This window comes from Lathyrus oleraceus, chromosome 4 (assembly GCF_024323335.1).
Source record: "Lathyrus oleraceus cultivar Zhongwan6 chromosome 4, CAAS_Psat_ZW6_1.0, whole genome shotgun sequence".
NCBI lineage: Eukaryota > Viridiplantae > Streptophyta > Magnoliopsida > Fabales > Fabaceae > Lathyrus > Lathyrus oleraceus.
The window spans coordinates 106,876,550-106,948,638 of NC_066582.1; the positions used below are offsets into that span (position 1 = coordinate 106,876,550).

The 72,089-nt window shown below is 41.2% G+C and overlaps 2 protein-coding genes and 1 long non-coding RNA gene across 8 annotated transcripts; all 3 read right to left on the minus strand.

Moving 5' to 3' along the window:
* Window positions 1–4,094: 4,094 nt before the first annotated feature.
* LOC127073773 (pentatricopeptide repeat-containing protein At5g61370, mitochondrial) lies at window positions 4,095–6,013 on the minus strand. Its single transcript, XM_051014994.1, has one exon. It carries the CDS (start codon window positions 5,705–5,707, stop codon window positions 4,220–4,222), a length of 1,488 nt encoding a protein of 495 aa, XP_050870951.1. The 5' UTR covers window positions 5,708–6,013; the 3' UTR covers window positions 4,095–4,219.
* A 17,337-nt stretch (window positions 6,014–23,350) lies between these two features.
* Window positions 23,351–26,500, minus strand: LOC127073774 (pentatricopeptide repeat-containing protein At5g66520). Its single transcript, XM_051014995.1, has one exon. The coding sequence runs from the start codon at window positions 25,792–25,794 to the stop codon at window positions 24,148–24,150; it is 1,647 nt and encodes a 548-aa protein (XP_050870952.1). The 5' UTR covers window positions 25,795–26,500; the 3' UTR covers window positions 23,351–24,147.
* Window positions 26,501–37,638: 11,138 nt separating this feature from the next.
* Window positions 37,639–55,257, minus strand: LOC127073775 (uncharacterized). Of its 6 annotated transcripts, none has more exons than XR_007785861.1 (5): window positions 55,147–55,257; window positions 38,852–39,367; window positions 38,202–38,765; window positions 37,956–38,083; window positions 37,639–37,862 (listed from the first exon to the last, which is right to left on the minus strand). It is a non-coding gene; the product is annotated as an uncharacterized LOC127073775 (long non-coding RNA). The 6 variants fall into 6 exon arrangements; XR_007785858.1 differs by lacking the exon at window positions 38,852–39,367 and adding an exon at window positions 54,426–54,941; XR_007785856.1 differs by lacking the exons at window positions 38,202–38,765; window positions 38,852–39,367 and adding exons at window positions 53,776–54,339; window positions 54,426–54,941.
* Window positions 55,258–72,089: the final 16,832 nt, after the last annotated feature.

Genomic DNA, 72,089 nt, shown 5'->3' on the forward strand with positions numbered 1-72,089 from the left:
CTCCTGATACTGCTGAGGATAGTATTAATTTGGAGGAAGAAAGCTCAGAGGAAGAGGAGGACACTTTGGTTCACCATGTGAAACCAAGTGCTGCTAGGAAATTGAAGACTAGGAAAGGAAAAACCGTGGCTGAAATGATGGCATCCAGGACTAGGAGGAAGATTGCGGGTGTAGGACCCTCCAAATCATGGAGCAAGGTTGAGATTAAGAAGAGGAAAGAAAGTAAGAATTCTGAGTCTGATGAGGATGTCGAAGACGATGTTCCAGACATCTCCCCTGCAAAAAGGCAGGCTGTTAAGAAGTGTCCAGGAAAAGCTGCAGCTGTACATTTAGACAACATCTCTTTTCACTTAGAAGACGATGCTGCTAAATGGAAGTTTATCATTCAGAGGAGGGTAGCGGTTGAGAGAGAGTTGGGAAAAGAGGCTGTTGAAGTAAAGGAAGTCATGGATTTAATCAAGAATGCTGGATTGATAAAGACTGTGGTTGCTCTGCCCCAATGCTATGAGGGGTTGGTGAAAGAATTTGTTGTAAATATCCCTGAGGAGATTTCTGAAAGGAGCGGCAGGGAATTTTGCAAAGTTTTTGTAAGAGGTAGGTGTGTGAGATTCTCACCAACCATCATCAACAAGTTCCTAGGGAGAAGAACTGACGGAGGAATGGATCTAGAGACTACAGATAATGAGGTTTGTAGGATCATTACAGCTGGCCAAGTTAAGGAATGGCCTAGTAGGAATCACCTTTCAGCTAGCAAGCTAACTGTCAAATATGCCATCTTGCACAAGATTGGTTCAGCTAATTGGGTGCCTACTAATGATATCTCTACCATCTCCATCAGTCTTGGAAGAGTCATTCATGCAATTGGAACCAAGATAAACTATGACTTTGGAAAGTTTATATTTGATCAAACCAACAGACATGCCTCCACAAATGCTGTGAAGTTACCCATTGCCTTCCCATCCATTATTTGTGGTATTATCTTGAGTCAACAACCAGGCATACTTAATGCAAATGACATTCCCAGCAGAAGAAAGCCCCTATTGTCCATTCATTATAAACTGTTTGAGGGTAGTCATGTCAATGATGTTGTCATGACATCTGCCAGAAGGGAGCCTGCATCTTAAGGGAGCTTAATTGATCAACTAAAAGATACCTGCAAGGAATTGGATAATGGTATAAGGGTGGCCAAGGCAAGAAAAGAAGCTTTGGAGGTTCTTATTTGTAGCCTGGAAAAGGAAGAAATGGAGAAGGCTGGTAAGGATTCAGATGCAAAAGCCTAATCCAGTGGCAACTCTGAAAGCTCTGAAGGCTCTAAAGGTGAAGGTGATACTTCTTCCTCTGATTGATGGTTCCCCCCCTGTGTGTTGAAGACTGAAGATGGTGTTGTGAAGATTGTGGTGGATGATATTTTGAAAGTTGTTCTGGTGCTGCTGTTTAGATGCTACAGTTTTATTGTTTTTTGAAAATGTGTAATTTGTGGCAGTCCTCATTGATGCCTGTTTGTAATATTTTGGGCTCTTAATGAGTTCCTCAAATTTGTTAATTATTCCAGCTATCACAACTGTGTATGATGATGGTTTGTACTGCTTAACTATTATGTTTTAACATGTTTAATGTTATAATATCTGTGCTGACATTCTCTGCTAGGCTGATTGACATTTATTTTGTCTAATTGGTCACCTTTGGTCAATTTTGACTAAAAAGGGGGAGAAGTGTTAATGAGTAATGTGGAAGCAGTTGTGGAGCTGTAAGATGTATGTAGATGAACTGAAGGACAACTATTTTTGAAGGAAGTGCACAGGTGTTAAAACAGAATGTTGTTCTGTTTACAGATGTCAAAGAGGATGTCTAATATGGTGCACAGGTGTTGATGTTGAAGCAGATGTCAGAATGACATTCTGGCTGGTACAGGTGCTGGAGTTACACTAGCTGTTATTTGATGTATGCATAGATTTAGGGGGAGAAGGAGTACCCTTGTGCATTTGTGTGTCTTACTAGTTGCATCCATAACTAGTAATTCTGTTTTGTTGCACAGATTTAGGGGGAGGAGAAGTACCCTTGTACATGTGTGTATTACTAGTAACTATAAGCTAGTAATTGTGTTGCTTTTGCTGCTGTTTAAACTACTGTTATGTTGTTTAACTGCTGATAGTTTACCTTGTGAACAAAAAGGACAGATATATGTTTTAGCCAAAATTTGCCAAAGGGGGAGTTTGTTGATTCTTAATATTGGCAGCAATTTTGGTAAAGCAAAGAGTGTTCACAAGATGTTATGTGTGATGTCTTAACATAAGATATCCTATGTACCTGCTGGAGTTTAAGGAACATGATCATGCAGGATTGTTTCAGAATGTCATACACAAGGTCATGGCATCTGTTATGGATGTACCTGCTGGAGCTTAAATGAAAGACATGTTCATGCAGGATTGTTTCAAGATGTCATACACAAGGTCATGGCATCTGATATGGTTGTACCTGCTGGAAGTTATAAAAGGAATTATTGAATTATGCAGGATTTTTCCAGGATGTCAGACCCGATGTCATGACATCCTGTACACAGAACATTCAGTGTGAATGTCTGGTGTTTTTGTGATTGCACAATTAATGGAAATCTTTGTATGATTGAAGATCTGATTAGCTGGCGCATTCAATCATGGATTACAACCTGTTTTACTTATTTTCCAAGGAGATCTAACCAGCTGTTATAAAAAGATTTGATTGAAAAATAGATTTAGAGTTTTCAAGATGTCCAAGCCCAGCTGAAAGCTTCTATAAAAAGGGACTTAGAAAACCTGTTTTAACAACACAACCAATACTGAGCGAAATATAGTGAGAGAGCTAGGGTTTGTGTCTGTTTAGTCGTAAGACTTGTAAGCCATTCAAGTCATCTTTTGATGATTGAATTGGACTAATTTGTGGTTGTAATTTGTCACTCTAAAGCTGTTAAGCAAAAGTGTGTGTCTACTTGATCAAAGCTGTGAAGCAAAATCAAGTGTGTGTCTTCTTGATCAAAGTTGTGAAGCAAGATCAAGAGTGTGTCTTATTGATTGAAACTGTGAAGTAAAATCAAGAGTGTGTTATTGAAAAGTGTTTTCTTTTCTCAAGGGATTGTTGTTTAAGATCACAGGTGTGATTGTAGGGAAGTGAGTGGGTTCTCATATCTAAGAGTGCTTAGGTAGAAATTGCACGGGTAGAGATTAGGTGAGAAAGACTGTAACTTGTTGAAGTGTACGGAGAGTCTTTGAACTGATTCTATTTTAGTGAATTTCCTTCCTGGCTTGGTAGCCCCCAGACGTAGGTGAGTTGCACCGAACTGGGTTAACAATTGCTTGTGTCTTTTGCTTTACCTTTCTATATCTTTCTTCTGTTAGTGTAATTTAGATATTAGTGTCGTGACATTACATTCGACATCTTATATCTGATACCAGAATTTCAAGCTTTGTGCGTTATGTCAAATGGACTCTTTGTTGTCAGTGATCTGTTGTGCACTCTACAACAACAACTTGTTCATCATTTCTTCTTCTACGGAGTCATAGCATCTTCTAAGAAGAAACAAAAGACATTACTCCAACCGTTTAAACTTTTTGCATTCGAATTAAAAAATATAATAATATTATTATAAAATATTACAGTTTTACTAAATTAATGGAAATAATATCTAGAATAATAAGTTAATAACACAATTAAAAAAATAACAATTATTATTATATTGAAAAGTGTGAGTGACATTTATTTTAAAATAAATTTTATTTATTAAAACAATAGTAATTTTAAAATGGAGGAAGTACATAATATGCAGGTCAATAGGTAGCGCGTGGATCCAGTGAGAAATATTCTGCCGCCAAAAGGATCCCACAAGATTCCCATATGTGAACCTTATCCTTGTCTCTTTCCTTGACTTGCATGTCCCAATCAATGACAATGGCCCATGTGCCAGATTTCAAAATCTTGCTCTGCTTTCTCAGAATCTCGATTTGATGGTTGGTGGCACAACCAGATTGTGAAAGTGATAGAGAGTTGTCTAAGATCCAAGGGAGCAGTGATGACATTAATAAAACAGTAAGGCTATAATAAAAGCACAGTAAAATATGAACTTAAACCAACAAAAGATAGAGCAAATGGTTATGATAAGCACAATCCTGCAGTAATACAATGTTAATGGATTATTATAAGCAATCACCGATAATTAATTGTTCACAAAGACTAGCTTAACAACAGATTAAGATGCTTCAGATTTCTTTTTCATTTTCATTTTCTTCTTCCTCGCTGCAGATTTTCGCATTTTCATTCTCTCAAGATAATTTGAAACTTTCTGCTGAGACTTGGCTTTTGAGCTATCCACAACATTGATTTTTTCTGGTCTTTTAGGTTTATATACTTCTGTTATTGAAGGATCTAAAACATCTCCAGAGCACTCAAGAGTTATGCCCATACATGTGGCTTCATCCCAAAGTTCTCTTCCTTTTTCAAAATCCCCTCCTCTACAAAGCTTTGGAATGAGTACATCATAAACTGGTCCATAACCTCCCACTGAGCTTACCTTCATTTTCTCAAACAATTCAAGGGCATGATTTACCCTTTCAACCCCACAGAGAATACCAATCAAACTGTAGTAAAACTTATGGTTTGGTACTATGCCTTTTTCAATCATTTGATCTACTATCTCTTTCCCTTTACCGAATCTACCACTCAGAAACAAAACCCTTGCCACCAAATAATAGGAGACCCAATCCGGAGCAACGCCCGATTTGTTCATTGCTTCAAGTATTTGACATGATTCCTTAACTCTTCTAGTCTTCCCCAAACAAGAAAGTAAAATGTTGTAACTGATTGTGGTCGGCGAGACCTTATACGACCTCATTTCCATCATCACATTTAAAGCTTCAGGCACAAGTCCAGAAGGATTATGTCTCAGATTTCTTTCACAAAGGCACCTGAGGAATGTGTTGTAGCAAACTAAATCCGGGACAACCCCATTCGATTTCATCTCTTGAATAACTCTCCTAGATTCCTTCACATTCCTCTGCACAGACCAACCATAAAGAATACTTCTATAAACGCAAGGTAGCACGCCTTTAATCTTGTCTTTGTGATGCCAAACTACACCTTCAGCCCTCTTAGCATGCCCTTTAGAGCAAAGGGCATTAATAATAGCAGTAACAGTAAATTCATCAATAAGACACTTATACTTGTCTAAGTTCTTGAAAATACCCAACGCTTGATCTTCTTTTCCGAGTTTAACAAAATTCTCAGCTACAAGACCAAAAGTTTGAGCATCCAAGACTCTACCCTCCTTCTTGAAATCTCCAAGCAAGATGTCCATTGCTGTATAGTCTTTCTTTTCGGCGAAAACTCTAAGAGCATAATTATAATCCTTATCTTCTAAATCACATCTCAAATTCTTATTGGACCATAAGAAGAACCTAAGCAGTCTTCTAGTGTGTGCCTCGTGTTTAATGGAATCAATAACTTGAGCTACAAGAGGTGAAGTTAGAGAACCCTTATACTTATTTAGACTTAACTCTAGATCATCTAGTCCACCAACAGTGCAGGTGACAATGTTGCAGAGGTCTTGCAATTCGGGTAGTGTAGATACTGGGTGCAATGTGGAATAGAGCGACACTGAAAGTAATTGGAGCTTGTGGGTATTTTGAAGGTAACAGCTTCTCAAAGCGGAGCTGAGCAAGACATGCATTTTGATTTTCATTTGGGAAATTCATCAAACATGTTATGTGCATCAATCGTAATTCAAAACTTTGATAATATGGTAGAGAGGCAGTCGATGGTAAACTAGTAACGGCAGTGGCGGCAGCTGCATGGAGGGCGCGTCTATGTTGCAGAGTGGCGGGGAAGAGGTGACTGACCCTCCAATTTTTTCAAATTTTCAAGTTTTGGATTTGTTGCGCAGGGATAGAAATTCGTTGACTTGACTGAGTATGCTGGTGTTAAAAGCAATTTTATTCTAAATTCACATATTTGGTTGGTTCAAATTTAAATGTCTTTACAATAGCTCTAATTTTAAAATTTTATTCTTTAGTCTTTCCGTTTCAATTTTCATACACCTTCATATAAAATTAAAACTAAAAATTTAATAAAACTAAATCAATAAGCTAAATAAGAAGGGTCAATTTTAAATCAAAATAAAAAATACGAATTTTTTTAAAATAATTATTTTTTAATTAAAATTTTAAAATAACCTATTTTTCAAAATATTTACCAGAATAACCAACTTTCATGAAACATGCATTAGTTGGACTGACGTATCTATTTTCCTATTGAACATAGGCGCCAATGGCTTGGGCGCATGCAATGAAAATTGTATTCATTGGCGCCACATGCAATGACGCATGCATATGTAGGTCATGTGTAGGCGTCACATGCAATTATTAGATTTAATTATTAGATTTAATTCATATTTAAGTTTGTTAGATATTAGATTTAAATATTAGATTTGATTCATATTTAAGTTTGTTAGATATTAGATTTAAATATTAGATTTGATTCATATTTAAGTTTGTTAGAGGCTTATAAATAGGGTGTCAATCATTGTAACTTTTAATCCTTTTTGTAGCCATCATTCTCTGAATAAGAATATTTCCATTCATCATATATTCTACCTTTGCACCAACAATTGGTATCTAGAGCTCCGGTTCGGATTCATTGGGAAACACGGGAAACACGAGTGAACGTGAGGTCTTGTGTGTTTGGTTTTGATTCTTAGATTCGTGTTGAATCTTGAACAAAATCTGATCAGAATTTTAATTCTGTGGGTTGGGAAACACTGTGTGAGAAATCTGAGTGTACTGTGCAAGGTAGAAAGATGAACGGAAACGGCAACATGAACACCAAACTTCCAGTATTTGACGGTAAAAACTGGAATCGTTGGATGATCCAAATGCGTGTACTGTTCGGTGCTCAAGATGTTCTAGATCTTGTCACTGATGGTTATGTTCCGGTAGCAGCAGATGCGACGGATGAACAGAAAAACGCGCAGAAGGAAGTAAGGAAGAAGGATCAGAAAGCATTGTTCTTCATTCATCAATGTGTTGATGTAAATGTGTTTGAGAAGATTGCAGATTCAACGACAGCAAAGGCTGCGTGGGACACACTGGTTAGATGTTATGGTGGTGACGCATCAGTGAAGAAGGTGAAGCTTCAGTCCTTGAGAAAGCAATATGAGAATCTCAACATGAAGAATAATGAGAAAGTTTCTGAATACATCTCCAGAGTGATTCTGATCACTAATGAGATGAAAGCGTGTGGAGAACTCTTTCTGAAGAAACAATCATGGAGAAGGTATTGAGATCCCTTACCTGTCAATTTGATTACATTGTGGTAGCAATAGAACATTCCAAAGATCTGAGCACCATGAGAATTGAAGAGCTGCAGAGCAGTCTAGAAGCGCAAGAGTTGCGTTTGACTGAGAGAACTTCTGAAAGGGAAGTAGAGCAGCAGGCTCTGAAAGCAACTTCTAATAGGAGGTATCAAAAGCAGTCAGAAGCCAGGAGAAGATCTGATGGTGGTCAGAAGTCAGAAAGCTCAACCTCTGATAGACAAAAGAATGCTCAGAAGGGAAAAGAGAAGTATGACAAGAAGAAGATCCAATGTTACTGTTGTAAGAAGTTTGGTCACTTCGCTAGAGACTGTTGGTCAAACAAGGAGAGAAAATCAGAAGAAGCAAATATAGCCAGAAGTTCTGATGACGAATCTGTGCTATTGATGGCCTCTGAATCTGATGATATGGATCTGATAGACTGGTGGTATATGGACACTGGTTGTTCAAATCATCTTACTGGAAACAAGAAATGGCTGGTTGACTTTGACTCTGAAAAGAGGACAAAGATCAGATGTGCTGATGACAAATATCTTAATGCAGAAGGTATGGGAAATGTCAGAGTGACTCTGAACAATGGGAAAACAGCATTGATTCAGAACGTGTGGTATGTACCTGGCATCAGAAGCAATCTGATGAGTGTGGGACAATTAATTGAGAAAGGTTTCTCAGTTACCATGAAGGACAATCTTCTGAAGCTGTACGACTGTAATCAGAAGTTGATTATGGAGTCAGAACAGGGAAGGAATAGAACATTCAAGGTGAATGTCAGAACTGCAGACTCAGAATGTCTTAGTGCAACAAGTGCTGAGAAGGAGAGTGAGCTGTGGCACAGAAGATTTGGTCATTTGAATTTCAGAAGCTTAAAACATCTGAATTCAAAGAAGTTGGTACATGGAATTCCTGCAATTAAGAAGCCTGAAAAGTCATGCAAAGTTTGTATGGAAGGAAAACAACCACGATTGCCATTTGCGTCAGAAACTGCTCCAAGAGCAAAACATGCCTTGGGAGTTGTACATTCTGATGTGTGTGGTCCATTTCCAGTAGCATCGATGGGAGGGAATAAATACTTTGTGTTATTTGTTGATGAATTCACAAGAATGACATGGGTATCCCTTATTAAGTTCAAACACGAGGTGTTTGATGAATTCAAGAAGTTCAGAATGAAGGCTGAGAATCAGAGTGGTCAAAAGCTGAAGATTCTTAGAACTGACGGTGGAGGTGAGTATAACTCCAAAGAGTTCCAGAAGTTCTGTGAGGAGAATGGAATTGAGCATGAGGTTACTGCTCCTTATACCCCTCAACACAATGGTCTTGCTGAAAGAAGAAACCAAACTTTGCTTGATATGGTGAGAAGCATGCTAAAGGAGAAGAAGCTTCCTCAGAAGCTCTGGGGAGAAGCTGTTGCCACCGCAACGTATGTACTCAACCGATGTCCTACGAAGAAGTTGAAGGAAATAGTTCCAATACAGAAGTGGACTGGAGATAAGCAAAGTGTTAGTCATCTGAAGGTGTTTGGTTCTGTTTGCTATAAACATGTTCCAGAAGCCAGAAGACAGAAGCTGGATGATAGAAGCAAAGTGATGATTCTGATAGGGTACCACAGTACAGGTGCATACAAGCTCTATTGTCCAGAAACCAATAAAATTGAATTCAGCAGAGATGTGATTGTGAAGGAATCAGAAGTTTGGAATTGGGATAAGTCTCAATCTGATTCTGATGTTAGAACTTCTGAAGAAAGGTCAGAGTTCAGAATTTCTGAGGTTGGAGTAAATTCTGACGTTGATTCTGACTCTGATAGTGATCCAGAATCTGATGTTCCAGACTCTGATGTTCCAGACTCTGATGTTGCAGACTCTGATGTTTCAGACTCTGATGATCCAGACTCTGATGACCCAGACTCTGATGGTAATCCAGATTCTGGTGGCAATTCAGACTCTGGAAATATGCCAGACCCTGAAGATGGTCAAAGCTCTGGAGGAAGTCAACCATCTGAAGCTAGAAACTCTGAAGCTCAAGACTCTGAACAAGTTCAGAGACCACAAAGAATCAGAAACATCCCCAGAAGATATGCAGAATTTGACATGCTGAAAGACACTGAAGTAGACTCTGAAGGAGAAGTTATTCAGTGTGCCATGTTAGTAGACTCTGAACCCATAAGTACAGAAGAGGCTCTTAAGCAGAAGCTCTGGCTGAAGGCCATGAAAGAAGAACTTGATGCTATAGAGAGAAACAAGACTGGAAGTTCTGAACAAGAGATAGCCAAGTTCAAGAAAGTTCTGATGAATGAATTCGAAATGACTGATCTAGGCAAAATGACATACTTTCTAGGGATGGAGTTCAGATACTCTGAGAAAGGTATTATTTTGCATCAGCTCAAGTATGAATTAGAACTTCTGAAGAGATTTGATCTGAAGAATTGTAAGATTGCTGTTACTGCATGCCAAGCTGTGTGGATTCTGAATCTATTGCAGGATCTGAAGATTAAAGTAAACAAACCTCTGAAGCTGATGATTGACAACAAGTCTGCAAACAATCTTGCCAGAAACCCAGTGTTGCATGGGAGAAGCAAGCACATTGAGACCAAGTATCATTTTCTGAGACATCAAGTTCAGAGGGGAGTGTTAGAAGTTGTACACTGCAGCACTCAGAAGCAGTTGGCAGATGTTCTGACGAAAGCTATCAAGACTGATCAATTTCTCAGATTAAGGGATGGAATTGGTGTTACAAGTTTTGATGGAATATGAATTAAGGGATGGTATTAGATTTAATTATTAGATTTAATTCATATTTAAGTTTGTTAGATATTAGATTTAAATATTATATTTGATTCATATTTAAGTTTGTTAGATATTAGATTTAAATATTAGATTTGATTCATATTTAAGTTTGTTAGAGGCTTATAAATAGGGTGTCAATCATTGTAACTTTTAATCCTTTTTGTAGCCATCATTCTCTGAATAAGAATATTTCCATTCATCATATATTCTACCTTTGCACCAACAGCAATGACGCATACATATTGTTTCTATGTGTGCGCCAATGCATGTGACTACTGATCCACCACTCATATATAAATACAACATCCCTCCCATAATTTCCCACACAACTTATTACTCTCTCCTTTCATTTTCCTTCAATTTTTTAAAAATGTCTGCATATTCATACGTGTGTCCTTATATTCACAAGAGAAATATCGATTTAATCTTTTCAACAGTGCAACCTCCGATGAAGATCCGATTTTGGATGTAGATACGTTCGAACATCTTAACAAGACCTTCAACCGTTGGTTAGATGGAGAAATTGTAGATGGTGAAATGATCAGAAGAATTCAATGGCTTGATACAACGTTCAATCAAAATGGAGAAGATCGTTTTTGGATCAATGTTAAAACTGACAGAGACGTTCACATGTTAATGTATACTTCCCACAAATTGTTTTGATAGTTGTAATTGCATAATTATGTTATTTATGTATTGTATTTGTTTGTTATGTTACTTTTATTTATTGTAGCATCTTGTGTTGTTGTTTAATTATTGTATTTGTTCTACTTTTATCATATGAAATGAATGTTGTTTTTAATATAAAGAAGAAGAGTTACAACTAAAATTATCTTGTTGTGCTTATTTCAACACTGGGACAGTTAGTACGATTATGACCGGGCTGACGACATGAGCTACATAATATAGCCATTTTGTTCCCCGTATTCATTTCTGTTCGAATACGGATGCTGTTTGGGCGATCATTTTTCTTTCTTCGCATTATTTCATTATGCTCGCATGCATCACATGAAAAAATACATGCATGCGCTCTTACCAATGGCGCGTTCACATACATCACATGCAAAGTACACTTTCATGTGAATGCAACTTACCATCAACTTATTTTCTCATCTATAAATACTGTAACATTCAACCTATATGAAACACTCGTCCTATCTGTAACACTCATCTTATCTGCAACACTCAACCTATCTGCAACCCTCAACCTATCTGCAACAATATGTCTCTATTGACCATGGATGATGAACATCGAGGGACAATCGATAATATTGTGACATTTGTATGTTATTACTTATTCTATATTATTTATTACTTATTCTTATTTCCTAACAAAATGTCTCTATTGTTTATTACTTATTCTTACTTATTTCTTAGTTATCTTTTATTAGGACCCAAAGAGATTTCGATGTCGTGTACATGGATATGTACCACACGGTCCTTTGATAGAACCATATCTTCGAGGATGCGGTTTTGGTAATCTACTCAACATAGTCTTATACTCAGTTGACTACAAATTTATTATTGCTTTGTTAGAAAGATGGATACCCGAGACCCACACGTTTCACCTTCCTTTTGGTGAGTGTACCATCACACTTGAGGACGTCTACATATTGTTAGGTCTATCAATCGATAGTAAGGTCGTAAATGGTAGAGTTAACCAAGATAACTCTATATGTGAGGAATTGTTGGATACCCCTTTGTGTGAAGACACAACTACATGACAAACTTTAGGTCAACCTAGGGGTCAAGGTATTGGTACTAATTTAAAATATCTTAAACAATATTATTCAAGTATAACATTAAACGAAGAATATACTGAGTATGAAAAAATAATTAAAGATCAATGTTATATTATGATTCTATTTGGTAATTTTTTATTTCTTGAATGTACTGGTAATACGGTAAATATTATGTATTTGTTGTTGTTACGAAACATAAGTAAAGTAGGCACATATAGTTAGGGTTTAGATATTTTGTTCCATCTATATAATTCGTTGTGTGAAAATGCCAAAAAAATACTTGCACGTTTTATTCTTTCGCATGTTTGCTACAAGCATGAGGTTGGTCAAGAATGTCGTCACTCACCCCGATCAACGAGAAGTCATTCACATTTCCCCATACAACAAAGTAAGTTTATATTAAATCTTCTAATTTGTTAGACTTTATACCACAACTAACTGTAACTAATATATTTCCAATCTTTTCAATCTAGGTGGTCAGTTAAGGGGATGAACTACAATAGGTGTCTCAAACACGTTGTAGTAGTCTATCACAATCTTTTAGACCATATTGGACCAGACAATGTATTACTAAACAACTCTACTTTTGATTAAAAAAATTATCCAATTACATATCCTCTAATCATGTCAAATTCTTATACAGTTTATCTGGAGATCGTATCTCGATCTTGATCATCATGTTAACCATGATGATGATGTAGTTTGGACAACAAAAACATCAATCATCCAGTTCACTATTATGGAGATGCATCAAAGTGACCATGTAAAACTGCAGTTCGGCATGCAACAACAAATTCCAGAACATCTAACGTATTTGGGAGATTGACATCAACAAAGAGTCGATGGCCAATGGAATTATTCTGATTGGAGAGACTTCGCAAAAGAGATGTGTCGTCATTGGAGGAATCAATGACAACACATCTTAAACGAACTAGTCATACATGGTGCTAGACCAACTCAATATTATATGGCATGATTTAAGTCAGTTATAACACCACAGTTTATGTATGAGACAAGGTATTTGATTGATCCATGCCAACGAGCTTCGTCATCAAATGCCTAATAACAAATCCCCGCCCAAGAACAATGTCAACCCACTCAAACCCAATGACCAACCTCACACCATCACCCTACCATATACACTCAACCACCAACCACCCAATCTCGCAATCAATTCATGTCACACACTCAAACTCAAAACCAGGAATCAAACCCTAACCACCAACAACCATATGCAGCCACCACATTCGTCTATAGCCCGGATGATTCATATGATTCAACCTCATGTCATCGTAGCCCCCCACTTATGAACACCCAAACATCCCATCGCCACAACATCCAACCATTGTTTGACTTTAGTACACCACAAGAACCATTGTTTCGTTTCCAAAACGATTCAATGTCCCAATTCGGGTAACCATACCGTCCATAAACCATCCAACTACAACGACCCAACTACGAAAACATAGACACCGAACTCAATTACGGAAGCGTCGTTGGCGATAATCCTCCCCCCTAGCTATTGGGGAGAAATGATGATAAATCTGTCAAAAACCGCTGGACCTTCACACCAACCACCGTTGCATCATGTCAGTACTCAAAAGCCCCAAACGCCTCAGGTAAAATCGTGGGAGACCTCAAAGGCAGGCTAACGCACCGGGATGTGGAACATAGGGGCATTTCAATCGGGAGGGTCATTGCTTTTCTTGTCAATTATTATGTACTTTAACTTTATATTATAATATTAATAATTATTTTTCATTTACCTATTTAATTTAATTATTTATAAGTATAAAGTATAAAAAAATTAGATTTTTTTACATAGAGCATGCGCCACATGCATTGATGCATACACATGATATATTGTATGCATGCGCCAATGCAATTGGCTTCATTGGATGCATGCACCCATGTCATTGGCGCCTATGTTAAATGGGAAAATAGATGTGTCAGTCCAACTGGCGCATGCTTCATGAAAGGTGATTATTCTGGTAAATATTTTAAAAAATAGGTTATTTTAGAATTTTAATTGAAAAAAGTGGTTATTTTTAAAAAAAATCAAAAAAATACACCCTAATGTCAAACATGTTCATCACAAAATACATAAGAAAACATAAGGATAAGATGTTTTCTTTAAAATTATGAATTAAATATATAAACACAAACGTAATAAAAATATTCACATAAAATACACGTATAGATCACATTATCACATTATAAAAATGTAGGGAATTACTTCTCCTATGGTGGAGGAAAATGTTGCATTTGACATGTCTTTCTTTATATATATGAGATACATCTTTATTTGATATATACTCTTCTTAATTACATGTAGCTCTAGTGTGTTGGTTTTTTTTTCTTTTCCGTTTAGTCTTATTAACATTTTTTTTTATCTTGTCAAAGAGGATAAGTTATAATGCGAGTCTAGATTTGATTTATCACTTAAATCAGACAATTTGATTCGAATCACATGTGTTTAACTCGAATCAAACACATGTAGCAGATTTTTAGATTATGGTTTTGTGGATCTGATTCGAATAAGAGGTTTTGTTGACTCAAATCACATTACTCAAATCATAGAAAGCTTGATTCAAATCACTAGAGCAGTTTTTCTTGGTTCTTAAATTTTGATTCAAATCATTTGATCTTTTGACTCGACTCATACTTTTTCTTATGACACAAATCAGATGACAATTGTCTCTCATTTTGTACTAGATCTCAAACACCTAAATAAACTTTTTTTTCTTCTCAAACCCCTTATAACAATAATGAAACATACGCATCCATTTTGTGATTTAGAATTCACAACACACTTTTCTCTCAAACTTTTTAAAAGGATTTTGAATTTTGTTTTGAGTTTTGAAAACGAAATATCTTCATTTTTAATCTCTTGCATCATCCATTATTGTTTGGATCTAAATCCCATCTTAGGGTGTGAGATCTATGAGAAGGATCATTACTGTGATTAACATTTTCTTTAAATATATCTAGAGGGTTTTAGGAATTGAATATGTGTGGTTATGGTTAGAGATTGACAATACCGACGAAAAAGAGGGAGATTCTTCTCTCCATGATTACTTTGGTAGATATGTGGGAAGTCTACAAACAAAGTTGGAGTTTTACTCATCTCCAGACAAACAAAAGCTCAAGATACCAATAGGATCGAGTAAAAATCGATGTAGAACGGAGACTTGGAGCAACATTCTCGAAGTTGGAAGATTTTAAAACGAAGTCAGATGAAGATTTTGCAAGTGCTCAGTGTCAGATACTGTGTACAAGTCGACAAGGATTTAGATCGAAGTAGAAGAATAATAAATTTTCAATGGGCAACCATTTGAACTAGTATAAACTCTGGTGTAATCTTCTTTATCCCTATCTTTTTAATTTTCTGGATAATTTACATGTTTAAGTTTATTGCTTTCTTAGAATCGCATATGGTTAGGGTTTATTGTATTAATAGTTATTTCATTGATAAGTTTTGGTTTTATAAGATTGAGACTTCGAAACCCTCTTGATGTTGATTAAACCTGTACATTGTAATATTAGATTTCTTTTATTGTATGGAAGTTATTCGTCTTACACAATTCATATAACACAATTGAAATTCAATAAATATGTTTGTTTTGGTTATTTGTTTCATCTAATTTCCATTTTGTATATCGATTGAGTGTTGTGTATATCCCATCCAAAAAACATATATTTTTGTTCGCACGTTTTCTGCTATGTGAATTTTTGAAATAAACAATATTTTAATCCGTCAATTTTTTTTTAAAGAAAGTCTATCCAACCTCTTCTTCTAGACCGTTGAATTCTTATATTCTCGTCCGGCAGTAACATTTAAGATGGATTACTTAGTTCAATATATATAGTCTACTTAGTTTTGTTTTCAAAATGCAACATTCAAGATGAGCTATCAAAAAAATAATCAAAGGTACACCCTCTGTAACACCCTTCTAAAATACCCCAATAATTAATTAAAACAACAAATATAAATCAGAGTAGATATGCAATTTAAGGGTGTCACACTTGACACTTCACACCATTCACCATAATAACTTGTCATGCTCATTTATTAATCAAAATAAAACATTGCACAATTCGCAGCGGATAGAGATATAATCAATCATGCAAACCATGTAACACATTACATGTAAAGTTGTTCAACAACCAAAATGAAAACAAAGTAAAACATCCCGTCCCGATGTTACATCTACCAGAGCATGACCCACTAAGGAACTACACTAGACTCCAAGCACTAGCTTCTACTCAATCACTGCTCGTTACCTGAAACATAGTTGTAAGGGTGAGTTCCTCAATCGATATAATAAGCATTATAAAATATCATGTAATGCTAAGTAAATTAACACATTTCATCACCCTAATCATATCACACATTCAGCAACGGCAACATCAACTCATAATCATACTCAACACAACACAACACGAAATACACGTATAATATTGGAATACATCCATTCATATTATACGCCATACATACATTATGAAATGAGACTCCATGCATGCGGTACCGACTATTCGTGAACACATAGTTCAACCTCACCGATCAAACCCAGATACGGCTACCAAGCTCACTAGTCCCACTCATTTGAGACCTAGTGACTCACTCACTAATTCCTCACCATGGGAATTAGCTACCACCCCAAGGGCTATGCTATGCACGCTAAATCACCTAGCATGCAAACATCAACAACAATCCACAATAACTCACTCACTAATTCCTCACCATTGGAATTAGCTACCACCATAAAGGCCATACTATACACGCTAAATCACCTAGCATGCAACATCAACAACAATCCACAATGGACATATGCTCACACTCTAAGTCATAAACAGTCCATCCACAATTGCATACATAACCGATACCTTCACAGCATTATGCATACCATCATACATCATCAGCATATTTATCACAGAATCATATTCATATCATGCCAAATAATAAATCACAGTATTAGCACACTCTACTAATACCCCTACTGCTCAAAACAACGGGAAATGATCCCTACTATATCATACACCAATATAGGCCAATCATCAACTATGTATACAATATTTGAATATCAAATTTTCACTTTTCCAACAGTGTTAATCGGTTAACGCCCTGGGTTAACCGGTTAACGCAAAATAGAACACGCTTCCTGGCACATTTTAACAGTGTTAACCGGTTAACACCCTGGGTTAACCGGTTAACGTAGAACAGAAATTAATTTTTCTAAATCATAACAGTGTTAACCGGTTAACACCCTGGGTTAACCGGTTAACGCAGAACAGAAAGCTGTTCCTGCGCTAATACGAACAGAATGCAGAATCCCCCGCATTTTTCGCCGTCGGAGGACTCCTGGACCTCCGATTTCGATTCCGTAAAAAGCTACACGTCCAGAAAACTACGACTCACCCAACTATAGATTCAATCACAGTTTTTAACGTAATTTGGTCATCACAATTTGTAACATTCATCATCCAAATTAGGGTCAATTCAATGGCTTATTACTACCCATTACATGTTAACCCATAATACCCATTAAACGACGATAAACCCCCCTTACCTGAGTTAATCCGGCAATTGATTCTTTGACCTTCAACAATCGTGAATTCTCCTCTTGAGCCCTAGCCTCTTCTTCTCCCTTTCTCAGTTTCTTCTCTTGCTCTTCCTCTTTCCACTTTTTAGTCGCTTCCTCCTTTTCACGTGAAAAAAAAACCCTTTTTACCAAATGGAACTCTTTATATATATTCCAACTTTATTATTCCAATAATAATAATCCAATAATATTCCAATTATTTAATTAAATTAATAAATATACTATTAACTTAAATTAAATAATTATCATATTTTATCGGGGTGTTACAACTCTCCCCCACTAAAAGAGTTTTCGTCCTCGAAAACATACCTCAAGCGAATAACTCTGGATAAGACTCCTTCATATGACTCTCAAGTTCCCAAGTCACATTGCCACCTGCTGGTCCTCCCCAAGCTACCTTTACCAAAGCAATCTCTTTACCCCGCAACTGCTTCAACTCTCGATCCTCGATCCTCATAGGTGATGTTTCAACAGTCAGGTTATCTCTCACCTGTACATCATCTACTTTGACCACATGCGACGGATCAGGAATGTACCTCCTCAACTGAGACACATGAAAAACCTCATGCAAATTCGCAAGTGACGGCGGTAAAGCGATACGATAGGCTACCTCCCCTATCCTCTCCAAAATCTGATAAGGACCAATAAATCGAGGTGTCAACTTCTTCGACTTCAAAGCTTGACCAACCCCAGTTATCGGAGTAACACAAAGAAACACATGATCTCCCTCTTGAAACTCAAGTGACTTCCCCCTCTTGTCGTGATAACTCTTCTGACGACTCTGAACAATCCTCATCTTCTCCCGAATCATCTTAATCTTTTCCGTAGTTTGTTGAACAATCTCCGGTCCAACCATAACACTCTCACCGGACTCATACCAACATAAAGGTGTCCGACATCTCCTACCATACAAAGCTTCAAACGGTGCCATACCAATGCTCGAATGAAAACTATTGTTGTAGGTAAACTCAATCAAAGGTAAATAACAATCCCAAGCACCTCCCTTCTCCAAAACACAAGCCCTCAAAAGATCCTCCAGTGACTGAATCGTCCTCTCAGTCTGACCATCAGTCTGCGGATGATATGCAGAACTCAATCTCAGCTTAGTTCCCAAAGCCCTCTGCAAACCTTCCCAGAACTTCGATGTAAATCTAGGATCTCTGTCCGAAACAATACTCGACGGAATACCATGCAAACTTACAATTTTCTCAATATACAACTCAGCTAATCTCTCTAACGGATAATCCATTCTGATCGGAATGAAATGAGCCGATTTTGTCAATCTGTCAACAATCACCCAAATAGCTTCAAAATTCTTAATTGTCCTCGGTAAACCAGAAACAAAATCCATACTGATACTATCCCACTCCCACTCTGGAATAGCCAACGGTTGCATTAGCCCAGACGGCTTCTGATGCTCAATCTTTGACTTCTGACAAGTCAAACAAGAATAAACAAAACTCGCAATTTCTCTTTTCATTCCCGGCCACCAAAATAACTTTTTCAAATCATGATACATCTTCGTAGCCCCATGATGAATACTCAGGCCACTATGATGTCCTTCCTCAAGAATACTCTTCTTAAGTTCGGTAACATCCGGAATACACACCCGATTACCAAATTTCAAAACACCATTCTCATCAACTCTGAATTCACCACCTTGACCTTGATTCACTAGAGTCAACTTATCAACCAAAAGCACATCGGATTTCTGACCCTCTCTAATCTCATCCAGAATACCACTCGTTAACTTCAACATTCCCAATTTAACACTATTGTGAGTACTCTCACACACCAAACTCAAGTCTCTAAACTGCTCAATTAAATCCAATTCCTTAATCATTAACATAGACCTATGCAATGATTTCCGACTCAATGCATCAGCCACTACGTTTGCTTTACCCGGATGGTAATTCAGACCAAAGTCGTAATCCTTCAGAAACTCTAACCATCTCCTCTGTCTCATATTCAGCTCTTTCTGATCAAACAAATACTTTAAACTTTTATGGTCACTGAAAACCTCAAATCTTGACCCGTACAAGTAATGCCTCCATAACTTCAGAACAAATACCACAGCTGCCAACTCTGAATCGTGTGTCGGATAGTTCCTCTCATGAACCTTCAGTTGTCTCGAAGCATAAGCTACAACCTGCTTATTCTGCATCAAAACACCACCCAAACCCAACAATGAAGCATCACAGTAAACCTCAAATGGTTCCGATGGACTTGGTAATATCAGAATAGGAGCAGTAGTTAACCTTCTCTTTAACTCTTGGAAACCTTCTTCACATTTTGAGTCCCAAACAAACGCTTGCCCCTTTCTAGTCAACATCGTCAACGGTAACGCCAACTTAGAAAATCCCTCAATGAATCTCCTATAATAACCTGCAAGTCCAAGAAAACTCCTTATCTCAGAAACTGACTTCGGAGCTTCCCACTTAGATACCGCTTCTATCTTAGAAGGATCAACAGCAACACCACCTCTTGAAACCACATGACCAAGAAAACTAACCTCTTCTAACCAAAATTCACACTTGGACAGTTTAGCAAATAACTTCTTTTCTCGTAGAACTCCTAAAACCACTCTCAAATGTTCAGCATGCTCTTCTTCAGATTTCGAATACACCAAAATATCGTCAATAAACACCACAACAAACTTGTCTAGGTACGAATGGAAAATCCTATTCATATACTCCATAAATACCCCAGGCGCATTAGTCACACCAAAAGGCATTACAGAATACTCATAATGTCCATACCTTGTTCTGAAAGCAGTCTTCTGAATATCCTCAGTTTTCACACGTATCTGATGATACCCCGATCTCAAATCTATTTTGCTGAACACACTCGCACCAACCAACTGATCCATCAAATCATCAATCCTCGGCAAAGGATACCGATTCTTGATCGTCACTTTATTCAGTTGCCTGTAGTCCACACACAACCTCATAGTACCTTCTTTCTTCTTAACCAATAACACTGGTGCGCCCCACGGTGACACACTCGGACAAATAAATTTCTTATCCAACAGATCTTTCAGCTGACTCTTCAATTCAGCTAACTCAACAGCAGACATACGGTACGGAGCCATCGACATCGGCCTAGTACCAGGTACCAAATCAATCGAGAACTCAACTTCACGCTCTGGCGGTAATTCATTCACTTCTTCAGGAAACACATCAGGAAAATCACACACCACGGCTAGATCGCAAATCACCAGTTTATCTTTAGCCTCCAAAGTCGCTAACAGCATAAACAACTCTGCCCCATCTGCTACTGCATCAAAGGGAGTGTAATACTTCGACAACTCTGTGAACTTAGCAGCATACTCAGTAACAGACCGGTTGCCCTGCTTCAATTCTAAGAACTCTATCTCCTTCTTTCCTCTGACATCCTCTGGAAAGTACTTCCTCAGGAATCTCTCTCTGAACACCGTCCAAGTGATCTCAGCACTCCCAGCAGCTTCCAACTCAGTGCGGGCAACAACCCACCAATCATCTGCTTCCTCTGACAGCATATGCGTACCGAACCTGACCTTCTGGTTATCGGCACACTCAGTCACTCGGAAGATCCTCTCGATCTCCTTCAACCACTTCTGAGCACCATCTGGATCATATGCTCCCTTGAACATTGGAGGATTGTTCTTCTGGAACTCACTCAGTTGACGAGCAGCTCCCAATCTCACAACATTTGGATTCCCTCCAAGTACTCCAGCTAGCATACCCAGAGCCTCAGCAATCGCAGCATCGTCTCTACCTCTTCCAGCCATCTCTATTTGAGAACCCAACAAGCTAAAACAACAAGTACTGATAGGGTTACACAACACCTATCACATACAGAGAAACAGAATAATTACGACTCGACTCGACCGACTATGCTCTGATACCACTAATGTAACACCCTTCTAAAATACCCCAATAATTAATTAAAACAACAAATATAAATCAGAGTAGATATGCAATTTAAGGGTGTCACACTTGACACTTCACACCATTCACCATAATAACTTGTCATGCTCATTTATTAATCAAAATAAAACATTGCACAATTCGCAGCGGATAGAGATCTAATCAATCATGCAAACCATGTAACACATTACATGTAAAGTTGTTCAACAACCAAAATGAAAACAAAGTAAAACATCCCGTCCCGATGTTACATCTACCAGAGCATGACCCACTAAGGAACTACACTAGACTCCAAGCACTAGCTTCTACTCAATCACTGCTCGTTACCTGAAACATAGTTGTAAGGGTGAGTTCCTCAATCGATATAATAAGCATTATAAAATATCATGTAATGCTAAGTAAATTAACACATTTCATCACCCTAATCATATCACACATTCAGCAACGGCAACATCAACTCATAATCATACTCAACACAACACAACATGAAACACACGTATAATATTGGAATACATCCATTCATATTATACGCCATACATACATTATGAAATGAGACTCCATGCATGCGGTACCGACTATTCGTGAACACATAGTTCAACCTCACCGATCAAACCCAGATACGGCTACCAAGCTCACTAGTCCCACTCATTTGAGACCTAGTGACTCACTCACTAATTCCTCACCATGGGAATTAGCTACCACCCCAAGGGCTATGCTATGCACGCTAAATCACCTAGCATGCAAACATCAACAACAATCCACAATAACTCACTCACTAATTCCTCACCATGGGAATTAGCTACCACCATAAAGGCCATACTATACACGCTAAATCACCTAGCATGCAACATCAACAACAATCCACAATGGACATATGCTCTCACTCTAAGTCATAAACAGTCCATCCACAATTGCATACATAACCGATACCTTCACAGCATTATGCATACCATCATACATCATCAGCATATTTATCACAGAATCATATTCATATCATGCCAAATAATAAATCACAGTATTAGCACACTCTACTAATACCCCTACTGCTCAAAACAACGGGAAATGATCCCTACTATATCATACACCAATATAGGCCAATCATCAACTATGTATACAATATTTGAATATCAAATTTTCACTTTTCCAACAGTGTTAACCGGTTAACGCCCTGGGTTAACCGGTTAACGCAAAACAGAACACGCTTCCTGACACATTTTAACAGTGTTAACCGGTTAACACCCTGGGTTAACCGGTTAACGTAGAACAAAAATTAATTTTTCTAAATCATAACAGTGTTAACCGGTTAACACCCTGGGTTAACCGGTTAACGCAGAACAGAAAGCTGTTCCTGCACTAATACGAACAGAATGCAGAATCCCCCGCATTTTTCGCCGTCGGAGGACTCCTGGACCTCCGATTTCGATTCCGTAAAAAGCTACACGTCCAGAAAACTACGACTCACCCAACTATAGATTCAATCACAGTTTTTAACGTAATTTGGTCATCACAATTTGCAACATTCATCATCCAAATTAGGGTCAATTCAATGACTTATTACTACCCATTACATGTTAACCCATAATACCCATTAAACGACGATAAACCCCCCTTACCTGAGTTAATCCGGCAATTGATTCTTTGACCTTCAACAATCGTGAATTCTCCTCTTGAGCCCTAGCCTCTTCTTCTCCCTTTCTCAGTTTCTTCTCTTGCTCTTCCTCTTTCCACTTTTCAGTCGCTTCCTCCTTTTCACGTGAAAAAAAACCCTTTTTACCAAATGGAACTCTTTATATATATTCCAACTTTATTATTCCAATAATAATAATCCAATAATATTCTAATTATTTAATTAAATTAATAAATATACTATTAACTTAAATTAAATAATTATCATATTTTATCGGGATGTTACACCCTCCACCTAAACTAAGGGAACAAATTGTCAATTGAGTTAGTTTTTTTGGTTAGTGTTTTCTATATCAAGTAAATAAAATGTGTCATGTTATCTATCAGGCAAGTTGTCCCATACAACATGTAATGACTAGCTGGGCGCTACTGTATATACAACAACATGAAATCTGTTTATTGACAACTAATTCCGGGTACATCAGGCTGTTATTATAAAACATGAGTATATGGGAGCTCCTCAACAACAGCAGCAGTAGTGGCAATACAGGCCTGAAGAAATATACAACAACAAGAATTATAATGTAAAATGCCATCTCTCATCTCTGATATCAGTCAAATAATATGCTAAGTCTTAAACCCTTTAAAAAACCAAGTAAATATAAATGAACTGCAATGCATTAACAAATGGAATCTTAAAATATGTTTCGGGTGCAAGTCATAAATAAATTGTTATCCTAAGTAAATGTGAACAACTTTAGTATGCATATATGTAGAAAAATCTTGATATTTCACATATACAGTAGTGCAGAAAGGAAGGATGCTAATTTTTGCATTTCTAAATGGGTGAGAATCTTTGGCATCACCATGCAGTGCTTTCTGGCCAGCTACTAAAAGGGGAGAGGCACAAAAAGAATATGCAATTGCACATGCTTTACTAAGAATTAAACTAAAGGGGAGAAGCTACCCCAACATTCTATATTTTATTTAAGGTTAGTATATGAAATTTGCCTTAGTGCTGGGCAATGGCAACAAGCAATCACCACCAGATGCTTGAAAAACCATAAAATGAGCATTTGCCTTCTGATAAGTGCATGCAAAAATAATTGTAGAACTAAAATACACGAAGCAAAAATTGTGTTCTTCCTATATTTACTATCCCTCAACATCCAATAGAACTTCTGTTATGTCTGGTTTATAGCCTTCCACACGGGCTTGCTCGGTAATCTCACAAAGGGTTTCGTAGATTAAAGATGAATGCCTATGAGTCATATCACCCACCACAAAATTATGAACAACGCCATAAATTTGGATCCAACTTTGACCTGGAGGTTTTTTCACACCCATCTCAATCATTTTTTGTCTCACTGCAACGACATCCTTCCACCTTTCGGCAAAAGCATATATGTTCGATAAGAGCACAAGATAGCCGGCAGCTTGATCATTGTTGTCGAGCTCAGCAACTAACTTGTTTGCAATTCGTGATGCTAGGTCTGAATTCTTGTGTATTCGACAACCACCAAGAAGGGCACCCCAAATTGCATCATTAGGCTTAAAAGGCATAGTTTCAATAAGTTCATATGCTTCATCTAAGCAACCTGCACGACTCAAGAGATCAACCATGCATCCGTAGTGTTCAATCCTTGGGCTGATTTGCCAAGTATGTATCATCGATTCAAAAATTCTGCGCCCTTCCTCTACAAACCCTGCATGACTGCAAGCACAAAGAACTCCAATGAACGTTGTTCCATCAGGTTTTACCCCACTTTTCTCCACACCATCACTAAGCATATCTTTAAACAGATCAAGTGCTTCCTTCCCAAGACCTTGTTTTGCAAAAGCCATGATGATAATAGTCCAAGACACTCTGGTTTTCAGAGACATCTTGGTAAACATTTGATAAGCTTCATCAATGATTCCACAATTAGCATACATATGCATGAGTGCATTGTTCAAGCGGACAGAGGGTTCCTTTTGCCTCTTTTGAACATACCAATGGATCCACCTTCCTAACTTCAGATCCCCTAATTCAGCACATGCTGATAAAGCTGCCACCAACGCCACCTGATCCAATTCCACACGTGCTCTCCTCATCTGATCAAATAACAACAAAGCTTGTTTAGATTGCCCATTCTGAGCACACCCAGCAATCATGGTCGTCCAAGACACAACATTTTTCTGTGGCATTTTATCAAAAAAAATTCTCGCAGCATCAAAATCACAGCACTTAACGTACCCAGCAAGTATAGAATTCCAGCTAACAACACTTCTTTGAGTCATATCATCAAACACATGGCGTGCTTGCTCAACACCACCTTGATTCGCATAAAAGTTGATCAAATTAGTGTTCACAAACACGTCTGAGCAATACCCTTTTGCCAGAACAGTCGCATGCACCTGTTCCCCTTCTTTTACCAGCTCACCCCGTACACAAGCACTCAAGAGAAACGAGTATGTGAACCCGTCAGGTTCAGACTTAGTTGACACCATCTGATTGTAATATTGAACTGATTTCCAAGGCATATGGCTGCTGGCATAGCCTCTAATCATGTGGTTCCAAATGGTGGTGCTTGGGTTATCAATTTTATTGAAAAGCTTGTGGGCATGTTGAAGTTTACCAGAGGCTGTGTAGAATGAAAGAAGCTTGGTGATGATGCTATTCTTGTGAGAGAGGCCATTGAGAACTACTTGGCTATGAATTTGAGCGATGTCCGTTTCGCTGTTGCAGCTTTGAAGTAACGAGAAGACGTGCTCTTGAATAACTCTTTTCCCATTTGCAGGAACACAAACTTTAGTCAACATCCAACCCCAAAAATCAACAACACATCGTAAAGTTATACTCGTCTAAGTTATTGAAAATGCTCAATGCTTCATTTTTTTTTCTTTGTTTAACAAAAGTCTAAACTAAAAGACCAAAAGTTTGATTAAACCATAAGAATAACCTGAGCAGTTTTCTGGGTGTGCCTCGTGTTTAATGGAAACAATAGCTGGAGCTCTGAGAGGTAAAGTTAAAGATCGCTTAAACTTATTTTGACTTCACTCTAGATCATCTAATCCACCAACAGTGCTAGTGACAATGTTGCAAACCTCATGCAATTGGGGAGATGCAGATACTGGGTGCAATGTGGAATAGAGGGACAGTTAAAGTAATTGAGACTCGACTCGTGGGTACTTGCATTATGATGCCAACAGCGTTTCAAAGTGAAGTTCAGCAAAACATGCAGGTTAAATTTCATTTGAGAAATTTATCAAACATGTTATCTGCATCACTTTTAACTCCAAACCTTGAATATAGCACAAACTGGTTTTGATGGCAAGACCTTATGCAAGTCCCCTAGGAGAACCTCTTCTTCTGCCACTTTCAACTTTTCGTGCCTCCTCTTGCTTTCAAAGTGGAGATAGTTTTTGCACGGCACGTTTGGTTGCAGACGGAGACGGTTACTTTTGCACTACAATTTGGATGAGAACCGTTAGAGATAATAGCAATCTCAAATTTTAGAGAGACCACTGTGTGGAAGAAGTTGAAATTAGTTTATTTAAATCTTGGAAGTTCTTTTTAAGAAATCCTATTTAATTTTTAATTGACTCTGAAATATGTGAATTTTTTAAAAATAATTAGTATTTTGAAAAAAAAATCCAAAATAATCATCATTTCAACTTTTTTTCTTCAAAATAACCACCTTTCAAAACAGATGCGTTAGATGAACTAGCGTATCAATTTTGCGTTAGGAGGAGGCGCCAGCTTGAGTGACGCATGCATTAAGAGGCGTCAATGCCTTTGGCGCATACGTCTGACATGTGGTGTATGTGTCAATTCATCTGTCTCTTATACCTTTGTATTAGTTTTTTTTTAATTTAATTTTTATTTATTTTTATTAAATAATGAAATGTAATATTAAAAAAAATTATTCATGATATAATAAATGTTACACGGGATTGACAAAAGTTTAATGACCGACCCGATCGAAACGTCCCCCTATTCCACATCCAGGTGTGTTAGTTTGTCGTCAATGTCTCCCACGATTTTTCTGAGGTGTTTGGGGTCTTTGTGTGTTGACCTAATCGAATGATGACTGGTGTGAAGGTCCGGCGGAAGTTCCAGCGGTATTTGATAGATGTGTCATCATTTGTTCCCAATATCCGGGGGGCTCTGGCCAACGACGCTTCCGTAATGGAGTTTGGTGCCCATGTCATCGTAGTTAGGACGATGTGGTTGGGTGGATTGTGAACGGTATAGTTGCCCGAATTGGGACATTGAATCGTTTTGGAAACGAAGCAATGGTTCCTGGGGTGTACTATAGTTAAATAATGGTTGTGTGTTTTGGTGATGGGATGTTTGAGTGGTCATTGGTGGGGGGCTACGATGAAATGACCCATATGAATCATCTGGGCTATAGACGGTTATGGTTGAAGTGTATGGTTGTTAGTGGGTAGGGTTTGATTCTTGGTTTTGTGGTTGGGTGGGTGACATGAATGGATTGTGACGTTGGGTGTTTGGTTGTTAGGTGGATGACATGAATGAGTTGCGAAGTTGAGTGTTTGGTTGTTGGGTGTATGTGGTAGGTTGATGGTGTGAGGTTGGTTGTTGGGTTTGGATGGTTTGACATTGGTGTTTGACGGGGACATGTTGTTAGGTGTATGATGACGAAGCTAGTTGGCGTGGATCAATTAAATACCGTGGCTCAGACACAAATTGTTGCGTTATTACCGATCTAAATCATGTCATATATTGTTGAGTTGGTCTTGCACCATGGATGACTGGTTCGTTTAAGATATGTTGCCGTCGATTCCTCCATTGACGACATATCTCTTTTGCGAAGTATCTCCAGTCGGAATAATCCCATTGGGCATCAACTCTTTTTTGATGTCAATCTCCCAAACACGTTGGAGGTTCTGGAATCTGTTGCTGCATGCCGAACTGCAGTTTTACCCGGTCACTCTGGTGCATCTCCACAGTAGTAAACCGGATCATTGATGTCTTTGTTGTCCAAACTGCAACATCGTCATGGTTAACTTGATGATCAAGACGCAGATATGGCCTCTAGATAAACTGTACAACAGTACGACACGATTAGATGATAAATAATTTGATAAGTATTTTTAAATTAAAATAGAGTTGTGTAGGAGTATTACATCGTCTGGTCCAATGTGCTCCAATAGATTGTGATAGACTATTATAGCGTGTTTCAGACACCTATTGTAGTTCATCCCTCTAACTGACCACCTAGATTATAAAAAATCGAAAAATATTATTTACAGTTAAATTGTAATATAAAGTATAATTAATCAAATGATAAAGTGTTAAATTTACTTTGTTGCAAATGGGAAAATGAATGGGTTCTCGTTTACCGGGGCGAGTGACGTCATTCTTGACCAATCCCATGCTTGTAGCAAATAAGCACATGAATACAAAGTACAAGTATTTTTTTTGGCATTTTTACACATTGCACTATATAGATGGGTCAACACAATTTAACCCCAACTATATGTGCTTACCTTATTAATGTTGCGTAACAACGGTAAATACATAATATTTACTGTATTACCAGTACTTTCTGGAAATAAAAAATTACCAAATAAAATCATAATATAACATCGAGCATAATATTATTTAAGATATTTTAAATTTATACCTTGTCCCCTAGCTTGACAGGATGACTCTCCCTCAGTTCGAGACTATGTTGAGGAGATTTCCAAATTCACATCCTCTAATATATGGTTCTAGCAAAGGATCATGAGGTACATATTCATGTACACGGCGTCGAAAATGCTTTGGGTCCTTGTCATACCCCAAAATTTGCCCGTTAATCTTGCAAGACATTTTTCAAGGCACTCCAGCTCATTTTTCAAGACATTGATCTTAAAGGAACAAGGGTCCAGCACACAGGTGGCCAAATCCAGAAAATGACTTAAACTGGCTTGCTCGCTAGGCGAGCAAAATCCTTCGCCTAGCGAACTCTTCGCTGCACCACTCGCCTAGCGAAGCTTGCGAATACCAGAAATTTTGGGCTTCATTCTGAGCCCATTAGGTCACAAAAACTATTATAAATACCAAGACCTCATTCAGAAACAGGGACAGATACAGAGACAGACGGTGGACAGAGAGGGAACAAGCAAACCCTAACAGAGGCAACCGGAGAAACCCTGGAGGCTAACGAAGAGAATTCAGAGTAAACCCCGGATACCCCGAAGGAAATTCATCTGCACAAAGGTTACCTCCGCCTAACTCAATTGCAAACAGGTTTGCCACACCCCTCACTAATTCTATGCTTCTAATTTGATATATGCAAATACATGAGGCATTATTTCTAAATTTCTCATTATGTTTTGCATATGGGTTCAAGTATGCATGAATGTATAACACAGTATCTTGAATGTTTAACCATGTAATTTCTGTAATGGATGCCATAGGGTTTGGGGTTCCTAAAATCGCACTGTTATCAAAGAAGAACTCAAAACCCGCAGCTGTTCGCCAGCACTTCGCTGAGCGAACACGTAGCGAGGGTTCACCAAGCCCTCGCTAGGCGAGGCAGTAGCGAACATGCCAGTATTTGTTTTTTTTTCATTTGCATTCTAATCTGTTCTATACTTGATTGACATGTTTCCTATTGCATCTACACGCTGCTTGCCTGACACTATTATTGCTGTGATTCTTTTGTTTGGTGCAACCCTTGGTTACACCCTAGCTTGGTATTCTAACCCGTTTGTTGAATTTTTGTGAGGGTTCACATACTCCTGAAGAGATAACTCGCTAGGTATTCCATTTTATTTGTGGGATACCCTTGTGGAGATTCATCCTAATTACCTAACTGATTATAAATTGTTGCCTTTGAATATATGATCTTGGCCCTCTCTTTGTTGCCTTACGGTATTACGGTCATGTCCCACAAATGTGGGGATACACTTAGCAAAGACCCTTCGGTTAAATCATCATGTCCCTATAAGATAAATCATAGTCCCTCGGATGTCGCCTGCGAATATATGATTTTGTCCCTCGATGACCCTTCGTTGTAGCCTACGAGTTAATGATGATTGTCCATTCGAATGCTAAGGTATCCTTACAAATGTTGCCTCCAATGACCAATCGATGACCCTACGATGTCCCTTTACATCCAAAGGATAAGACTACTTATTTCTCAATAGTAAGGACAGTCTTACCCTCCTAAGGATAGGAAATACCCATAAAGACCTTGGGTAGGTATAACTCTTAAATGCTGACTCACAACTTAAAATACTTTTCACACCTCACACTTTGCAAAACATCTATTAGAAAATCACCACTTGGTATACATTCGTACTAGAATCATTGCCAAGTTATATTTTTCTAAACAGCTTTCAAAATTAAACGAGATAAATACTTTGTATACATTCGTACAAGAATCATTACAAAGTTAAACTCTCTTTTCAAAACATTTTCTAAACAGTTCTCAAACACTTTTTCGGACAAGAAAAACATAAGTGATAAAGCAATTAAGAGCCCATGAATAACCATGGATACAAAGGGTGCTAACACCTTCCCTTTGTATAATGTACCTCCCGAACCCAAAATCTAATCAAGGTCTTTCCTGTTCTTTTCCGCCTTTCCTCATTGGATAAAAGAAAAGTCGGTGGCGACTCTTGCTATCCGCGATATTTGCTTTCCAAAGCAAAAACATCAAAAGTCAGTTCACCGTATGACAGAACTGGCGACTCTGCTGGGGACCCTTAAAAAGAGAGGTTGCCTTAAAAAAACAAAGTCACTTATTTGAATTGTCTTATTTACTTTTAAGGGATTGCTTGGGTATTTTATGCTAGAGTGAAAGATCCTACACCCGGATCTAGTGTACCTTAGGTAAGTAGCAAGAGATCATCGCGACTGTCCGGCGTATACTAGAATGGTTAAAATGATGGCTACGGTTAATGTGACACTTTGGATGTCCTGATGTTCCTCATGTTTACTTGAGGAGAAATTTGGCGTCTGCGTGGTGTCATCAAAGCATTGACCAGACCTTTAGAACCCTAATTGACTCATCTTGGCCATTAGAAAGTAGTGAGATAACTGACTTCGGTTCCGACTGGGGTTGGTTGAGACTCGATACTACACTCTTTGAGATTGGACTTTAGGGAAGCTTTGGTCAACCACTTGGTGTTGCGCTGAAGTGGACTTAAGGGAAGGTCAATGATTGGAGATCCTTTTAGAACCCGGTTACTATTCTAGGACAGGTTGAACCAACCAAACTTCAGTGGGGAGGGTACTTACCTATGGAACTCATGCAAGCCTTAAAACTTAGGAATGATTGTTGTGTGACTTGCTTGTGCTTGTTATTTACTTAACATCATAACATCATAACATCATAACATCATAACATCATAACATCATGGCATTGTACTAACCGTTTCAAGGACTTAGGGATTTAACTTTGCTCTGTTTTGTAAGGCTATGGCTTCCAAGAAGACTATCCAGATCAATTTCGTAGCGACCTCTCCTCAACTCAAGGATTTAGTGTCAGAACTTCCCGATCATGCTCAGTTCATCAAGAAACATGGTTCTCTCCTCAATTTGGTTACCACTGGTTTCAAAGAAGATATGATGAGAGTTCTATTCCAGTTCTTCGATCCTAAGCATCATTGCTTCACCTTCCCAGATTATCAGTTGGTACCCACATTAGAAGAATTCTCCAGGATGCTTGGGATACCTATCCTTGATCAAACACCTTTTAGTGGTTTAGAAAAGAGTCTGAAATCCGAAAAAGTTGCCGCAGCTTTACACATGACAAAGTCCGACATTGAAACTAATTGGGTAACAAGAAGTGGAATTAAGGGTTTACTTGCCAAATTTATGATAAATAAGGCCCGAGAATTCTTAAAGGTTATGGATGTCCATGCTTTCGAAGATGTCCTAGCATTACTAATTTATGGTTTGGTGTTATTTCCTAATCCGGACCAATTCATAGACATGAATGCTATTAAGATATTTCTCACTCATAACCCTGTGCCTACCTTGCTTGGAGACATTTTGCATTCCCTTCACACTCGTACTATGAAAAGGCAAGGGACTCTCATGTGCTGCGTACCTTTATTATTTATGTGGTTTATTTCGCACCTTCCTCAACCAGTCTTGAAGAATGAGCAAAATTTGAAATGGTCTCAAAGGATAATGTCGCTCTCCCATTCAGACATCCGTTGGTGTCCTCATCTCGAAGAAAATGTTATCGTCATTGACCGTTATGGAGAATTCTCTAACGTACCGCTCCTGGGGATAAAAGGAGGTATTACTTATAACCCAGCTTTAGCCCTACGTCAGTTTGGTTATGCTCGAAGAGAGGGTCCACATGAAATAATTATTCAAGGCACTGTGTTTGACTATGACAACGACTCTCAAGGTCTCCGTCAAAGGTTTGTACGAGCTTGGGGCATGGTGAAAAGAAGTACTTTAGGATAGAAAAACTCTATTCCTATGGAACCTTATCTCAGATGGGTACGCGCCAGAGATCGTGAGCTTACCATGCCATATCTTGCGGTCGGACCGCTGATTGTTGAACCAGGAGTTGAAGGAGGTACTCCTCAGATCATTCCTTATCCAGATATGCCTACCAATGTTGAAGAATTGAAGAAATCCTGGACCCAGTTGAGAGAGGAAAGGGATACTTTTGAAACTCAGTTCGATGCAGAAAGGAAGAAGGTGTTAGAGCTCACCAGCCAACTTAATGAGGAACGAAGACTCAATGCATATCTTCGCCCAAAAAGAAGCCGTCCCTGGGAGACTTGATCTTTCATTGTATTTTTATTATTTATTTTTTGTAATAAACATTGATTAAAGAAATTATTAATAAAAGTTTCCCCCTTTTGATGGTTTACGCAAAGTTAAATTCCAAAAGTCCTTGAAAACATTTCATACATTGCATAGCATAACATAACATCGCATAACAGGTATTCTAAAGGATCAATGTTCTCACGGTCTTCCTTCTAAACAGAACAGATGGCTCTCGAACAAACTGTCAAAGATCTCCAGGCTCAGAATGCTCAATTCCAAGAGATGATCTTGAACTTATCCAAGGGGCAGGATGAGCTGAAGGCTCTCTTGCTCGAGAAGAAGAAAGACAAGAAAGCTGTGAGTTACATTAACCCGGGAAGAAGGCTTAAAGGACAGGCCGCAGGAGTTAAGATTAGAATTCCGAAGGATAAAGAAGATGAGACAGAAAATGATTCGGAAGATGAGAATGCTGATCCCTTCGACTCTGAGGACGACGATGAAGATTATGAAAATGAACAGTACTCTCCAAAAGATGATAAGTATAAGTTGCTGGAAGAACGCATGCTAGCTATGGAGGGTCAAAAGGCGCCCGGTCTGGATTTCGAAGGCTTAGGTCTGGTCTCTGATGTGGTCATTCCCCGCAAATTCAAGGTCCCCGCTTTCACTAAGTATGATGGTGCGTCTTGTCCTCAGATGCATCTGAGAGCTTATGTGAGAAAGATTCAGCCGTATACCACTGATAGGAAGCTATGGATCCATTTCTTCCAAGAGAGTCTGTCTGGCACACAGTTAGAGTGGTATTATCAGCTCGAGAGCTCTAACATCCGCACCTGGACTGATTTAGCGACAGCTTTCTACAAGCACTACCAGTATAATTCTGAATTGGCGCCTACTCGGCTACAATTGCAAAATATGACTATGGGATCTAAAGAATGCTTCAAAGAATATGCTCAAAAATGGAGAGATTTGGCTGGCAGAGTCAAACCCCCTATGACTGATCGAGAATTAGTGGACATGTTCATGGGTACACTGACTGGCCCATTCTACAGCCATCTATTGGGAAGTTCCTCATCGGGTTTCACTGAACTTATATTAACAGGTGAACATGTTGAAAGTGGCATTCGAAGTGGAAAGATACAGGTGGCTACCTCTGCAAGCACCAAAAAGTCCTACCAGGGGAGGAACGAGTCAAATGCTGTGTACGGTCAAAGGGGTCATAACAAGAAAAATCGTGACCATACTATTGGAGCAGTTACGATTGCAGCACCGCCATCTCAAAACTTCCAACATAGACAAGACAGACAAAGAAGGCAGTTTACCAAGATCAATATGACTTTAGCACAAGCACTGTAGGGTATGCTAAAAGCAAAATTGATTACCCTCAGAGATCCTCCTGCAAATCCCAACACTACTTCTCCTCGTTATAATCCCAATGCCAGGTGTGCATATCACTCCGATAGCCCCGGGCATGATACAAACGATTGTTGGTTGTTGAAGAATAAGATTCAGGATATGATCGACGCTGGAGAAATTGAATTTGATCCTCCAGAGACTCCTAATATCATCACTGCTCCTATGCCTAATCATGACAAGACTGTTAATGCTGTGGATGACAATTCTCACATTTCTAATGTAGCTGACTTAGCATCTCCTCTCTTGACCATCAAGAAGAAGTTGTTGCAAGCTGGTTTATTTTCAGGTTGTGCTGAAAATTGCGATCTCTGTATACCCCGACCCAATGATTGCTTGAAGTTGAGGAGTGGTATTCAACGGCTGATGGATGATCACACAATTCTCTTCGAAAAGATTCCTAAGGTGGAAAACCCTATTGAAGAAATATCTGTGATTGCTAGGTCCAAAGTTCCGGTGAAGATTACCGCTACTAGAGTTCCTGTGAAGATTACTGCTGAGTCCAAGGTAGCTCCCCTAATTATTACTGCACCTGGCCCAATACCGTATTCCTCAAGCAAAGCCATTCCATGGAATTATGGAGGTGATGTTTACATCCACGACATAAAGCAAGTTGATAATTCTGCTAATCCTAATGACATTGTTGGGACTAGTAAAATTACCCGAAGTGGAAGGATCTTCTCTCCAGAAATCTCACCTCCCGCCCCTGAAACTCGAGGAAAGGAACCAGTAACCAATCCTTCTCAGTCAAGGACACCGGTCGAAGTTACTACCGAAGATGTTGCCAAACGGGAAATGGAAGAAATGCTGAAAATCATCCGTAAGAGTGATTTTGATGTGGTAGAACAGTTGGGGCATACTCCGTCTAAAATTTCGATGTTATCCTTGTTGTTATCTTCTGAATCTCATGCCAATGCATTGATAAAATTCCTGAAGACCGCTCATGTACCTCAGGAGACATCTGTCGATCAGTTCGAAAACTATGTTGCTAACCTGACTGTTGACAATGGCCTAGGCTTTTCCGATGCTGACCTGACACCAGCAGGAAAGAATCACAATAAAGCTCTACATATCTCCATTGAGTGTAAGGGGATCACCTTGTCTCATGTGTTGATCGATAATGGCTCTTCTTTGAATGTGCTACCGAAAGCTGTGCTCGATAAACTTGACTGTAAAAGCATTGAACTGAAACCTAGTGACATTGTGGTGCGTGCTTACGATGGTGCAAAGAGCGTTGTCCATAGCGAGGTGGTTCTCCCTATCAAGATAGGACCTCAAGTCTTCAACACTACCTTTCACGTAATGAACATTCGTCCTGCCTATTTCTGCTTGCTGGGACGCCCTTGGATTCATGGGGCAAGTGCTGTAGCTTCGTCTCTCCATCAAAAGCTGAGGTATCCAATAGAGGGTAAGATTGTCACTGTGTGTGTGTAACACCTCAAAATTTGCCCTCCTCTCTTGGGACTAGCATTAACATATTGCATACATTTTTAGGTCATTAGGCATTTCATATTGCATATCATGTGGTTACATTGTGCAAGCCATTCTCCCAAGTCTTGATCAGGAGATGAGAAAGTCAAAGTGCAAGCCTAGGGTTTATTGACTGATCATGGGCCATCTGAGGATTGGACAGTGAATTAGGGTTTTGTGATTCTTAATGGATGTTGGTCTTCATCTTGATTGCAATGATACATCATCATCATCATAATTGGATGTCATCAGAAGATTGGAGAAGATTCCTTGAGATTAGGGTTTTGACCACTGGTCAACCCTAATCAGTTGCATTGGGCCAGTCAGGGCATAATCAGGAGATGGGGTTTATGATGGTTATGAGGTTCATTATGTGATTATATTATGCTTATTGAGGCTAGGGTTTCACCCTTGAGCCATTTCAGTTGAGAATTGAAGCTCAGATTGATCTATGCATGACCAAATTCATCTATCAGTTGAAAAGTCAATTGTGGTCAACTGTACATGATCTGATGGATTTGGAGGTGGAAATGAGTTAGATACGCTTCATTCATGTTGGAACAAGTGTTATTTGACATCTCAAAGCTTAAAAATGAAGAAAATCAAGTCAGGACAAAAACTGCCAAAAAAAGAAAGTGACTTGTAATTGAAGTTTCCAAAAATGGAAAGTTTTTGACCTCAAAGCCACGTGTCCAAGGAAGCTTCAAATGAAAATTTGTTCAACATGAAAGTTGTAGATCTTGTTCTCACCTTTCCAAAAAGTCCAAGAACTTGAAAGTCCCATGTATGGTTGGAAAATTATGGCTCAGTGAAATTCAAAAATGACCCATAATCAGGAGGCCATAACTTCCACATGGTTTGTCCAAATTGCAAGTTCTTTATATGCACAAACTCCATTTGATATGTACTTTCATGGTGCATAATTGGATTTTTCCAAAAGTGGTCAATGCAAAAAGTCAATTTTCAACTGGACAGTTAAAGTGGACCAGGGGCAAAATTGTCCAACTTTCAAAATAATTGGAATTTTTGAGTGGGGATTTTTGCTACACCTCATGAATGGAATTTGAAATGTGTTGGAATCATCATTTCATGACTAGGCTTCATAATTTGGGATTTGGCTTGAAAAATGCAATGGTTAAAATTGGACAATTACCATACACATGTGAAATTGAGAAATAAGCGTCCAATGAAGTTGAAACAAGTTGCAATGGTTCACATATGGTATTTGGAGGTTGCATGAGCTGTCAAAACAGGTGGCATGTGTAGCACCTCAAATTTGCACCCTACCATTCTGTACATTCATTTCATTTTTAGGTTATTAACATTTGCATATCATCATGAGCATGCATTTCATCTACATAAGCAAGGTTCAACACAAGATGGCAGTGACTTGAATTCAGAGCTTTATGTTTACACCTAGTGGCAACTAGGATTTCTCAGTGAATTCGGGGTGGCCCCAATCTAACCCTAGCGTGGAGATGCTCGGGTATTATGCTTAAATCTGGTGTCAATGGTGGTTTCTGGAGGGATCAAGACCATGATTTAAAGGCCTTTACTTGGTCATGGTTCCATACCCTAATCAGGTCATGCTCCTATATTGTGGCCTCCTAAGCCTAGTTCGACTGGTACATCATCATTCGAGATGCTTGATCTCCTTGCTTGGTCAACTTGCATTCAGCAACTTCTTGGTCCTGGTTCATCCAGGTGGAGTTCTTGGTCGTGTTTCTATTTACCGTGCTCATGATCGTTGATCCTAATGTTTGGTTTATGAAGGTTGTAGTTCAGCACATCTTGATCCTTTCTAAGTCCTTTGTTTCATGATTATTTTTGGAGTGTCACCCATGATTAATTCAGTCAGTGTCATATCCATTTCACTCTATTCCAATACATATTCAAAATCCATTCATTCATGTAAGATAATTTCAAATTCATTTCAAAAGCCATTCAGGCCAAATACAAATCCAAGTTCATTCAAGTGAAGAAATTTCATTCATTACATGATCATTACAGGAAAAAATACAAAGAAAGAAGTGTTGACCAAGGTTGACTTTGGTCAACGGTTGACTTTTTGGTCAACTTTGACCAAAGTCAACCCCATCCCAAAAAATCCTAAGTCCATAATCTCTGATCCTAACCCTATGTCTCAGCCCTATGTTGATCCTTGGTTTGACTTTTGTGACTTCAAAAATTCCACTGTTATGCCGTGCCAGGTCCAACCCTTTACTTAGCCATGTTTGCTCATCCATACCACCATGACCTGCATGACAAATAGTAACAAGTCAGAATACAAGCATGACAGAATTAAAGCATACGCTGGCCAGGAGTTGAAAGTTGCAGTCATGCTGCGAACCTGTTGCAGACTTGTATGGGCCTCACGACCACCATCATGAACAACCTGCATTTACAACAGGCCAACACAACATCCAGCAGCATATTCAATTTACCGGCAGCATCTGCAGCATCCAACAGGATCCAACCCTGTTATACAATCAATGCGTGTGAAATACAAAACATGAACATGAGCAAATCCAGTCATAATATTCCACAAACCTAGCAATTCAATGCTGCAGAATCCGAGCCATGACAAAGATCTCACCTGCTGTGCAGAATCAGGAAAAGGTTGGACCAAAGTGAGCATCTCGAAACCATTCCACCGGCCAGTGTACGCTACCTGCGTTGGTCATAAGTTCGAAGTTGCAGCCATGCTGCAGAACAGCCATGACTAACCTGCCATAGACCTGTGCCTAAAACACCACATAATATAACAGCCATGACAGTCCTACAACTACTACCAGCAGCAACAGGTTATCCTTGCAAGTATGTGGTGATGAACAATTTAGCACCCAGACGGCGAAGCAGCTGTGTCCCTACTGCTACAAGAGATTTGTGGAAGCGTCTTTTCAATGAAGGTTACAAGGCCGAGGTTCGCATAAATACTGATAGCAGTGGCATTGTTTATGCTCATTCTAACATCATTGCGGTGGCTTCTTCGGTATTGGGAGGTATGCTGAAGCAAGCGGATCGCTCCAATCGATGGTGGTCAATCTCAATTGTTGGGGATTCACATGATGCAGTACGAGTTTTCAGTCGATTCTTGTACTCTTCCTGTTACGAGAATGAAGAAAAGAAGGATTTTTCCCACACCTGTTGGTGTTGTCACCTGTATATGCGGTCCCTCATTAGAAGCATGAATGTAAGCAGAGGAAAATTGAGTTTTACTCACCATAGATAATGTAGTGGATGTACCTCAACTTGCATTATTGTGATGCACCGCGACTCAGTCCCATGTGTCATCGTAAAATACTAAAAGCTCAAAATTGTTGCGGAGTCAAGAAGTAATTGGCTTACTATAAAATGTACTCTGGAGCTTGTGGTTGAAGATACCGATACAGCCAACCCCCAATGATGTTGTTCATGTCTTCTCCGGATACGCACCACTTAGCCTTCGTCTTGTCCAGCATGCCATTCGACCTGGAGGGCGTCCTGTTGAAGAAAGTTTGAAACTGCTACGTCTGCTTTTGCTGAAAAGCTTACAACTGGATCACCTTACGAGAATCCTTTGCGAGTAATCAGCAATTGGAACCGAGACTGAATTGCTCCGAGCCCTGCCATCAGATGGGAACACGATGCTTGCAGCAAGGCCATCTCAACCCGAATGCAACCGGCAATGAAGCTTCAAAGCCTAACCTTTGTAATCCTTGGCTTGACCGCTGTAGTGCAAAGCGGACGATGTGCAATACCAATTCCATGACAGCATGTGTCCTGCGAAATTCAAATCAACAATCATCCAAATGACAGTCCAATTCAAATCAGTGATTATTCAAGCAACAAACCAGTTCTTGAATATAAGCTAGTTTGGTTCAGTACGGATATCCACAGTTAGATCAAAGATTGAAGGAAAATGCAATTAGAAAATGGGGACTTGTGGTAAATCTCACGTGAACTTAATTCATGATTTAAGACTCACCTTCACTTAATGCCAGCTGGATGGTGCAGATTGAATCATTTCAGATTTAATTCTCCAATTTGCCCCTTAGATCCTACTATATAAGCTGCAATCATTGCCAATCATTGGTTTCAGAAAATTTTCCCTCTCATTCCAAAATCGTTTTCGCCCTCAATCCTTCAACCTCTAACAAACTTTTCCAGCTTCTCCTTCAACCTCTAACAAACTTTTCCAGATTCTTCTTCAACCTGTAACAAACCTTCAACCATACTCATAATCACAATCCAGATTCTTCTCCTTCTTCCTCCATCACCTAATCTTCTTCAACATCAACCTTCACCTTCCAATCCACACCTTCACTAAACTCCGAACTCCATGGCCAAATCTTCAACCACCACGGATCTGTAACCGTAAGCTCCATCTTCACAAAATCTTCAACAACCTGCAACAATTCACAAAAGCCACTCAAAAAGCGAAATCGGAAAAGAAGAAATAAAAAAAAACGAAAGCGCGATGGTGCCTTCTCAGAATTGAAGCGCTTCCGCTCGGTGATGCTTCGCTCCATTTCAATCATCATCTACGCATCAAGCTTCATCTCTCAGCCATCACCGTAACGGATCCAAACCAGAATCGCAAGAAGAAGTGGATTGAAAACAACCAGAAGCAGAGACGAAGGAGAAGATTTTTCTCTTCATTCGAAAAAGCACCGTGCAATCGCTTCCCTCCCACCTTCAGTACACGCTCATTTCCAATTGCTGTGAGAGCTTCATCACTCGAAGCTCTACACGGCCGAGCTAAGCCACCTCCACCGCCGGAAGCTGCGAAGCTCGGAGAACGTCACCGCTCACACGCTTTCAATTCACTCCAACAGTGCGAGAAGATGAAGAGAGGCGTTTAGAAGCTGTGCTCGTGATCGTCATCATCGTCGCCACCTTCGTCGTCATCTTCGCCAGGTAATTCTTAATCCTTATGCTTACGCTTCGATTCCTTTGCCATGACGATGTATGGAATTTTGGACGATGTTATTGGTCACCGTTGTGTAATCGATTGTGAACTTCTGGTAGAATCTCCATATGAGAACCGAGAGTGTTTCTGCTGATGAATAAGCGCGTCTGAATAAGCGCTTTTCTGTTTATTTGTCATTTTGTTATTTGGTTTCAATAGATACAGTGTAGTGATGGTTATGGACCAAGCAACGTTGCAAGGCCTTTTCCTATCCGTACCCCCCCTCCGATTGGGCTTGTTGAACCTAAGGCCCATTCTGGAAAGTTTAGGTTTAGATTAGTATAAATGGATTAGGTTAGCTTAATTTTAGGATTAAGAGTTGATTAGAAGATATTAGAAGCTGATTAGAAATTTTAGTTAATGATTAGAAATATTATTAGAAACTAATTTCAGAATTTTATCATTTCGATTATTTGCAATTAGATAATTAGAAGTGGGGATTTTAGGATTAAGTACTTAGGATGTTAGGTAATTGGCTTTTTAGGATTTTAATAAGGCATTAAAATTTGGTTAGAATCTAATTAGAATATGTTAGATAATTTTAAAGAATGTTAAATCTAGTGTAGATTTTAATTGATTTTAGTTAGGAGTTTCACAAATAGAAATTTAATTCAATATTAACCCCTAACTGTGAAATGACCATTCTACCCCTAGGCTTAGAAATAATTCAATTTTGCATGCTCCCTTAATTTTAGGACATGTTAGTATTTGATTAATTGAGCTTCATGTGGAGTTTGAGCTTCTGTTTTGGATTTTTTATCCTCTTTTGACCCTAGGCTTCGACCTAGTGGTTTGGACTTATCATTTGAATTGTGATTTCAGGTTCAAGAATACATCTCCATGAGTGATGATGCTCCTTCTTTTGAGCTTAACCATTTGCTGTTGTTGGCTAACAATTGTGTGTTTTGTAGGCTTAATGGAGGATTCACTTGTGTTCATGGATTGCTCATTGTTGTCTGACTGGATTTGTCTGTTTGTGTGATATTGACTGTTGATTGTTTGTTTGAATTGTGTACTGACTGGTTAGCTATTTACACAGGTACTTTAGTAGCTTTAACTCATTGCTTGAGTTGCATAGCTTGGTTTGTGGTTTGCTTACCACTGAGGTATTGCACTTTCTTCTTCATGTAGTCTGGAGACCCGGCTGTTACCGGGCCGGGCACATTGTCTGAAGTCCTCCTTAAGAGGCAATGCTTGTGTATGTTTATATTTGTCCCAAGCAGGAAAAGTCCTCATTTGAGGCAATTGGTGGAAGGTAGGGATAAGCAATCTATCCCCCACTATTCTGTGAGTCTTCTCCTTGCTCCCATTACATGGTTGTAGCATTGAGATCCAAGCCCAAGATCTTGTACATTGTACAGTCGAGTCTATGTTCTGAGCGTAGAAGGGTCCCCCCATTCTGGACCCACGCTCCCTTGTCTGATGCTCTCTCTGACTTGAGATAGAAGCAATGAGGCACACCCCTCATCACCTTTCATCTAGCTTCACCTTAGCCCCTCAATGGCAAGGTTAAGAGCTAACCTGACCCCGATACAGAGGCTTGTTTGTTGAGGTTGATATGACCCCTCGACTAAAGCCTAACCCTGATGTTTGAGCCCCTTGCTGGTGTGTTTATTTCATGTTGTATATGTTTGTGTGGTGTGATTGTATCCCCTAGGTTTGCTAGACTCCGCGTAGTCTCGTTTGCATGTCAATTAAGGTAGCACGGTTCCTTCGTATAGGACTTCCTTTCTTGCTTGAGCTTTCCTAAAACACAAACAAACATTATCCCCTCTTAAGGATACGTCAACTCCTTCTACTACAGGTGAGTAAGTCTCCAAAGGTCGAGCATCAGGTAGATTGCGTAGTGACGTTATCCACTTAAAAAACACAAACCAACAGGAATAGTTTAGCCGAACTACGGCAACTCTGATTCTCATGTTCAGGTGAGATACGTAGGCACGAGACGCGATGTCTTGCCGAGTTTGACTAACAACTAACACTAATTCTTTTCTCTCGCCCTCGTTGCGATTGAGACCTTCCCTTTCTCTTGCCCTAGTTGCAATCGAGATCCTTCTTCTTCTTGTGTTGGTGTTAGGAGGTGGATGTAAGCCCAGCGAGTGGCATTCCACATCCTGTGTTTTGTTGTGTGCTTGGAAGCTGATGTAAGTCCATCGAGTGGCATTCGGGTTCCTTTGGTGTGTGTTTTGGGTTCGGATGCTGACATAATTCCATCAATTGGTTGTCGGGCTCCATGTTTGCCCTTTTGAGTGTGTTTTGGTTCGGATGCTGATGTAAGTCCAGTGATTGGCATTCAGGCTCCACGTTTGCCTTTGCCTGTATTTGTTTGTGTGCGTGTTAGCCGAGCTACGAATGCTCTGATTCTCCTTCGTCCAAAGGAGATACGTATGCATAGGATGCGACATCCTAGCGAGCATGTTTTCCCCCAGTCCGAACTACTTAGACTCTGATGTCTATGCTTGATAGACTAAGTAGGCCCAGGATGCGACATCCTGCCGAGTCCGTCTTGTTTGTTTTCTTGTGTCTCTTTCAGCCTGTATAAATGTTTATTTGAGCAGTGTTCTTAGCAACCATTTTCCTTCCTATTGTGCGTGGATCCCGTCGAGTACGACGGATGCGTAGGGGTGCTAATACCTTCCCTTCGCATAACCGACTCCCGATCCCATTCTCTTTGGTCGCGAGACCATGCTTTTTCCAGGTTTACTCTGAGCGTTTCCTTTCCCTCTTTTGGGATAAATAACGCACGGTGGCGGCTCTGTTGTTCTGTTTTCCCGCCGGTTTTTCGCGTAATGCGACAGCTGGCGACTCTGCTGGGGAAAGATATCAACTGTAGAGAAGTTGACCTGTGCTGGTCCTTCTTCCCTAAGCGAGTCTCTCCTAGCGCTCTCTAGGTTAGGGCTTTGGTTGCTATATGCTGCTTTATTTATTGCATTCATGTCGTTTACTGTTTGCTTTCAATGTGTGCATTAATGTTTGCATTCATTCATTTTATCTGCTGTGCTGGCTGTGTTTCTCTGATTGGGGGTGGGATTTACTCGAGGTAAAAGGCCCAATACCCAGGCTATGAGTGCAATCTAGGAAACCTAGGAATAGAGTGATTCATGGGAAGCGGGTGGTATGGCGCCACTTAGCGGAACATTGATATCACGAGCAGTTCAGACCCTGGTGGGATATTATCGGTGCATACATCGGGTGTGCACAGGATGATATTCTGCGAAAGGTTATTTATGCTGCGTTTCTCTCGACCTTACCCTAGCCTAGATGACACCCGTGAGTGGGAGGGAATGATTATTACAGGTACAGTTGCTGACTGGTTGGTGACTTGTTGGTGACTCTTGGTACTGATGGTGACTGTGAATTGTGGACATTTATTTCTGGGACGCCGGAGTTCTGTCCGTGGTTTATCAGCGGGTTCCGTTTATTTCGGATCCCCGGGTTGAATTTGAAAGTACCGGTTCAGAGGATCTGGCTGTCATCCGTTCAGTGGATGTTCCTGTGATAGTAATGTAATCTCCGGTTCCGTTTATTTCGGAACTCCCGAAGTCGGATTTATGGTGACTTAGTCCCGATGACTGTGACTGGTTCAGAGAAGTATTGGGTCTTCAGATGACTTGGCGGCACAGTGGCCTGCATACATGCATTTGCATTGGTCTCATTTGGCATTCATTTGCATTCAACTCATGTCGGTCCGTACTCAGGGTCCATTATTTTTAATTGAGACTCAGGTCGAGAGACATCCAGATGTCAGAATGTTGTTGATAAAATTTTATCTGTCTCAATGAAACCGGAATCAAAGGGCAGAATATTCCTAGTACGGACAGACATTGCATGTGTGAGTCATACTAACCCATTTGCTGTTTTGTAGGCTTCAGTACTCAACCGGTGCGCATAGCTTGTCTGTTCAGATAACCTGCTAAGGGTCTACCAAATCCAAGCTGATGGATCTTCCCAACGCCGACATCCTTGAGCTGAAAGAGATGGTGAGGGACTTGTTCAGTGTGGTACAAGGGCTTGCCTTGGGGCAGAAAGCCATGGCCGAGAGATTGGAAAGGATTGAGAAGTGGCTGATAGTGGAGCAAGTTCAGGGGAAATCTCCGTCCTCCGAAGTAAACAAACCCTCTAGCACTGTAGTAAAGAAACTTTCTGACAGAAGTCCTTTCAAGAAGGAGGTTAAGCCAGTTGGTAGGACGGTAAAAAGGGAACGTAGTCAGGATCGTTATCACCCTTACGCTGGCTCTGTAACCACTCCTATTGGTAATACACCTGCTCAATAGCAACAACCACCACCTCAACAGAAGGCGCCAAGGGTTAGGAGCCAGGTGAAGAAGAAAAAGGAGGAACGTCAGTTTGAGGAGCCACCTGTGACTTATGCCCTCCTGTTCCAGAGGTTGATGGATCTGGGTTTGGTACGGCCGAGGATATTGATTCCCATAGAGCGGCAGAATAGGCCTCCAAACTATGATGAGAATGCTAGTTGTGTGTTTCATTCTGAGATGCCCGGACATAGCATTGAGGGCTGTAGAGCTTTTAAGCATGCCGTCCAGGACATGGTGGACTCCAAGACCATTAACTTGGCCCAGATAATGAAGGGGGATGTCAACCCTGCGCCCAGGCGGGGTCCTGTGAAAGTCAAGATGGTGAAGAAAGCCAGAAAGGGGATGAAGGTGACTGAGAAGGATCAGCTAAAAGTTCCAATGGATGTGGTCCCAAAACTTCTGATGCAGGATAGAGCCGTCCCTGCTATTGATAATACTTGTGCAACCGTCGCCACAGAGGGATGTATGCTGACAAGGGATACCACCCAGAGGATCAAGGAAGAGGAAATGGATAGTGAAAAAGTTGAAGCACCCAGTCCAGCAATCGAAACCGTCAAGGTGGAGAGCGCTCTTGTTGTTGAGAAAGAGAAGAAGCTGTCCATTTCTTCTTATAAACAAGCTCTGGAAGTGGTGAAAAACCAAGAGGCCCAAGGCTGGGGGAGAATCATCGACATAGTGGTGAAGGCAGACATGTTTGGGATCGGCTATCCAGATCAAGAGTCGTCTAGACCAAACAGAGGACGCCGCCCACCGTACATCTTCGTCAGTGCAGGAATGCTGAATTCTGATCATGCTTGTTCAGTGAGTGAAGAGATCGACCGCGACCGTGAGCTAGAGCTGTGGATAAAGTCGTGCGTACCAGGCAATTGGAAGGCCTCCAAAAGCATCATTGTCGCTCATCCGGAAGAGTAGTTTTTCTATGTTAATTTTGTTTTCATGAAAGCCATACGTTTTGCCCGAAACGTACTGGTCCATTGTAAGGGCCACCTCATGTGTCTCATGTTGCAACATTTTGCATCAATAATAAATGGGTGTTTTTGTGATCAAAAGCGGTGTTCCTTGTTTTTCATTTTTTGCAGTTTTAAAAAATAAAAATGGCAATGTTTTTCGTTTTTCTTTTGAACTTGTCTCGTTCCAACCACAAAAGTGACCATTCTCCTGATCTCATGGATAACAATTTGGTTACCCCTCTATATGACTTCGACAATCCGATCTATCATGCCGAAGAAAAAGGCGAAGAAGATTGTGATCTGCTGGAATTAGCTAGGTTGTTGAAACAAGAGGAGAAGGTGATTCAACCACACGAGGAGCGAGTCAAGATGGTAATCCCAAGTACCACCGAGGTCAGGAAGTGAAAGTTGAGGCCGCTTCAGAGGCAAGTCAAGAACAGAATGGTAGCCCTGTTAAAAGAGCAGGTTGATATGTGCGCCTGGTTGTATCAAGCTACACCAGGGTAGAATACCCATGTTGTGGGGCACGAGCTACCATCGAGAGAAGACTATCCTCTAGTGAAGAAGAAAACCGGCGCCACGGATCGAAGGTCTACAGTGACTTTGTTTCATGATATGACTCATCGTGAAAGCGAATGCCATGTTGATGACATGATGACAAAGTCCCAAGCAGAAGAGGGGCACCCGGTGGACTTGATCCAGTTGTTGACAGGTAGAGATAACTCATACCGTTGAGATCGAATCAGTGCACTTATGGAGTGCTGTCCGGTGAACTGCCGAGGCTTGTTGTGGGCAAATCAGAGGAATCGAGGACGATCCTGTGAACAAAAAAAAAAAAGAAGAAAAAAACAGAAGAAAAAAAAAACAATACTAGAGACGCCTGAACCAAAAAAAAAAAAGAAGAGAGAAAGAGATCAATGGTCAGGTGGAATGATGACTGCCAAGGGGCATGGAAAGATGAAAGAAAGAATAAGTTGCAGGAACCTCCGATTCTAATGCCTCCCGTGGAAGGAATAAATGTTAACCTGGTACTTGACAGCCCTCAAGGGGTCTACGAGGTGTTTATAGGGTCAGCATGACTAGTCTTGTCGAAAAGAGCATGCAATTTACCTAAGCAAAAAGTTTATCGACTGTGAAACAATACACTCACTGCTCGAGAAAACTTGATGTACTTTGGCATAGGCTGCTCGCCGATTGAGACAGTGTATGCTGATTCATACCACCTTGTGGATGTCCAAAATGGATCTGATCAAGTATGTGCTCGAGGAGACAGCGTTGACCGGACGGGTTGCGAGAGGGCAAATGGTGTCAACTGAATACGATATTCAGTATATCTCCCAGAAAGCAATCAAGAAGAGGGTATTGTATGGTTATCTCGCCCAACAACCAGTCGATGATTCTCAACCAAGGAAGTTTGAAGTCCCTGATGAGGACATCTCGAGGTACTCAAATCGAAAGATTGAGAGTGACCGATCCCGGAGGAGGGGCCCGACCCTGAATCCGAACGGATTCTGATGTCTGATGGGGAGAGTTTAAAGTGAATGAGCTAGTGCTTCCCCGATAACAGTTGAAAGCGCCAACGATGGTGGCTGAGTACGAAGTTGGTATCCTGAGTGTCGTACTTCGATACGTGCATCTACTGGGGCAACACCTTCCTCATTCAGTATGGGATGGGAGTGATATTGCCTGCTGGAGGCAAGATCTCATTGTGGAGAGTCCAGATGGATGAGAAGTCAGAAAAGGGCGAGTGGATGAGGACTCGGTATGACGCGTTGAGCCTGATTGAGAAAAGAGTTCGACAGTTACTTGTCATGGGGTAGTTGTACCCAATAAATGAAGCGTGTTGTTAACCGAGAAGTGGGACCTCGTGGGTAGCATGGAAGAGATGTGATGTTGAAAAGGATCCTTCCTCCTCAACGATCGTGGGGCAAATGGATAAGCAGTTATGAATGTCCATTCGTGGTCAAAAAAAAAAAAAAAAAAAAAAAAAAAAAAAAAAAAGTCTCCTCTGACAGAGCCTTGTTGCTGACGACCACGGATGATGAGGATTTTCCATCCCCTGCGGATGCGGACGCAGTTAAAAGATACTTCGTGAAAAATTGACCCGCTGGACAAAAAGAATAAGAGTCCAGGAAAAAATGGGCATCCCGGCGAACCAAGAAAAAAGAGAAAAGGTTCGGGCAAAAGTTAGGGATAATAAAAGAAAAGAACTGTACACCCGGCAAGTCGAAAACCTCACAAGGGCGACTTGGGCAAAAAAGGGTATCCCGGTGGACTGAAACCTGAAAGGGCGGTCCAGGCAAAAGAGGGATTGAAACGAACAACTGCGTCCAGCATGATCGTTTGTGCTTGAGATATGGCTCGGCTAGTCTCCGACGGAGACCGATTGGAAGCGTCTTGTTCAGAAGGCCGAAAGTGCGGAAAGTCTTGAGGACATATGGGGTATAACCGAGTTGGAACCCGATGAGATCATGGTTTCACATTGCCATTAGGGTAGATTTTTTTTCCTTTTATGCGCAATCACCTCTTTCCAGGGTTTGCCTCCTGTGTATTGCTCAGTTCTGAGCCATCCTTTTTGTGTCGGTCAATAAAATGCGTGTTCAGTCAAATAGTTTTGTTTTTGTTTTCATTACCGCTTTGATTACGAAAACATCCGTTTATTTTGATAAAGAATACTTGCATTTTGAAACATAGAGGTCCTTTCCGATGCATGCTTATAAGATTGAAATCTGGAAATCTTATTCGGAAGTTTGAGTGACCAAGATGTTGAAATATGGGGGGCACGTCTGGGGCACGCTTTTATCTAACAATCTCTTGTGCAGGTGCTTTTAGATATCTTCATTCGCTGGCCTGTAGCGATATGAAACCTTTTGACAAAAGATCCCCACAGAGTCCAACCAGGGGCAAGGGATAGACGAACAATGAAAGGACGGTAAAGGATTACGACGACGATCCTGGAAGGTTTAATCAAGGAGACTCTTCAAAGTCTGAGGACCGGGAAGTTTGTATGAATCCCAGGAATTCGATCCTCGTGGGATGAATCAGAAGAGTCCAGGCGAGTCTGGGAGTTCTCAAAAGTGGAAAACTGACACTGTGGGTGGACGATGGATGACGTTGTTCGACGACTTGACAGGCGTTCCGTACCCAATAGGCTGTATCCCCAGTGGGTGTGAGAGTGTTAGTTCCCTAACAAATTTGAGATCAGTGCCTCCTCAGCAAGCCTGAAGGTTACCATATCCTCAGCGGAGTTGTGATTGCTTTCCAAGTCTGAAGCTGTCTTCTCGGCAGAGTTTGTGTTGATGGTTTTCCCTCAGCGAGGTCCCCAAGCGGATCGAGTCCGGTGAAATCATTCCCAATAGAGGTAAGAATTGGTTGCCTCCCCTAGCAGGGTAATCGCCAAGCAGTCCGGGTTCGATGGAGTTCATCCCCGGCAAGGGTTGTCTTTCCCCAATAGGGAGGAAATCGACGCGGCAAGGAGATTCTCAGCACAGTTCCTGGAGTCCCCCGGTGTTGTCTCTGGAGGAGACGTGTGTTTATGCATCCATCATTTAGATAAGTATAACATAGTGCATCATTAGTGCATAGCATTTCCATAATCATGGGGCATTACGCTAAAAAAAAAAAACTCATGCATCTGCATTGCAAGCATATCCATTAGCCCGAGGCCGTCGTGAATTGACCAAGAATGGGTTGTTGGAAAGAGTTTAGCATCGCTTGGATCGATTTCAGAATTGGGTTCCCCAGCAGGGTTGAGAGAGGGTGTTTCCCCAACAAGTGACCCCGCAAGTGAGTGGGTATCCCCAGCATTGTTACTCCCCAATTGGTAGCATCTTGCCGGCTTGGATCTTTTCCCTAGCAGATGTGGGTGTGTCTGATCTCTCCATGTAGGGTCTACCCCTTAAGCAGAAAGTGTCTACCATTTCCTTCTGCGCTCCCCATTGAGTTATACCCTCGTGGATGACGGTTGTTTCCGTTCCCTCCCCCTCGGGATGGGTTTTCCCTATTGAGTTCTTTCCTCATTAGGATGAGTCTTGATCCAGTCTGCCTTTTCGGATCGATCCTGAATTGGCCTATTTGGGTTGTCTCCTGTTTTTCCCTGGGGCATAAATGAATAGTTGCTCACTAACCGGCACTCATTCATATTATCCTCAGCGGAATTTGTGGGCCTCTACCTACAAACCGGTAGTTGTAAGTCCTATCTTTGTGGTTTTCTACCTACAACCCGGTAGTTGTAAAATCCCACTTTCATCCCCTAGCAGAGGTAACCTTTGTGGTTCATTCTGTTTGTTGGCTTCTACCTATAATCCGGTAGTTGTAAGTCCTATCTTTGTGGTTTTCTACCTACAAGCCGGTAGTTGTAAAATCCCACTTTCATCCCCTAGCAGAGGTAGCCTTTGTGGTTCATTCTGTTTGTTGGCCTCTACCTACAAACCGGTAGCTGTAAGTCCTATCGTCGTGGTTTTCTACCCACTAGTCGGTAGTTGTAAAATCCCACTTTCATCCCCTTGGTGGAGTTAACCCTGTGTGCTCATCTTATCGATGACTGGTTACTTTTCCGTGGTTTTCTGCCTACAAACCGGTAGATGTAATCCCCTCTTTGCAGTTATCAGTATCCAGTTTGCGGTATTGATATTCTTTTCCCCTCTGGATACTTGCCTTGATCAAGCAGTATTGTCCCCAGTGGGTCTTCCCCTTCCTTTGGGTATTTGCTCCGAGTTAGCAACTTCATCCTTTTTTGATTGGTCATCTTTTGCATACCTATTCCTGGTACCCTGATGCCTTTCTTTTCGGTCGTTTATCCATTTAACAACCTGCAATCCGGTTATGGATAATCTTCCATGCGAGTGTGTTATCTACGTTTTGACGACTAGATAATATGTCTCATGCACTCTCTGGTCAGTCTTTTGATTGTTTTCTCCAGCAGAGTAAGATTCGTATTCCCTATGGAATCGAATGTCCATCCTTTAACAAGACTGCTTTTCTAGCCCTCTTCAGGATGTCGAGTGTTTTGGGACAACAAACCAATTCACGCTTTGGTCGGTCACCCGTTTCATGCCTACAACCCGGCATCCTTGGTGTTCCTTCCTGTCTACTCTCTGTCATGACCTTGATCCCCGGTGATTTTCCTCCTCTCCGTTGGTGTCGATAAACGTCGAGTTTTTCCCCATCATCCATTGATGATTTGGTTGCGTCCTTCTCTCCCCAGAAGAGTCCTCCTCTCCGTTGGTGTCGATAAACGTCGAGTTTTTCCTGTGCGTCCTATGACGTATAGTTGATGGTTCCCCGCAGATCATTTGGTAATACCATATGATTCCCCTCAGAGTTTTCTCCTCTCCGTTGGTGTCGATAAACGTCGAGTTTTTCCTATTCGTCCTATGGCGTATAGTTGTACCCTTCCCCAAGTGGATCTACCTCCCCGTTGGTTTCGATAAACGTTGTGTTTTTCTCATTCGTCCGCGAACGTTTGATTGTATACCCTATTCCCATTCATTCATTAATGTCTGGTTGATTTCCCAACCAGAACTCCCAGTAGACGTCCTATTCGGTTTCCGGTTGTGGTGCCTTTCCCTCGTGAAGTGGCTTTCTCCTTCTCCCTTTCGTCCTATGACGTTTGGCTGAGTGTTCTCCTTCTCCCTTTCGTCCTATGACGTCTGGCTGAGTTTTCTCCTTCTCCGTTGGTGTCGATAAACGTTGAGTCTCCCTTTCGTCCTATGACGTCTGGTTGAGTTTCCTCCTTCTCCGTTGGTGTCGATAAACGTTGAGTCTCCCTTTCGTCCTATGACGTCTGGTTGAGTTTTCTCCTTCTCCGTTGGTGTCGATAAACGTCGAGCTTCTCCCTTTCGTCCTATGACGTCTGGTCGAGTCTTCCCATTCATCCTATGATGTCTGGTTACCTCTCCGTTGGTCTTGGTAAACGTTGAGTCTTTCCCATTTCGTCCGCTGACGTATGGTTGTATCACTATCTTTCCAGTCATTCATTAATGATTGGTTACCTCTCCGTTGGTCTTGGTAAACGTCGAGTTTTTCCTAGTCGTCCTATGACGTCTAGTTGTACCTTTCCCCAAGTTGGTTCACCTCTCCGTTGGTTTTGGTAAACGTGGAGTTTTTCCCATTTCGTCCGCTGACGTATGGTTGTATCTCTCTTTCCATTCATTCATTAATGATTGGTTACCTCTCCGTTGGTTTCGGTAAACGTTGAGTTTTTCCCATTGCGTCCGCTGACGTATGGTTGTATCCTTTCCTGGTCGTCCCAGTAGAGTTGATTTACCTCTCCGTTGGTCTTGGTAAACGTTGAGTTTTTCCCTATTCGTCCTATGACGTCTAGTTGCACCTGTCCTGGTCGTCCCAGTAGAGTTGGTTACCTCTCCGTTGGTCTTGGTAAACGTTGAGTTTTTCCTAGTTGTCCGTTGGCATCTAGTTGAGATAATTCCTGTTCCCATGCATCGTGTGTCGATGTCTGGATGTGATTGCACCTCTGAAGAGAAAGAAAACAAAAAGGACAAATTCCCAGCAGTGTGCAAATTTCTACGGTTCTTGGTATTCAATCCCTGTTTACCCTGAAAGTCTGACAGCCGTTGCTCTCATCCATTCGGGTTCCCAGTTGATTGAATAGGGGCAGCTGTAGCACCTCAAATTTGCACCCTACCATTCTGTACATTCATTTCATTTTTAGGTTATTAACATTTGCATATCATCATGAGCATGCATTTCATCTACATAAGCAAGGTTCAACACAAGATGGCAGTGACTTGAATTCAGAGCTTTATGTTTACACCTAGTGGCAACTAGGATTTCTCAGTGAATTCGGGGTGGCCCCAATCTAACCCTAGCGTGGAGATGCTCGGGTATTATGCTTAAATCTGGTGTCAATGGTGGTTTCTGGAGGGATCAAGACCATGATTTAAAGGCCTTTACTTGGTCATGGTTCCATACCCTAATCAGGTCATGCTCCTATATTGTGGCCTCCTAAGCCTAGTTCGACTGGTACATCATCATTCGAGATGCTTGATCTCCTTGCTTGGTCAACTTGCATTCAGCAACTTCTTGGTCCTGGTTCATCCAGGTGGAGTTCTTGGTCGTGTTTCTATTTACCGTGCTCATGATCGTTGATCCTAATGTTTGGTTTATGAAGGTTGTAGTTCAGCACATCTTGATCCTTTCTAAGTCCTTTGTTTCATGATTATTTTTGGAGTGTCACCCATGATTAATTCAGTCAGTGTCATATCCATTTCACTCTATTCCAATACATATTCAAAATCCATTCATTCATGTAAGATAATTTCAAATTCATTTCAAAAGCCATTCAGGCCAAATACAAATCCAAGTTCATTCAAGTGAAGAAATTTCATTCATTACATGATCATTACAGGAAAAATACAAAGAAAGAAGTGTTGACCAAGGTTGACTTTGGTCAACGGTTGACTTTTTGGTCAACTTTGACCAAAGTCAACCCCATCCCAAAAATCCTAAGTCCATAATCTCTGATCCTAACCCTATGTCTCAGCCCTATGTTGATCCTTGGTTTGACTTTTGTGACTTCAAAAATTCCACTGTTATGCCGTGCCAGGTCCAACCCTTTACTTAGCCATGTTTGCTCATCCATACCACCATGACCTGCATGACAAATAGTAACAAGTCAGAATACAAGCATGACAGAATTAAAGCATACGCTGGCCAGGAGTTGAAAGTTGCAGTCATGCTGCGAACCTGTTGCAGACTTGTATGGGCCTCACGACCACCATCATGAACAACCTGCATTTACAACAGGCCAACACAACATCCAGCAGCATATTCAATTTACCGGCAGCATCTGCAGCATCCAACAGGATCCAACCCTGTTATACAATCAATGCGTGTGAAATACAAAACATGAACATGAGCAAATCCAGTCATAATATTCCACAAACCTAGCAATTCAATGCTGCAGAATCCGAGCCATGACAAAGATCTCACCTGCTGTGCAGAATCAGGAAAAGGTTGGACCAAAGTGAGCATCTCGAAACCATTCCACCGGCCAGTGTACGCTACCTGCGTTGGTCATAAGTTCGAAGTTGCAGCCATGCTGCAGAACAGCCATGACTAACCTGCCATAGACCTGTGCCTAAAACACCACATAATATAACAGCCATGACAGTCCTACAACTACTACCAGCAGCAACAGGTTATCCTTGCAAGTATGTGGTGATGAACAATTTAGCACCCAGACGGCGAAGCAGCTGTGTCCCTACTGCTACAAGAGATTTGTGGAAGCGTCTTTTCAATGAAGGTTACAAGGCCGAGGTTCGCATAAATACTGATAGCAGTGGCATTGTTTATGCTCATTCTAACATCATTGCGGTGGCTTCTTCGGTATTGGGAGGTATGCTGAAGCAAGCGGATCGCTCCAATCGATGGTGGTCAATCTCAATTGTTGGGGATTCACATGATGCAGTACGAGTTTTCAGTCGATTCTTGTACTCTTCCTGTTACGAGAATGAAGAAAAGAAGGATTTTTCCCACACCTGTTGGTGTTGTCACCTGTATATGCGGTCCCTCATTAGAAGCATGAATGTAAGCAGAGGAAAATTGAGTTTTACTCACCATAGATAATGTAGTGGATGTACCTCAACTTGCATTATTGTGATGCACCGCGACTCAGTCCCATGTGTCATCGTAAAATACTAAAAGCTCAAAATTGTTGCGGAGTCAAGAAGTAATTGGCTTACTATAAAATGTACTCTGGAGCTTGTGGTTGAAGATACCGATACAGCCAACCCCCAATGATGTTGTTCATGTCTTCTCCGGATACGCACCACTTAGCCTTCGTCTTGTCCAGCATGCCATTCGACCTGGAGGGCGTCCTGTTGAAGAAAGTTTGAAACTGCTACGTCTGCTTTTGCTGAAAAGCTTACAACTGGATCACCTTACGAGAATCCTTTGCGAGTAATCAGCAATTGGAACCGAGACTGAATTGCTCCGAGCCCTGCCATCAGATGGGAACACGATGCTTGCAGCAAGGCCATCTCAACCCGAATGCAACCGGCAATGAAGCTTCAAAGCCTAACCTTTGTAATCCTTGGCTTGACCGCTGTAGTGCAAAGCGGACGATGTGCAATACCAATTCCATGACAGCATGTGTCCTGCGAAATTCAAATCAACAATCATCCAAATGACAGTCCAATTCAAATCAGTGATTATTCAAGCAACAAACCAGTTCTTGAATATAAGCTAGTTTGGTTCAGTACGGATATCCACAGTTAGATCAAAGATTGAAGGAAAATGCAATTAGAAAATGGGGACTTGTGGTAAATCTCACGTGAACTTAATTCATGATTTAAGACTCACCTTCACTTAATGCCAGCTGGATGGTGCAGATTGAATCATTTCAGATTTAATTCTCCAATTTGCCCCTTAGATCCTACTATATAAGCTGCAATCATTGCCAATCATTGGTTTCAGAAAATTTTCCCTCTCATTCCAAAATCGTTTTCGCCCTCAATCCTTCAACCTCTAACAAACTTTTCCAGCTTCTCCTTCAACCTCTAACAAACTTTTCCAGATTCTTCTTCAACCTGTAACAAACCTTCAACCATACTCATAATCACAATCCAGATTCTTCTCCTTCTTCCTCCATCACCTAATCTTCTTCAACATCAACCTTCACCTTCCAATCCACACCTTCACTAAACTCCGAACTCCATGGCCAAATCTTCAACCACCACGGATCTGTAACCGTAAGCTCCATCTTCACAAAATCTTCAACAACCTGCAACAATTCACAAAAGCCACTCAAAAAGCGAAATCGGAAAGAAGAAAAAAAAAAAACGAAAGCGCGATGGTGCCTTCTCAGAATTGAAGCGCTTCCGCTCGGTGATGCTTCGCTCCATTTCAATCATCATCTACGCATCAAGCTTCATCTCTCAGCCATCACCGTAACGGATCCAAACCAGAATCGCAAGAAGAAGTGGATTGAAAACAACCAGAAGCTCAGACGAAGGAGAAGATTTTTCCCTTCATTCGAAAAAGCACCGTGCAATCGCTTCCCTCCCACCTTCAGTACACGCTCATTTCCAATTGCTGTGAGAGCTTCATCACTCGAAGCTCTACACGGCCGAGCTAAGCCACCTCCACCGCCGGAAGCTGCGAAGCTCGGAGAACGTCACCGCTCACACGCTTTCAATTCACTCCAACAGTGCGAGAAGATGAAGAGAGGCGTTTAGAAGCTGTGCTCGTGATCGTCATCATCGTCGCCACCTTCGTCGTCATCTTCGCCAGGTAATTCTTAATCCTTATGCTTACGCTTCGATTCCTTTGCCATGACGATGTATGGAATTTTGGACGATGTTATTGGTCACCGTTGTGTAATCGATTGTGAACTTCTGGTAGAATCTCCATATGAGAACCGAGAGTGTTTCTGCTGATGAATAAGCGCGTTTGAATAAGTGCTTTTCTGTTTATTTGTCATTTTGTTATTTGGTTTCAATAGATACAGTGTAGTGATGGTTATGGACCAAGCAACGTTGCAAGGCCTTTTCCTATCCGTACCCCCCCTCCGATTGGGCTTGTTGAACCTAAGGCCCATTCTGGAAAGTTTAGGTTTAGATTAGTATAAATGGATTAGGTTAGCTTAATTTTAGGATTAAGAGTTGATTAGAAGATATTAGAAGCTGATTAGAAATTTTAGTTAATGATTAGAAATATTATTAGAAACTAATTTCAGAATTTTATCATTTCGATTATTTGCAATTAGATAATTAGAAGTGGGGATTTTAGGATTAAGTACTTAGGATGTTAGGTAATTGGCTTTTTAGGATTTTAATAAGGCATTAAAATTTGGTTAGAATCTAATTAGAATATGTTAGATAATTTTAAAGAATGTTAAATCTAGTGTAGATTTTAATTGATTTTAGTTAGGAGTTTCACAAATAGAAATTTAATTCAATATTAACCCCTAACTGTGAAATGACCATTCTACCCCTAGGCTTAGAAATAATTCAATTTTGCATGCTCCCTTAATTTTAGGACATGTTAGTATTTGATTAATTGAGCTTCATGTGGAGTTTGAGCTTCTGTTTTGGATTTTTTATCCTCTTTTGACCCTAGGCTTCGACCTAGTGGTTTGGACTTATCATTTGAATTGTGATTTCAGGTTCAAGAATACATCTCCATGAGTGATGATGCTCCTTCTTTTGAGCTTAACCATTTGCTGTTGTTGGCTAACAATTGTGTGTTTTGTAGGCTTAATGGAGGATTCACTTGTGTTCATGGATTGCTCATTGTTGTCTGACTGGATTTGTCTGTTTGTGTGATATTGACTGTTGATTGTTTGTTTGAATTGTGTACTGACTGGTTAGCTATTTACACAGGTACTTTAGTAGCTTTAACTCATTGCTTGAGTTGCATAGCTTGGTTTGTGGTTTGCTTACCACTGAGGTATTGCACTTTCTTCTTCATGTAGTCTGGAGACCCGGCTGTTACCGGGCCGGGCACATTGTCTGAAGTCCTCCTTAAGAGGCAATGCTTGTGTATGTTTATATTTGTCCCAAGCAGGAAAAGTCCTCATTTGAGGCAATTGGTGGAAGGTAGGGATAAGCAATCTATCCCCCACTATTCTGTGAGTCTTCTCCTTGCTCCCATTACATGGTTGTAGCATTGAGATCCAAGCCCAAGATCTTGTACATTGTACAGTCGAGTCTATGTTCTGAGCGTAGAAGGGTCCCCCCATTCTGGACCCACGCTCCCTTGTCTGATGCTCTCTCTGACTTGAGATAGAAGCAATGAGGCACACCCCTCATCACCTTTCATCTAGCTTCACCTTAGCCCCTCAATGGCAAGGTTAAGAGCTAACCTGACCCCGATACAGAGGCTTGTTTGTTGAGGTTGATATGACCCCTCGACTAAAGCCTAACCCTGATGTTTGAGCCCCTTGCTGGTGTGTTTATTTCATGTTGTATATGTTTGTGTGGTGTGATTGTATCCCCTAGGTTTGCTAGACTCCGCGTAGTCTCGTTTGCATGTCAATTAAGGTAGCACGGTTCCTTCGTATAGGACTTCCTTTCTTGCTTGAGCTTTCCTAAAACACAAACAAACATTATCCCCTCTTAAGGATACGTCAACTCCTTCTACTACAGGTGAGTAAGTCTCCAAAGGTCGAGCATCAGGTAGATTGCGTAGTGACGTTATCCACTTAAAAAACACAAACCAACAGGAATAGTTTAGCCGAACTACGGCAACTCTGATTCTCATGTTCAGGTGAGATACGTAGGCACGAGACGCGATGTCTTGCCGAGTTTGACTAACAACTAACACTAATTCTTTTCTCTCGCCCTCGTTGCGATTGAGACCTTCCCTTTCTCTTGCCCTAGTTGCAATCGAGATCCTTCTTCTTCTTGTGTTGGTGTTAGGAGGTGGATGTAAGCCCAGCGAGTGGCATTCCACATCCTGTGTTTTGTTGTGTGCTTGGAAGCTGATGTAAGTCCATCGAGTGGCATTCGGGTTCCTTTGGTGTGTGTTTTGGGTTCGGATGCTGACATAATTCCATCAATTGGTTGTCGGGCTCCATGTTTGCCCTTTTGAGTGTGTTTTGGTTCGGATGCTGATGTAAGTCCAGTGATTGGCATTCAGGCTCCACGTTTGCCTTTGCCTGTATTTGTTTGTGTGCGTGTTAGCCGAGCTACGAATGCTCTGATTCTCCTTCGTCCAAAGGAGATACGTATGCATAGGATGCGACATCCTAGCGAGCATGTTTTCCCCCAGTCCGAACTACTTAGACTCTGATGTCTATGCTTGATAGACTAAGTAGGCCCAGGATGCGACATCCTGCCGAGTCCGTCTTGTTTGTTTTCTTGTGTCTCTTTCAGCCTGTATAAATGTTTATTTGAGCAGTGTTCTTAGCAACCATTTTCCTTCCTATTGTGCGTGGATCCCGTCGAGTACGACGGATGCGTAGGGGTGCTAATACCTTCCCTTCGCATAACCGACTCCCGATCCCATTCTCTTTGGTCGCGAGACCATGCTTTTTCCAGGTTTACTCTGAGCGTTTCCTTTCCCTCTTTTGGGATAAATAACGCACGGTGGCGGCTCTGTTGTTCTGTTTTCCCGCCGGTTTTTCGCGTAATGCGACAGCATGTGCTGTCATGTGGAAATTACACTTTTGCCCTCATTTGCAAAATTAGCCATTTCATTAACAATTGCATTTGGCTAATTAACATGATTAGTGGATGATTAAGTGTACATATATATTCCTAATCACACTCTAAACCTAACAGAAAATCATTCATCCCAAGGTTGGATCTGAAAACCTCTCACATTCTCTCAATTGCATCAAGAACCTCAAAACTTCAATTCCAAGATTCATCACCAATTCTTGATCAATCTCCATAATTCCTTTTGCATCGATCTCCATTCATCAATATCTCCAGCTGTTTTTGGAAATTGGAGGAAGAAAAGCTTCAAATCGTGGCTGTCAAAGAAGCATCATCCATGGTGAAATGATGAATTCGCGCGCTAGAAGCTCTTGCAATCGCATCTAACCGTTCCATTTGTCTTCCTCATCATCCTACTGCAACTGTTTGAAGGAATTAAAGCTCAAGAACAACGAAATCACCGCTGCCATTACAGGTTTGAGAAATTTCGAATCTCATGCTTTGCCAAATTGTTATATGCATTCTATAGTTCACTTCATGTAGAGTATGATGATGCTTGTGGTTTAGCAAATGGTTAACTGTAGGCTAAGAAATCGCGACTTGAAGTTATGAACACAAACCCTAACGCGTTCGATTCTTGAGATTTAGGGACTGTTAGGTTGATTGGAGTTCATATTCGTGATCTACACGGTCATGCGGTTCGAACGGATATGCTCTTGCGTGTTTTGGCGATGATTTGAAATTTCGTGTTCTTGAGGATTCTGGACTGTAGACGATGAAGTTCTGGAAATTTTACTGTTCAATCCAAAATCTGTTTTGAAAATTCAAACTGCATGTTTCCCGCTCCCGCTCCCGCCATCACTAATTACAAAAGTGCCACTGAATATCTTAATTATTTTAATTAATTCTTAAAAAATTACAAACACATTAAAAAATCCATAAAAAATAGTAAAAAATTCAGAAAATTATGGAGATTTTTTCTATGACTTCCTTGACTTGTGTAGAATTTTTTTGACCTATTGGTCAAAGTTGTGCTTGGTGTAAATATCATTTGCCCTAGGGTTCTTTCACATGTGTTACATTTTGACACATTCTACCAATTTGTTCATGAAATGCACATGATGTAAAATAAATTCTTGCCAATTTTTGTGATGAATGTTGACTCATTGATTCTCATTTCCATGTAAATTTAATGCATTTTTGATACCTGATCATGGAGATATGAATTATTGAACTTAGGTGTGACAATGTGTGTCACACCTCTTGATGTCAATTTGCTGGATTTAATTGAGTGACCTATACTTGGTGAAATGATGTGAAATTTTGCATGATGGTTGATTAACATGTTAGGATGCTATGTGATTTTTTGTGGAATTTTACATTGCATTTTCAATTTGATCATGATTTTTCATCTCTGTTGGTCACAATTGCAAGTCCATGTGGTACATGTTTGTAATTTTGGTGTGAAATGCTCATATGGTATTGGATTGTCATGAAATTTGATATGCTTGTAATAGACACATAATGTGACATCCCTGTTTTGGTCTTATCCATTTCTTTTTTGTTTTCATTGAGTTATGAATTTTTGAAGTGGAAGCATGTGTTGATGTTGTGAGATTGGAGCATGTAATTGTGTCTGTTTTTGTTGATTTTCATTGACATGGTTACCTTTGCCCAATTAAGCTGAAATTTGGTGTGCCATCCCTTGATTATCCCCTGTTTAGGTGTAATTTATTTGAGAATTTTTGGAAGTGTTTTGGTGTGGATTTGAATGCAATAGTTCTGTTTGTATGTTTGGTGCTTCACTTGAACCAATGTGCCTTATTTTGTGCATAACATGAGCATAAGGAATGATATAAACATGAGACCAAGTGTGTTTGCTCTTGTTTGACATTAATTTGACTTTGGTTTGTGAATGCCTTGCTGTTTAGGGATTTTTATTGCCTTTGGACCCTAGGCTTGGCCTAGTGGTTTAGTTGCTAATGTTTGCTTGATTTTTCAGGATCAAAAGCATAATGCACATGGAGAATGATCCAAATCAATTTTAATTGGTGTTGTTTGATGTTTGTATACTAACATAACATTGTTTTGTAGGTGGTGAAGCTTAGGCTTGAGCTTTGAGCTTGCTTTGTTGTGCATTGCTTTGTATAGTTTGATTGATTGAACACTTGCTGTTTATGGTTTGTCTGTCTGATTACTAACTGTGTTTGATTGTTTCCAGGTACTTTTAGTTGCTCAGTTCCTTGTGAACTTTTGCTTTGCTTTGCTTAAGCAACTTGCATAGAGGTATAACTTTCTAACTTCATGTAGTCTGGAGACCCGGCTGTTACCGGGCCGGGCAAATTGTCTGAAGTCCTCCTTAAGAGGCAATGATTGTGGTTGTTTATTTTTAAGCCCAAGCAGGTGAAAGTCCTTTAAATAAGGCAATTGGTGGAAGGTAGGGGTATGCAGTCTACCCCCCACTATTCTGTGAGTCTTCTCCTTGCTCCCATTACATGGTTGTAGCATTGAGATTACAAGCCCAAGATCTGTGCAGTGCACATTGAGTCGGAGTCATCGAGTATAGAAGGGTTCCCCCATTCTGGACCCATGCTCATTTGTCAGAAGCTCTCCCTGGTTAGGGATAAGAGCTGTGAGGTCTGATCCTCACTTCACCTCTCATCTGCTTCACCTTAGCCTCGTAATGGCAAGGTTAAGAGCAAACACAGCCCGTACAGACGACTTGCTGAGGCAGTCAAACCTATTGTGTGAGCCCCTTGTTTGGCTATAGTGCGTGCTATGTGGATATTTGATTGACATGCTTGTTTGAGATGCTTGTTCTCATTTGATGTATGATATATGATTGTATGCTTGTGTGTTAGCTTCTTTCCTGGTTAGGATAGGCTTGTTTATGCAAGTAGGATAGAAAACTGAACTTAGGGTAAACGATGCATGACAACACTAGGCTCGAGTCTCAGCTCCCTAGTAGTGTGTCTTTTCCCCGTTTCTGGATAGCAATTTAGTCCCTTTCAGGGGAACTACATCGCCCTGATCCTCGTTCCAGACGAGGTATGTAGGCAGGGGGTCGTGCGAGACCTCTCCGGGCAACCTTTTTCTTTTTTGCGTGTGTTTACTTGTTATCTGACTGCGTGTTTTGGTTCGGATGCCGACGTAAGCCCAGTGATTGGCAGTCGGGCTCCCCGTTTGCCGTTTTGCGCGTGTTTTGGTTCGGATGCCGACGTAAGCCCAGTGATTGGCTGTCGGGCTCCACGTTTGCCCTTCTGAGTGTGTTTTGGTTCGGATGCCGACGTAATTCCATCAAGTGGTTGTCGGGCTCCATGTTTGCCACCCTTGCTTGTTTGTATGTTTTGTGTTGTTTGGCGTGCGTAAGCCGAACTACAGTGGCTCTGATTCTTGTTCCAGACAAGATATGTAGGCATAAGGTGCGATACCTTATCGAGCTCGTTCCTCTTAACCCCACCTGCGTTCCCCGTGTGTGTGTGTGATGTTTAGCAACCTATTCTTTATTCTAGGACGTGGATCCCGTCGAGTACGACGGACGTGAGGGGTGCTAATACCTTCCCCTTGCGTAACCGACTCCCTTACCCTTTCTCTCTGGTCGCAAGACCATTTTCTTTCCAGGTTTCTCTGAGCGTTTCCTTTCCCTGTTCTGGGATAAATAACGCGCAGTGGCGGCTCTGTGTGTGTTTTATTTGAGTCTCGCCGGTTGATTTTTCGCGGATGCGACAGCTGGCGACTCTGCTGGGGACTAAATACATGTTGACCTATGTTGGTCCATGGTCCCTAAGCGAGTCTCTCCTAGCGCTTTAGGATAGGTTTGGTTGCTTGTGTTGTTTATTTATTGCATTTAGTTATTCTAACCATTGTTTATATTTGCATTAAATATGTGCATGCATCATTACTGTCATGTTGCCATCTTCCTCTGCAGGTGGTTCTGTTATTTGGGGTGGGTATTATGAGTGGGGCTAAAACCCAGGCCCGAGTATACACCTAGGATTAGTGTGGGTCTCACGTTCCTCATTTGCTATTTCAGTATAATGTTGCAACGTGACATACCACAAGCCGGACGAGGTTCAGTCGATAGTGCTTTCCATTGTGGGATACTTCACTTTGGCTTAGTTACTTCTTCTGAGCTATTGACTCTGGTGACCGATCATTCTCGGATCTTTGGTTCAGACGATTTTAAGAGAGCTACAATGGCACACCCGAAAGGGCAAACCCATTGAGTATCTCCGCCCGATTGTCGAGACTATTATCCGCCTTAGGGTGACCTGATTAGAAATTACCTGTGAGGGGAGGGTGATTCATTCAGATGCATAATCAGATGGACTCAGATGGTGACTTTTGGTTCTGTGATTCAGAGACCTATTTATAAGTCGGATTTATGGTCAGTTATTGCTGTGACGCCGGAGTGCTGTCCGAGATTTATCAGTGGGGATCCGTTTATTTCAGGATTCCCCGGGCCGAGATATTTATCAGTGGAGATCCGTTTATTTCGGGATCCCCTGGGCCGATTCAGATGATTGTGAGTGTCTGCTCAGAGACCGATGATGATGATGATGTATCTTTCTTCCGTTTATTTCGGAACCCGTGGGTCTGATTGATGATTGTACACTCCTCAGATGGTTATGATCAGTTCAGAGACCAGATTCAGTACAGATGATCAGATGACTTGGAGGATGGCCCAGTGCATTGCATACATCTGCATCATTCTCATTTTGCATTCATCTGCACCAAACCTACGTCTACCCATATGGGGAGTATTATGGATTGAGAATCTGGTTGAGAGACATCTGGATGTCAAAATGTTATTGGTGAAATATTATCTGTCTCGATGAAACCAGAATCAAAGGACAGAAGCTTCCTCATATGGATAGACGTTGCATTCATGCATATTAACCTGTTTGCTGTTTTGCAGGAATCATTGCTCGCGCTCGAAGAACAGTACCGTTGCACTCAACACGCCCTCACAGATACTTCACCAGGCGCAATACTCCGAGACTGATGGATCTCCCAAGTACTGATCTCCTCGAGCTGAAGGACAAGATGACTGAGTTGATCAACACCATGCAGGGTTTTGCAGTTGATCAGAAAGCTTTGGCTGACAAAGTTGAGAAGCTCGAGCGGGCTTCAGCTGCTAACAGTGTTGTTAATCTGGATGGTGTCTCCAATCAGGGGCTGGGTGGATCCAGAGACGGTGAAAAAAGAGCAACCATTGGTGTGGTGAATAATGCTGGTGCTGGTGGCCAACCGGGGCAGAATCTGAAGGATAATTTTGTGCCTCCATTCTATGGGTTTGATGAAGACCAGGAGGAAGACAGAGAAGCTGATCAGTTTTCGATGCACAATGAGCCTTTGGGTCAGTATGGTGCTCAGCCACAAAGCAAAGAGATTCAGTTGCTGGCAGAGAAGGTAAGGGCTCTGGAAAGCCATGCTACTCCGGGATTTGTCAACATGTCCAACATGGGGCTGGTAGAGGGAATCGTTATTCCACAGAAATTCAAGGCGCCCGCATTTGACAAGTACAATGGGAGTTCCTGCCCGGAAACTCACCTCCAAGCTTTCGTCCGCAAGATCTCTGCATACACAACAGATCAAAAACTGTGGATGTACTTCTTCCAGGACAGTCTGTCTGGAGGATCTCTGGAGTGGTATACCAAGCTGAAATCTGCTGACATCAAGAGTTGGCAAGATCTGGGAGATGCATTCTTTAAACAATATCAGTTCAATGCTGATATGGCCCCGAGTCGTACCCAGCTGCAGGGTATGTCTCAGAAGTCAAGTGAAGGGTTTAAAGAATATGCACAAAGGTGGAGGGAGTTGGCTGCCAGAGTTCAACCTCCTCTAGGGGATAGAGAGATGTCTGATCTCTTCATGGGTACCCTGCAAGGGGTTTTTGCTGAAAGAATGGTGGGTTGTCCCGTTACCAACTTTGCAGACATTGTGGTGGCTGGGGAGAGAATCGAAAGTTGGCTGAGAATGGGGAAGATACAAGGTAATGCTTCGTCATCAGGGTCGAAGAAGCCATTCGGGAACGGTCAGCGCAAGAATGAGGGTAATACCAGTGCGGTCTACGCTCAGAGAGGACCCAGTAGGGATCGTTACTTCCAGCACACCGCTGCGGTAACTATTCCTGCTGACAATCAGCCTGCACAACAGCAACAGCAACGTCAGCCATTTCAGCAGAGGTCTCAGAGGGTAGGCTATCCAGTCAGGAGGAGGATGAGTGATCGGCATTTTGACAGGCCGCCTGTGACATACTCTGTCCTATTGAAAAAGTTGAAAGATATGGGGCTGGTACAGTTGAGGACTTTGGCGCCTATGAGACCTGATCAGAGGCCAGCCAATTTTGATGAAAATGTCAAATGTGAATTCCATTCGGGTGCTCCCGGGCACAGTGTAGAGGACTGCAAAGCTTTTAAGCACGTAGTCCAAGACCTGGTGGATTCAAAAGCAATCAACTTTGCTCCATCTCCAAATGTTAATGCTAATCCCATGCCGGCACATGGTCAGGCGATGGTGGGTGCAATTGCTGAAGATTCAGGTCACGCCTATACAGTGGGTAAAGAAACTGACAGTGACTGCAAGTTTGATGGTTGGATAACGCCGTGCGTACCAGGAAGCTGGAAGGCCTGAAAGATCAGCACTGTCACTCGTCTGGAAGAGTAATGATTTCTGTTTTCGGTTTTATTTGCATGAAAGCCATACGTGTTGCCCGACACGTAATGGTTCATTGTAAGGGCCACCTTATGTTCATAATTTGCATTTCTGCATCATTAATAAATGGATGTTTTTCAGTCAAAAAACGGTGTTCCCTGTTTTTCATTTATTTTGCAGTTTAAAAACAAATAAAAATGGCAATGTTTATTTTCATTTTTTATCTTTTTGTTTTGTCTCGTTCCGACTTCAAAAACAAGTTTCCGGATCTCGTTGATAACAATTTGGTTACCCCTCATATGACTTCGACAAACCGATCTATCTTGCTGAAGAAGAAGACGAAGAAGACTGTGATCTTCTGGAATTAACCAGATTGCTAAAACAAGAGGAGAAGGTGATTCAGCCGCCCGAGGAGCGGGTTGAGATTGTTATTCCACGCACCGCCGAGGTCAGGAAGGAGATGAAAATCCGGGCCGTTTCAGAGGCAAGTTGAAAGCAGGATGGTAGGCTTGTTGGAAGAGCATGTGGATGTCTCTACCTGGTCATGTCAGGGTATGCCGGGACAGATACCGATATCATTATGCTCAAGCTACTATGGAGAGGAGACTGTCCTCTAAAGAAGCAGAACGCCAGTGCCTGTATCAGAGAGCCATGGTGACTTTGTTTCGTGATATGATTCATCATGGAATCAAATGCTATGCTATGACATGATAGCAAAGTCCCAAACGGAAGAGGGGCATCTGGCAGACCTGGCCAAGTCGTTTGACCGGTTGAGACGATTCAAACTGAGGTTGAATTCAAGTAAGTGCACTATCAGAGTGCGGTCCGGTAAGCTGTTGGGGTTCATTGTAAGGGAGGAATCGAGGTTCATCCTGCAAAAAAAAAAAAAAAAAAAAAAAAAAAAATGCCTGAACCGAAAATGAAGAAAAAGAGGTTCGTGGTTTCTTCGAAAGATTGAACTATCTGTTATGGTTCACATCTCATCTAACAGCCACGTGCGAACCTATATTCAAGATGTTGAAAAAAAAAGAAGGATCAAACGGTCAGGTGAAATAATGATTGCCAAGGGGCATTGAAAAAAATAAAAGAAAAAATTGCGGGAACCTCTGATTCCGATGTCCCCTATGGAAAGAGACCGTTAATCTGGTACTTGACAGCCTTCGAGGGGTCTGCGAGGTGTATTGGGTCAGCATGACAAGTCTTGTCGAAAAGAGCATGCAATTTACCTTAGCAAAAAGTTTACCGACTGTGAAACAATACATTCACTGTTCGAGAAAACTTGCTGTACTTTGGCATAGGCTGCTCGCCGACTGAGACAGTATATGCTGGTTCATACCACTTTGTGGATTTCCGAGATGGATCTGATCAAGTATGGGTTTGAGAATCCAGCATTTACCGGACGGGTTGTGAGAAGGGAAAAATGTTGATCAATTCGTAATACTCTCAGAAAGCATTCAAGGAGTGTATTGTCTAATTACATTGCTCTGCAACCTATTGAGGGTTATCAACCGAGGACGTTTGAGTTCCCTGATGAGGACATCTCGAGGTGCTCTAATCGGAAGATTGAGAGTAACCGATCCCGGAGGAGGGGCCTGACCCTGAATCCGAACGGATTATGATGTCTGATGGGGAGGATAAGGTGGATGAGTTAGTGCTTCCCGGGGCACGATGGAATGTACCAACGATGGTGACCGAGTACGAAGCTGGTATCCTGGGTACTGTACCGCGGTACGTACGTCTGCTGGGGCACACGCCTTTCTCACTTAGAAAGCTTGATTGAAGAAAAGAGGCTAGCAGCCATCTATCAGGGGCAGTTATATTAGCAGGGAATGAAGCGTGCTCTTGACAAGAAAGTACGACCTCGGGTATATCACGTGGGTGATATGGTGCTGAAAAGGATCCTTCCTCCTCAGAACGATCGAAGGGGCAAATGACACCGAATTATGAAGGTCCATTCGTGGTCAAGAAGGTTTTCTCTGGAGGAGCCTTGTTGTTAACGACCATGGATGGTGAGGATTTTCCATCCCCTGTGAATGCGGACGCAGTTAAAAAATACTTCGTGTAAAGAGACCCGCTGGACGAAAAGAATAAAATAGTCCAGGCAAAAATGGGCATCCCGGCGAACCAAAATCAGAAAAAGGTTCGGGCAAAAATTAGGGATAAAAATGAAAATTGTACACCCGGCAAGTCGAAAACCTGAAAAGGCGACTTGGGCAAAAATGGGTATCCCGGTGGACTGAAAACCCGAAAGGGCGGTCCAGGCAAAAGAGGGATTGAAACGAACAACTGCGTCTGGCATGATCGTTTGCGCTTTGGTTGAAGCATCATGGATAATACCCGGTAGGGATCGGTTGGAATCGTCTTGTTCAGAAGGCAGAAAGCAAGGAGAGTCTGAGGACATATGGGGTGTAATTGAGTTGGAACTCGATGAGATCACGGGTTTCACATTGCCATTAGGATAGATTTTTCCTTTTGAGCGCAATTACCTCTTTTCAGGAATTGCTTCCTTTTGTATTGCTCATTTGAGTCACACTTTTCCAATCAATAAAATGCATATTCAGTCAAATAATTTTGTTTTTGTTTTTCATTACCGCTTTGATTGCAAAAATATCCGATTATTTTGATAAAGAATTTTGCATTTTAAAACATACAGGTTTCCTTCCAATGCATGCTTATAAGATTGAAGGCTGGAAATCTTATTTGGAAGGATGAGTGACCCAAGTGTTGAGATCTTGACACGCCTGGGGCACAGTTTTATCTGACGGTCTGTTTTGCAGGTACTGTTAGATATTCTTCACTCACTTGCAGGTTGTGATGTGGAATCTTTGTAATAGATCCCCAGAGAGTTCGCTCAGGAACGAATGAATGAAAGAATGGCGGAGACGTTGAGGCGTACGACGATCTTTGATGATAATCAAGAAGACTCTTCAAAGTCGGAAGATTGGAAAGTCTGTAAAATTCCCCGCAGAGTTCGATCAGGGACGAGTGCACGAAGAAGGGTGACGAAGAGACGACGAGAGACGTCCGCCGACCTTTGGAATTAACCAAGAAGACTCTTCAAAGTCGGAAAATCGAATTTATGCATAAATCCCAGGAGTACGCTTTCTCGTCGAGCGCGGGGCGATTTGGAATACAAGATGATGGAGCAGAAAAGGTCCAGACGAGTCTGGGAATTCTCAAAAGTGGAAAGCTGAAACGAGATTGGGAGGTGGATACTGTGGTTCGATGCGTCGGCGGGTGTTCTGTACCAACTTTTCTCATTTCCCAGCTAAGTCCCCGAGCAGAATCATAGGACTAGCTCCCCAGCAGATTCAAGGTCTGTGGACTTCTCCAGCCGAGTCAGGATGGTTATCCTCGTCAGGTTTACAACGGTGTTTCCTCAGCAGCCAGGTCTGAAGGTTGCTATTCCCCGAGTGGAGCGGGTTCAAAGAAATATATCTCCAGCAGATCCCCGAGTGGAGCGGGTTCAAAGAAATATATCTCCAGTAGATCCCCGAGTGGAGCGGGTTTCAAAGAAATATATCTCCAGCAGTTCCCCGAGTGGAGCGGGTTCAAAGAAATATATCTCCAGCAGATCCCCGAGTGGAGCGGGTTCAAAGAAATATATCTTCAGCAGTTCCCCGAGTGGAGCGGGTTCAAAGAAATATATCTCCAGCAGTTCCCCGAGTGGAGCGGGTTTCAATGAAATATATCTCCAGCAGTGTTCATCCTACCAGTGGAGTGGACAAGTTCCCGTAGCGGACGGATTTTTGCATCCCCAGCTGAGTTGATCCTACATGTGGATTGGATGGGTCTTCCCCAGCGGAGTAGCATTCGTTTCCCTAGCAGGGTCAGAATGGTTGTCCCCAGCGGGCGATAGATTGATGCTTCCCCAGTTGCCAGCAGGTGATAGATTGCTATTTCCCCAGCGGAGTATCTGTGAGCATTTCCCCAGTGAAGTCAGCAGGTATCTGTGAGGGTTTTCCCGAAGCGGAGTCAGGATTGATATTCCCCAGCAAGTCAAGACTGTTGTATCCCCACAGAGTGTTGGTGGTTCTTATCCCCAGCAGTTTCCCGAGTGGATTAGGTGCAAAGGAGGTTCTTTCCCAGCAAGGGTTGCCTTTTCCCAGCAGCAGTGCTATTCCCCAGCAGGGCGGAAATCCGAGTGGTGACGAGTTCCTCAACGGAGTGTCTCGTGCTTCTCAGAAGAGTCCCTTGAGGGGGATACTTTTTATGTATTCATCATGTAGAGTAAGCATAACATATTGCATAGAAAAAATAATAAATCGCGTAGCATTTCCATAATTATGGAGCATTACGCAGAAAAAGATCATGCATCATTGTTGCAAGCATAGAGCTAGTCTCAAGCCGTGGTTACCGTTTGAGAGGTGGTTGTGCCAGAAAGCGAAGATGTTACTCTGTAGAGTTTAGCATCGTGACGTCAGATCAGCAGTGTTCCCCAGTAGTGCGATATTGGAGGAAATGTTTCCGTCGGACAGAGATGGAAATAAAATCAGAGGACGTTACGCGATCAGCGCGATTCAAGCCGTGGGTACCGCTTGAGGATTGGTTTTATCAGACAGTGAAGGTGTTACTCCGAGGAGTCTAGCATCATGGTTATAATCAAGGATATTCCCAAGTAGTACGATACTGGAGGGTAAGTTTCTGTCGAGCAGAGATGGGAATGTTAATCAAGAAAGTTTCGGGGTCCAAAAAGAAAAACAAGAAAGAAGATAATCCCCAGCTAAACGCGAAGTGTTTGTCTTCCAGGGTTGAATAAAGAGCAGTCGGCTCAGGGCTTGTCATCCTCAGCATGGGTCGTTGCGGCATTCCGGCCAGTTTCCGATTTCCAGATCGAAGAAGTTTCCGATTTCCAGATCGAAGAAGTTCTCAACAGTTAGGACGAAGAACTTGCGGCATTCCGGCCAGTTTCCGATTTCCAGATCGAAGAAGTTTCCGATTTCCAGATCGAAGAAGTTCTCAACAGTCAGGACGAAGAACTTGCGGCATTCCGGCCAGTTTCCGATTTCCAGATCGAAGAAGTTTCCGATTTCCAGATCGAAGAGGTTCTCAACCATCAGGACGAAGAACTTGTGGCATTCCGGCCAGTTTCCGATTTCCAGATCGAAGAAGATTCCGATTTCCAGATCGAAGAGGTTCTCAACAGTCAGGACGAAGAACTTGCGGCATTCCGGCCAGTTTCCGATTTCCAGATCGAAGAAGATTCCGATTTCCAGATCGAAGAAGTTCTCAACAGTCAGGACGAAGAACTTGTGGCACTCCGGCCAATTCCGATTTCCAGATCGAAGAAGCTCATGATGATTAGATCGATGCAGCTTGCGGCAATCCGGCCAGTTTCCCGGTATCCAGACCGAAGTGGTATCCAGACCGAAGAGGTGTTCAGACCAAAGTGGTGTTCAGGCCAAGAAAATGAAAAAAGGAGAGCGGGGTTCAAATGCAGGGATCCGAGGATCATTTGCGCAAGAAAAAATCTTGGGGTTCAAGAAAATGAAGAAAGATAAGGAAAATTTCGGGGTTCAAGAAAAGCTTAAAAAGAAGAGATGATAATCCCGAGCGGATGTGGTGATCAGACCATGGTTATCCCTGTGTTACCATTTATTTTGGTATCCAGGTCGACGTTTTTTTCGAGTTTGTTTCTTCGCCGATGCTGACAGGCGCTGTTAATTATATCCCATCAGAGTGCAAATTGTTCGTCTGTTCTTGGTATTCAATCACTCTTCATCCTGATCATCCGAAAGCCGAGGCTATTTCGTATCGACAGGTTCACAGTGGATTGAATAGGGGCAGCTGTAACACCTCAAAATTTGCCCTCCTCTCTTGGGACTAGCATTAACATATTGCATACATTTTTAGGTCATTAGGCATTTCATATTGCATATCATGTGGTTACATTGTGCAAGCCATTCTCCCAAGTCTTGATCAGGAGATGAGAAAGTCAAAGTGCAAGCCTAGGGTTTATTGACTGATCATGGGCCATCTGAGGATTGGACAGTGAATTAGGGTTTTGTGATTCTTAATGGATGTTGGTCTTCATCTTGATTGCAATGATACATCATCATCATCATAATTGGATGTCATCAGAAGATTGGAGAAGATTCCTTGAGATTAGGGTTTTGACCACTGGTCAACCCTAATCAGTTGCATTGGGCCAGTCAGGGCATAATCAGGAGATGGGGTTTATGATGGTTATGAGGTTCATTATGTGATTATATTATGCTTATTGAGGCTAGGGTTTCACCCTTGAGCCATTTCAGTTGAGAATTGAAGCTCAGATTGATCTATGCATGACCAAATTCATCTATCAGTTGAAAAGTCAACTGTGGTCAACTGTACATGATCTGATGGATTTGGAGGTGGAAATGAGTTAGATACGCTTCATTCATGTTGGAACAAGTGTTATTTGACATCTCAAAGCTTAAAAATGAAGAAAATCAAGTCAGGACAAAAACTGCCAAAAATAGAAAGTGACTTGTAATTGAAGTTTCC

What these genes read in the sequence shown, in the direction of transcription:
- LOC127073773 (XM_051014994.1), bottom strand. Translation starts at nt 5,707, where the DNA reads ATGAAAATCAAAATGCATGTCTTGCTCAGCTCCGCTTTGAGAAGCTGT.
- LOC127073774 (XM_051014995.1), bottom strand. Translation starts at nt 25,794, where the DNA reads ATGTTGACTAAAGTTTGTGTTCCTGCAAATGGGAAAAGAGTTATTCAA.